The sequence below is a fragment of the Acomys russatus genome, chromosome X (genome assembly GCF_903995435.1).
Source record: "Acomys russatus chromosome X, mAcoRus1.1, whole genome shotgun sequence".
NCBI lineage: Eukaryota > Metazoa > Chordata > Mammalia > Rodentia > Muridae > Acomys > Acomys russatus.
The window spans coordinates 102,917,394-102,989,482 of NC_067169.1; the positions used below are offsets into that span (position 1 = coordinate 102,917,394).

The window sequence follows — 72,089 nt, forward strand, 5'->3', positions numbered from 1 at the left end:
CCAAACAAAAAAAAAACCCTTAAATTTAATTAGTTGCAATGATTGCTTATACAAAATATACTGCTTTATCAAAGTCTTCTTGGCCATCAGGCTTCAGCACGCCCCTTACTCAATGTCTCATGCATTTTCATTATTTTCTTCTCCAGACAGCAAACACATTAAAGTGTGTAGAACACAATTTAGTGTTTAGGGGGACCTCGATACTCACGCACCTTTCAGCTTCTGGAGGCCCATTACCATCTCTCTCTCTCTCTCTCTCTCTCTCTCTTTTTTTTTTTTTTTTTGTATTTTCTAGACAGGGTTTGTCTGTGTAGCCTTGGCTGTCCTGGACTCACTTTGTAGACCAGGCTGGCCTCGAACTCACAGCGATCCACCTGCCTCTGCCTCCCGAGTGCTGGGATTAAAGGTGTGTGCCACCACACCTGGCCCATTACCATCTCTTGATTGTACCCTTCTTATCCTGTTCTTCCACCTTGCCTTCGTATGTTCTTGTCTGTATCATATGTCCTTATTTTTTGGTTTATTGTTATTTTGAGACAGGGTCTTACTACGCAGCCCTGGCTGGCCTGGAACTGGCTTTAGGCTGGTGGTCTTTGCCAGGCTTTACTTTGAAAAGTTAAGTTATAATTTGGGGAGGGGGGCTTTTTTTAATCACCCACTCTAGCTCCTAAATAACGAAACAGAGGCCTATTGGCTTTATTCATCAAGCTTTAAGGCTTGGATCTGGACAACTATTCATCTAGCCTAATCTTCCATGCTGGTTTGTTTCCTTCTTAGTCACATGCCCCAAATTACCTGGGTCCTGCTTCTGCTCCATCAAGATGGTTTTCATGGCCATGACTTTGCTCTCTCTACCTCGGCTGTCCTGCCACTTTCTCTGTAGATCAGACTGGCCTTGAAATCACAGAGCTCCACCTGCCTCTTCCTCCCTAGTGCTGGGGGGGTACAGCTGGGATTAAAGGCTTACACCACCACTGTCCAGGCCCAGGCCTTACTTTTAATGAATGAAATTTAATTTTTATCTGTTGGTATAGCACAAGATGAAACATGTGTTCCAGAACAGGATGTTTATTAGTAGTAAGAATTTCATTTGACTTGAATTTTTATGTATAAATAATGTTACATTAATAAAATGTATTTCATTCCAATATAACAAATATAGGCAAAAAATTTCTCAAATCAAATGCTACATTCTTCATGTAAGTTACTGATTTTCTAGGTCAGAACATAGGCAGTTTTTTCAAGGTGTGTGTGTGTGTGTGTGTGTGTGTGTGTGTGTGTGTGTTTGAAACAAAGTTTCTCTATGCACCCTTGGCTGTCCTGGAACTGGGCTATATAGACCAGGCTGGCCTCAAACTCAGAGATCTGCCTGATTCTGTCTCCTGAGTTCTGTTTTTCCAAGTAGTTTAAGAAATAGTATGTTTCCTGATATTCTGACCCATCATATGTAGGCAACTATTGAAAATATTAGTAAGACTAAATGGCACAAATCAGTAAAAATTTAGGTTGATCTTTGTTTTTGTTTTTTTCGAGACAGGGTTTCTCTGTGTAGCCATGGCTGTCCTGGACTCACTTTCTAGACCAGGCTGGCCTTGAACTCATCAATCCTCCTGCCTCTGCCTCCCAAGTGCTGGGATTAAAGGCGTGTGCCACCATGCCCAATTTAGGTTGATCTCTAAATATAACCTGTTAGATTGTCCTGTATTCAGATTACTAGGATCTAAAATGAGACAAATTCTTTTTCCTACAGGAGTGATGTCGTTAAAGTAACTTTTACATATTTGACTAATATGTTTTCATTTTTAAAATATTTGTTTCATTTATGTGTTGTTTTCAAATCTTTAAAAATCCACAATGTTAAGAGTGTCCCTCAGTAGAAGAGTGGATAAAGAAACTGTGGTACATATACACTATGGAATACTACTCAGCTATTAAAAACAAGGAATTCCCGAAATTTGTGGATAAATGGATTGAGCTAGAAATGATCATAATGAGTGAGTTAACCCAGAAGCAGAAAGAAATCAAATGGTATATACTCACTTATATCTGCATACTTAGCCCAAGGGGCATGGTCCCACGACAAGCCCTTCACTTACCCGGAAACTGGGACAGAGAGGAAGGCTCCTATTGGGACTCGAATTGAGAACGCATAGGGAGAATAGCAAAATAAAAGGATACAGAGGGTCGTAGAAACCTACAAGTAGAACAATATGATAGGCAGATTGGGCCAGGGAGTCCCGCTCAAACTAAGGGCCACCACGCCAAGGACAATACAGGAGGTAACTTTAAACCCCTTCCCCAGATCTAGCCAATGGTCAGATATTCCTCCACAGTTGAGTGGAGAGTGTGATATGAATTTCTCACGTCCTCTGGTGCCTCACATTTTGACCACGTGTCCCCTGGAGGGGAGACCTGGTGGCACTCAGAGGAAGGGACAGCAGGTTACCAAGGAAGAGGACTTGATACCCTATTGAGCATATACAGGGGGAGGTAATCCCCCTCATGGAACAGTCATAGGTGGAGGGGAATAATGGGAAAATGGGGGGGGGGGGGGAGGGAATGTCATGGGGGAGGATACAAGGGATGGCATAAACATTGAGATGTAACAAGAATAAATTAAAAAAAAAGAAAGAAAGAAAAAAAAAAGAAATAGTTCAAAAGACTAATGGAAAAACCACAAGACAGCTTTAAAGTGTTAAGCAAAAATCTCTGAAAGTTGGGGCTAGGGAGTCAGCTCATCATTACGGTACACAAGTATGAGTACCTGAGTTCACATGCGCCATACTCATATAAAAGCTGGGTAGTTTTGTACCTATAAACCTGTCTCGAAAAACAAAACAAAAGAAATCCTCCCAAGCCAGGTACGGTGGCGCCTGTAACTTGGGGAGGCAGAGGCAGACGGATCTCTGTAAGTTCGAGACCAGCCTTGTTTACAAAGTGCGCTCCAGGACAGCCATGGCTGAAAAACCTTGTCTCGACCCCCCCACCAAAAAAAAACAAAGCAAGAAAAAAATTCCTCCCACGTTTATCTTTGCCCCACCCCACCCCTCCACGTGATGACACTCCCACGGTCTCGCATTTTTAAGGCTAAGCAGAGCATCTGCTCTCTTTGGTAAGCTCCAGGTGGGTGGGTGACAAGGCGCCGCCTCTGCCCTATCTCCGTGAGCACCTTAGCAGCAGAAGCTGCCACATTCTCATGCCTTAGCTTCCTCTCCGGAAGCCTCCTGCAAGGCAAGTGGGTGGCTCCCGACCTTTTGCACAGCCTTCTGGACTCTGGCATTTTGAACCTAATAGTTCCTGTCCATTCGCGCCTTCCTTTTCAGGCAAGGAGGGGGCGGAGTTAGGATGGCTGCGCCACTGTTGCCGAGGCGACATCTTGGTTACTTCCGTTGGTTTCAATGCTTCCGGGTTGGCGCTGCGGTGGCGTTTCCTACAGTGGGAGCCTTCGCTTCCCAGTCGTCTGATGGGCTTGAGCAGGTGAGGGGGAGCTCCTGGACTTCCAGGTTGGGGAGTGGGGCTGGGCCGGGCCAGGCCGCGCGGGGCCGGGCTGGCTTGGTTCCCAGCCTGGGAGGGGCTTAACGGTCCTTTGATCTCTCTCTCCCCTCAGCTGAGTCCCTTCCCTGTCTTTCACTGTTCTGGCACCGGTGGCTTTACTTCTTCGATTGAGCCCTGCTTCCTCGACCCCCTCGGGAGGCCGCCTCCTTCAGGCGCCTCCCTTCTCTCTACGAACTCGCTCTGACAGCTGAGGAACTGGCAAGATCCTGCTACCCAGAGGGTGAATGGGTATCTTTCCCGGAATAATCCTAATTTTTCTAAGGGTGAAGTTTGCAACGGCGGCAGTGATTGTAAGCGGAGTAAGCAAACACCTCCATTGTATCAGTGTGAGGGATGCTGTTGAAAGATTCTCCCCATCACTTTCTGTCGCCCCTGTCACTCTTGAGGTTGAGGCATTGGAGGCATCTATTAAAATGCAGTTCAGTTACTTGATTGGGATCATAGCTATTCTCAACATAAATTTTGTTTCTCAGACAAGGTAGTAGCTGAGACGTTTATAATTTCCTACCAGTGTTAACTTGCCCAAACCCTAGAGATGCTTAGAGTAGACTTGAACTCTTTCCTCCTTTTCATTTGTATCATAAAGTATGTTTTGTCTCCATTTCAGCGGTTTAACCTCATAGCTAGTGAGCGGCCTTTTCTGCCTATTTCACATGCTCCTGAGCTGTTCCCTACCTCTTCTGTTTGCAATCCACGGTAGCTAATTAAAATAAGCTATTACCTTACTTCACTTGCCTATTCATAGAACTAGTCCTCCACCAAGACCTTGTTTTCAAGCCTCTCAGTAGAATCTACTCCTTTGATTTGTTTCGGCCAACAAGTGTATTGTGTGTTCTGTTGGGGCCCTTCGTTTCTGTCTCCGTACAAACCATATCGATGCCTACTTCCACATGATTGTGTTTGCTCATTTGCCTTTATGTGTCCTGTTCACCACTCCCTGACGCCTTACTTATCTGCTTCTATCCAGTCTGCTCTGTCAAAACCCAATTCAAGTTCTCTCACTTCCAACAGCTTTTGCAAATTGTTCACACACATACCGATTGGTTTCTTTTTTTTTTTGTGCTCATCTTACTCTTATAGATTACTATTTAGTTTAATACTTTAAGTTTTCTCGAACAAACTATTTAATTTCTCCTACCAGATGATTGTCCAGGAAAGACAGGTGGAATGGCAAATTCTGTCTATGTTAGAATATATTGCTGTGAATTGATTTTTGGGATTTTTGTTTTGTTTTCCAAGACAGGGTTTCTCTGTGTAGCCTTGGCTGTCCCGGACTTGCTTTGTAGACCAGGCTGGCCTCAAACTCACAGTGATCCCCCTGCCTCTGCCTCCCGAGTGCTTTATTTTTGGTTTTTGAGACAGGGTCTCACCATATAGATTGGCTGGCCTCAGACTCACAGATCCACCTGCTTCTGCCTCTCAGGTGCTGGATTCAAAGGCATATACCAGCACACCCAGCTGTGAGTTTAAAACCATGGCCAATTATATACAGAGCACATTGCAGGTTTGAGTATTTAGTGTGCCTTCAACACATAGTTTTAGGCTCCCTATTGCTATTTTCTGAACACAAGAATCTCTAATACCTACTCTTTCTTAAAGGAGAAACCAAGAAGGTCACCCAGAATTTCCTGACCAGACTTTGAAGTAAGTGTAGGGACTATATAACATGGATTCTAGGATATTTTATTATTACTTGTTAGGCTGTCAAGAGTAACATCATCAGATCTTATTAATGGATGTGTAAATTCTGAAGACAGATTTCATATATTAAAAATATTTAGGGTGCTATATTTATATTGTTAAATAAATATGTCTTTTGTCCTTTCACCCAAAACTGAGGTTAGCCTCCACGAGTCAAAATAACGTTATGAGAACTTCGTATACTTAACAAAGCAATTCTCTGCAACAAAAAATGAGGCAAGGGTTTGTTCGTAGGGGATCTGGAAATCAGGAGAGTGTTGTATAGGGTGTGTAGCATTGTCCAGATACAGCAGATGACTTGTGGCTTCCTCTGTAATTGCTTATATACAGGCCGCATAGATAAGACAGTCAACTCTTTGATATGTTTGTAATCATTCTATATTAGCTGCTATGAGGTTTATAAAAAGTCTTGTGGAATATTGTACCTTTTAGGGACTCTTACCTATTTAAGAGAGGAAGAGACAGGACAACTGGAGAATAAACCTCACCCTAGTCATTATTTTATGCCTAAATTTAAGATGTTGAAGAAAGATTTCTTAAAAAAAAAATGCATGGTTGTGGAGTAGCTGGGGCATAACTTACATGCATGGATACAGCATTATATAAAAGACTGGTTTTTGCTGGAATTTTAATATTTCAGTTGTGTAATATGCCTCCTCTCAAGAGAAACAGAAGTTTTCAGCTATAGTAAGTGAATTAAAACATATAGAATAGGGGCTGGAGAGATGGCTCAGAGGTAAAGAGTGCTGGCTCCTCTTCCAAAGGTCCTGAGTTCAATTCCCAGCAACCACATGGTGGCTCACAACCATCTATAATGAGATCTGGTGTCCTCTTCTGGCCTGCAAGCACCCATGAAGGCAGAATACTGTATAATTAATAAATAACTAAATAAATAAGTATTTATAACATATAGGATGAAGAAAATGATTGGGACTATTTAGCCTGAGAACGAGAAAGCGTAGGAACACAAAACTGACTCTAAATATTTGAAGGGCTCCTTTTGGGGGAAATACATTTATTCAGTCGGCCTCCAAGTTGTTCTAGTGTGAGGAAGGGCAGTATAAAGTCTAATCAAAGATGATAGAGAATTTCTCTCGTGACTTTCATTTCTAATATTAGAGTGAAAGATTTGACTATCCAGTGTGACTGAGAAGCTAGTATAAGAGACAGTGTTAATCTTGGTCAACCATCTACAGGCTTGTATAATCTTATGGGCTAACGTACCTTAAATGAAAGTATGGTGAAAGGGATATAAATAAAGATCCATATTCTTCCTTTACCAAATAAAGACACTAAATATTTTCAACTACCCACTACCGTTATCATTTTATATAAGAAAGGCGATTTGTTAGTGCTCCAGGGATAATGATTTAATAGCCATTTAAATGACACTAAATGTACATTTACTGAACACTTCATGGGGGCACCCCTGGGCTACCTGACCTAAGAGCCAGTGGATGATCTCTCTGCTTCCTAGTCTGACTCTGTCCCCAACTTTCAGTGACGGATTATTATTATTATTATTATTTTTGAGACAGGGTTTCTCTGTGTAGCCTTGTCTGTCCTGGAGTTCACTCTGTAGACAAAGCTGGCCTAGAACTCACAGCGATCCGTCTGCCTCTGCCTCCTGAGTGCTGGCATTAAAGGCATGTGCCACCACTCTGGCCAGTGATTCATTATTGCTCCTGTACCCTAAGCACATTTTCCTTATTCCAGGATTCAGTAGGGGACCGGAGAGATGGCTCAACTGCTAAGAGTATTAGCTGTAGCCAGGCATGGTGGCGCACGCCTTTAATCCCACAACTCAGGAGGCAGATGCAGGCAGATCACTGTGAGTTCTAGGGCAGCCTGGTCTATAAAGCGAGTCTAGGACAGCCAGGGCTACACAGAGAAACCCTGCCTCAAAAAATCAAAGGGGAGCAGGAAAGAATATTTGCTGTTCTTAGAAAGGATCCAGGGTCAAGTCCCAGCACCCACATGGCTGCTCACAACCATCTCTAACCAGTTCCAAGGGATCAAGCACCTTCTTCTGGCCTCTGTGGCCAGCAGGCATACAGAAAAGAGTGGTACAATGCTAAATAGGTTTAAAACATTAAGTAGTAGGAACTAAAGTTGTGGTAGAGTCCCCCACCCCCTGCCCCTCGTACTGAAAAAGGCCACATAAAGTTGTAAAGGGGAATTTTGGGGCAGAAGCATAGCAGACATCTGAAATATCAAAGGCTATTTAGGAGAATCTCTTACTTTGACATCAGGGAGACAGGATCTTATGTAACCCAGGCTGGTCTCAAACTCCCTGTGTAGCAAAGGATGACTTTGAACTATTGATCCTCCTCACTCTGCTTCCCAAGTGCTGGCATTACAGGCATGTGCCACTGTGGCTGGTTTGTGTTGTCAACTCAGGAGGTATGCCATCAGTCCTGTGTCTCCTGTCAGATCCTACTTTGTTCTTCTAGTGTTTTAATGAGCTGCCCTCTGATAGGGGCATCTCTCACCCATGAAATAGGTATTGTTTGAAAGGAAGTGTCCACATTTATTTTTGTACTATGTAACTAAGACATTTATCTGCGTGCTTGCTAGCTTCTCTAGAAAATTGCTCTTTGCTTTCTTACAGACAATTACTTTTGTATAATAAATAAATGTCCTGTTCCCTCTAAGCGCAGACGTGGCTCTAAGGTGCTAATGCAAACTGGCAATGGGAACACGGTCAACAGGTGCTATTACGATGTACATTCAACCATGTAGTAGTGATAATTAACTAACTCATTGAGCAAAGTTTCACAGCTTTTTCTAGGTGTTAGATATGCTATTTATTTATATACAACAACCCTATTACATACATTTTTTATTGTTGTTTTCAGAAAATGGAGGCAGAGAAAGATTGAATAACTTTCCCAGAGCTACAACTAATAAGTAATAGTCAGGATCTGAATCTGGAGCCACGGTTTGACTTTAGATGATCCGATTTCAGAGTGTTCCTTTTTGACTGTAAATCCTTTGGAAATCGGGAAGTATGCATACTTTTCAGTTCTGAAAAAGAAAGAATTCAAGAAAATCTGAAATGCTGTTAAGAAAAAGTAGTATTTCCAAGTGGACCAAGATGTAGCAGATTATGCCTACAATAATAGTTTTGAAAGGAGGAAGCATCGGTATTTGAGAACTTGCAGATTCACAGGGCAAGACTTAAACTACCTATCAGAAACTCTCAGGGCAAGGCTCAGCAGTCCACGTTTTAATACATCTTTTAGGTATATTAGATGATTCTGGTACATGTTAGTTTGACAGGTATTTGCCTAGATGCTAGAGCTGTGGGAAAAAAAAATCCAAAAGTGAAGGAGATGAGAGTGGCAGAAAAAGAATAACACTTTAGTTCTATGCCGCCCCCCAACCTCCCACCTCCCAAAACAGGCTTTCTATAGACCAGGCTGACCTCAGACTAGGAGATTCCCTCCTGATTGCTGGGATTAAAGGTAGGCGCTACCACCGCCTGGCCAAACTGAGGATTCTGAAGATAACAGGTCTAAGACAGAGTTGATGGGGGAAGGAGCAAAAAAGGGGTGGTAACAGAAATACATAATTAAAGAATTAGAACATAAAAAGAAGACTAGTACTTGGATGTGTTTTTAAAGTCCAGGGGGAGAGCCGAGGAGATCACTGGGTGGATGGTGCTCAATGTCAGAAGTGTGATCTATCCACCTTGTTGTCATTTCTCCAGGAGCCAGAAAGCAAGGCAAATTGCTGCTTAGCTCAGCCTGGGTCTCACTGAGTAGCTGGTTTGGGGTATACCCAGCTCAGTTCCTGGAACTGAGATGCAAAATTTCAGTGGCGAGCTGAGAGGGCTGAGAAGATTGGGGTAGTGGTGGGATCATGTACTTAGTGCCTGAATCAAGCTAACTGAATGCCATGAACTGCTTTTATAAGATGCCTCAGCCTATGTAACTTGAGTTCCAGTTTCCCTGACTCATGATTGTCCAGTTGAATGTCAGAAATGGGTGTGCTGGATGGACTGGAGCTTCTTCGGGTGGGCAAGAGTGTAAAATTAGAGGGAATGAAGGGCACATGTTGGTGGTTTAAGTGATTGTACACCTACCCTACAGAATGACATTAAAGAATGAATTCTGGATCATCCAGCACAAAAAAACAAGACTCCATTTTGTCTCATCCCACATGGTGTTTTTTTTCCCTCTACATTTGTTTGATTTGCCAGTTTTGTTGATTTAAATCATATAATCAAGTGTTAACAAATGCTCTCTTCACTCTTGTGCCCTATTCTGATTCATATTTATTTTTAGCATCAGAAAAGTTCCACTTTAAGCCATGAGATGTCTGGTCTGAACTGGAAACCTTTTGTGTATGGCGGCCTTGCCTCTATTGTTGCCGAGTTCGGTAAGAATCTGAAAAAAAAAAAAAAAAAAAAAAAGCCAACCCACAAATCTGAGTTTTGTTCCACAGATGGTTATGTATGGTACCAGTTATTTTTGGAGAAAACTAGAGGTGGGGAAAGTATTGTTATCTTTAAAAAAATTATTGTTGCAGCCAGGCGTGGTGGCATATGCCTGTGATCCCAGTACTCAGGGAGTCAGAGGCAGATGAATAATCTTTGTGAGTTCAAGACCAGCTTGGTCTACAAAGTGAGTCTAGGACAGCTAAGGCTACACAGAGAAACCCTGTCTTGAAAAAAAGCCCCCAAACCAACCAATCAAACAACAACTCACCAACCAAACAACCCAACCCAAACCAAACCAAATAAATAAAAACAAAACCCAAAAATTATTGTTGCATAGCTATCAAGTAATATTTCTGAGAGGGTATTAGTAATGATATGAAGAATGAGGTTAATAAGTCAAATTTTAAACTTTTTTGATAGTTTAGTGACTTTTTTCCAAGACAGAGTTTCTCTGTGTAGCCTTGGCTGTCTGGCCTCACTTTGTAGACCAGGCTGGCCTCGAACACACAGCAATCCGCTTGCCTCTACCTCCTGCGTGCTGGGATTAAAGATGTGCGCCACCATGTCCAGCTGTGATTTGTTAATTTTTAAATCCAAACATGCATTATCATAAAGGACTGTATATGATAGTGGTTTCTGTGTATTCCTGTACTAATGATCTTTCGTTAATGCTAAGGTTATAATTTTCTTCTTATCCAGGCTTCTTTTTTTTATTTTTGCAAACATCTCTTCCATTTTAGAAGCAAACAAGATCAAACAAGAGTCATCTCTGTTTAATTTTGAAATATTTTTAGATTGTGACTTTTCACTTTTCAGAGTCTTCTTTTTCCTAAATGATTCCTCAGTGCTTAGAATCCAGCAGTGTTTGTTGACTTTCTCGTTAAATGCTCTGGTCTTATACTATGCAGGTCACAAAAGTCCAGAACTACACACGTAAAAGAGTTTATTAGTTTTAGATCTTTACATCTCTCTTAAACCCCATTTAGTTCATACCATAACCACTTTTATGTGCTGACATAAGAAAAGGGAGTTTTAGTGAAGAATCCTGCTAGGGGCAACAAGATGGCTCAACAGGTAAATATTCATGCTACCAAGCTTGATAGCTCTGAGTTTGATGCATGGGACTCATGTGGTTGAAGGACCAAACTGATTCCTGGAGGTGTCCACTGACCTCCACACATGAACTGTGGCAAATGTACACAAACACACACACACACACACACACATGCACACAAATAAATAAAGCACAGCTTAAAAAATGAATGTCCCAGCCGGGCGTGGTGGTGTAGGCCTTTAATCCCAGCACTCGGGAGGCAGAGGCAGGCGGATTGCTGTGAGTTCGAGGCCAGCCTGGTCTACAAAGCAAGTCTAGGACCGCCAAGGCTACACAGAGAAACCTTGTCTCGAAAAACCAAAAAAAAAAAAAAAAAAAAAAAAAAAAAAAAAAATGGCCTGAGTACTCTGCTGGTATTAGTCCTGAACCATCCAAGGCACCATGGTGAGTAGAACCAAGTGAGACTTTGTCATTTTCCTCTCATAATATTAGGAAGTTGTAAACACACACACACACACACACACACACACACACACACACACACACACACACACAATTGTAATGGCATATGAGAACATCTGAAGCAGCAATCCCATGCTTTCCTATGCTTGTGAAAACATGGGGAGATTTTATGAGGGAGAGTTAGGGAGACTTGAGTTAGGAGAGGATGGGAGGAAAAGAGCATATTATTGTCTATCCTCAAGCATTTTCTATGTCACAGTGTCAGGTATACTGTGTGGCAAGTTGTGCTTCCTAGAAAGGCTAGTGCATTTCACTTCACTTACAGCCTTTGTCCTCTAGCGGTGATTGTGCAGTAGACACCCAATGTATTATGAAAATGACTCTGTCTTATATTTCCAATATTGTCATTAGCTTGTATTTAGCAAAAACGTAACTGGGTTCATTGTAAACACTTAGGAGTGTGTTCTTCCATAGGCACTTTCCCTGTGGATCTTACTAAAACACGGCTGCAAGTCCAAGGCCAGAGCATTGATGTTCGTTTCAAAGAAATAAAATATAGAGGGATGTTTCATGCCTTGTTCCGGATCTATAAAGAAGAAGGGATCTTGGCGTTGTATTCAGGGTAAGACTGGCTTCCTTCTCTATACTATGAGCAGGAGTTTTTAAAAAGAGAGCACAGGTTCCATCTGCAGAATGGTTAACACCCTTCACGCTCACCATTTCAGCCTGCAGTTCTGTATTGATGGGCTTTTGTGTATTTCATCTGCTTGTAAGTTTTGAGCTTTTGTTTTTGCATTCATCTAGCTATCCATAATAAATGCAAAGGTGGATACTACCGTTGTTGTAGCATAAGCTTTATTTCTTGGCTTCCTGGGACTCATCGATGGATATTGCAAAGCAGCACCAGTTAGCTGGATACATTCTTGTGACAATTTTCTTGATTTGACAAACACTAGTTTCCTTTAAAATTTCCTTTGTGAAGAAAAACCATTATTCTGGCATCTTTTTTCTTTCTTTCTTTCTTTGGTTTTTCAAGACAGGGTATCTATTCTGGCATTGTAAATAGTAATGAAGAATAAGAGAAAGAGAATCACCTGGTGTTTTTTGTTTGTTTGTTTTTTCTTTTTTTCTTTCTTTTTTTAGACAGGGTTTCTCTGTGTAGTGTTGGCTGTCCTGGACTCGCTTTGTAGACCAGGCTGGCGTTGAACTCATAGAGATCTGTCTGCCTCTGTCTCCTGAGTGCTGGGATTATAGGCATGTGCCACCGTGCCCAGCTAAGAATCATCTTTTTTCACCACCTTTTAATTACTCATCAGTTTACAATTTATTGTTCAGTTTGTGGCTCACCTGCTGTTGATTCCCTAGCCATCCTAAGTCTAGGCTACCAGGATTGCTGAGAGGATGAAAATCAATTTTGCCAGTCTTCTGTGTTGGGCTTACGTAAAGTGTAGTTTTCTTGGAGAAAACAACAACCACCACAACAAAAACAGATCTTCATGCAGAAGTGAGTCATTCATGGATCGTCTCTTTCACCTTTTTCTCTCATTAGCATAGATAATCTCAAGATTTGCTTTTCCTGTTACAAGTACTAGAGTCAGAAGTGTACATATTTAGCCATTCAGTTTTTTCCCCCTTCTTCAATCCTAACCATTTGAGCTGTTGCTTTACTTCTATTTATATCTCCTAAAGTATAGTTCTGTAATTTGGAGGAATCTCAAAGGAGGCATGAGTGAGAACATCTTCAGTTTAAGCAGAATTTAAGTAGGTCGAGATCTTGGTGCTATCGCCTACTTTTTGATCGGGTTAAAGATGTATCTGCAATTGTTAGGAAATAAAGGTTGATTTAAAAAAAATCTATGAGGTGTGGGTAATATTATCTAACTTTTACTATTGCTATATTCAATTTGTTCATCTTTTCTAAAGGATTTTGCATCTAAATTCATGAGTGATACAGGTCTGTGATTTTTAAATGTTCCTTTAAAAAATTACATTTTTTAATATAAAAATTATGTTTTTTAATATATGAGTACTTTGTCCCACATGCATACATGCAGGCCAGAAGAGGGCACCAGATCTCATTATAGATGGTTGTGAGCCACCATGTGGTTGATGGGAATTGAATGCAGGACTTCTGGAAGAGCAGCCAGTGCTCTTAACCTCTGAGCATCTCTCCAGCCTTGGGTCTGTGGTTTTTATTTGCCTATCTTTGTTGGGTTTTTTCTATCAAGGTAATGTTAGCTAAAATGATTTGGGAAACATTCTGTCTTCTATCTTCTGGAGAGATTGTGTAAGAGTAATGTTAGTTCTTCAATGTTTGTGGCACTCTTCAGTGCATTTTTCTGGGCTTGGAATGACTACTTTTTGAACTTTACTAGAATGATGAATTCCATGGGGCTGGAGACATGGGTCAGTAGGGCAGAGCACTGGCTGCTTTTCACATGGTGACTAACAGCTGCCTCTATCTCCAGTTCCAGAAGATCTTGAGCTCTCCTCTGGCCTCCTTGGGCACTGCATGCCCCTAGTATACAGACAGACTAGTAGGCAAAACACCCATCCATATAGGTGAAAGAAAAGTAAATAATGTCTGAAAAAAAAAGAAAACTATGAATTCGATTTTAATTTGTAAAATGTTAGTACTGTTAGTTTGGGTCACTGTAACCAAGTACCATATACTTGGTGGTTTATAAATAGCAGGAATTGGGCTGGAGAGATGGCTCAGCTGTTAAAGGCTAGGCTCACAACCAAAAAATATGAATAGCAAGAATTAATTCTTCACAGAGCTAGAGGTTGGCCTCTGGGGAGTTTACTCTTTTAGTGTAAGCATTTGACTGTAAATTATTCTCAGCTATGCTTCTGCTACATATTCTTTCCTTCTTCCCCCACTTCCCCTCTATTGTTTCCTAATATTGGTGATTGAGCCCAGAGCCTAACACATGGTATGTAAGTGAGCTCCCTACTCTTCTCTTTTTACTTCTTATATTAGGAGAGGGTCACATTAAGCTGCTCAGGCTTGCCTTTTCCTCACCCTAGTTTAAACAGGTCCTGGAACTCCTCCTCCTCCTACCTTAGCCAGCAAGTAGCTGCTGGGATTGCAGAACTGTACTGCGAAGCCTGGCTGTATCTCAAATATTTTTTAATATTTAAAAATTATCATATAATTATATAATTTCCTTCTTCCCTTTCTCCATCAACCCATACCCATGTATCTGTTTGTTCTTGGTCGCATTCATGGCGTCTTTTTCTTTAATTGTTATTATCCCATGTATTTTATAGGATGTATTTGAAATTTCACTCAGGACTATACATTACATTTTTTTTGCAGCTTTCTCTAAGCCATCTGTTGTTTAGATGTGCATTGTTTGATTTCTAAGCGTTTGAACATCCTCCTTTTAGCTTCTAGTTTTCTTCCACTATGGTCAGAGAATACATCCTGTATAGTTTCACTTGTAACTGTGTTGACATTTGTTTTATGACCTGGGATGTGAACTGTCTTTGTCAGTTTTTCATGGGTGATAAAATGGGAGGGAAGGAGGAATGGGAGGATACAAGGGATGGGATAACAATTGAGATGTAATATGAATAAATTAATAAACTATATTAAAAAGAAAAATGCTTATTATCGCTTGGAAAGATATAGATAATAGATAAAAGAATTGTGAGCTCTACAAATGTGTGTTAAATAAAATTAACTTTTCTTTATTTTTCTCTCTCTTTTTTTGGGGGGGGGCAGAATTGCCCCTGCTTTACTAAGACAGGCATCATATGGCACCATCAAAATTGGTATTTATCAAAGCTTGAAGCGATTATTTGTAGAACGTTTGGAAGGTCAGTATGCTCAGCTCTCTTTTGAGGTTCTCCTCAAAGGAATTGTTGAAACCGTGCTTAGTGTGAAATGCTTATCTAATGATGCCAGGGAATGAAAGACAGTGAGTGCAGGCATAAAACTAAGCTTGTATTGACTTGGGCTAACTCCCTTCTAGGGTGGCTAGATGGCTGGTGGGTAAGTTCCATGCAGATGTGACTGCCTGAGTTTGATGTCTAGAACCTATGCAAAGATGGAAGGGAGTGAATGCATTCCACAAAGTTGAACTCTGACCTCCATACATGTGCCATGATATATAGTCTTCCTGAAAAAAATAATTCTTTTTTTTGTTTTTGTTTTTGTTTTTCAAGAAGGGTTTCTCTGTGTAGCCCCTGGATGTCCTCAAACTCTCTCTGTAGACCAGGCTGCCCTCAAATTCAGATATCCACCTGCCCCTGCCTCCCCAGTGCTGGGATTAAAGGTGTATGCCACCACACCTGGATTAAAAATAATAATCGTAGCTGGGCATAGTGGCACATGCCTTTAATCCCAGACCTCAGGAGGCAGAGGCAGGTGGATTGCTCTGAGTTTGAGGCCATCCTGGTCTACAAAGCAAGTCCAGGACAGCCAAGGCTACACAGAGAAACCCTTTCTCAAAAACAACAAAACCAAAAAAGTTAAAAAAAACAAAAAACCAAAAGTATTGTCATCCTTGAAGCCTAGAACAGCCATGTTCTGAAAGTGAATGCTCTCTCCATCAGCTAGAGAACTTGAAGGCATTTTCTCAATGCTAATTTTGATAAGCTTTTGGTAGGTAGATATATTTTAGTTGGTTACAGTCTGGGTTCTGATGTACCTCTGGCCACCTTACCCACATGCAGAGTTGCTGTATGTTTCTCCATTTCAGGCTGACATTTGCATGATGGGTGTTTCATTGTAGGCCTGGTGTTGCCAGATGGTTGGGAAAGCAGGAGAGACTTCGTGTCAGCAGTATTTCTTGAAGCATTTTATCATTCTAAATCAGCATTTTCTAGAGCCTCTTTGGGCATCCTCAAGGATTCCCTTTCATCTCTCCTGAAAATGTTTTCTTTTCATAGATTACTCCCGTTGATTTACTAATTTTCTATTTATAGGCTTTACATGAGGAGAAGATTAGGTTTTCCCTGTAGAGCAGTATGTTCTGTTGTATCTCTCTCTCCTTGTTTCTAGTTGAGAGGATTTAGTTCTAAATAATTTCTTTTGGACCCCTGGGGTTATGACTCAGTAGCAGAATGCTGGCGTAGCATGTGTAAGTCTCTCTGTTCATAACCCAACACCAGGGATTATACTACTTTTTCATATTTGACACCAGAAGCCTTCCATACATAAATGGAGGCTGAGAGACCTATAAAGCAATTCAAAGTTAATATTTAGATAAATTTATTATCCATAAGATCATGTTTTTAAACATCCGGTTATTAAGTCTTTAAAGTTGATTATCTATAAAAAAGACTTAACCATTGAGCAAGAATGTCATCAACTGATATGCCGGACTGGACATGGAAAAGCCCATAAGGCTTCTACCCGACACAAAGAACTATGGGCAAGGTGGGAGCAGGTGAGGTGGTCCTCCCCAGGGAAGAGCATACCAACTGGTTGTCCTATGCCAAATGGTCAGCCCTGAAAACATACATACAAGTACCATTATATGGGCCAAACAGGTTATATTTAGGGATATATATATATATATATGCATGCAATAAAAATTAGTGAAAAAAGAGGCCATGAATTTGAAGGAAAGTGGGGAAGGATATATGGGAGAGCTTAGGGGGAAGACAGGGAAGGGAGAAATGTTGCAGTTATAATCTCAATTTTTTTAAAAAAAAGATCCATTATATGTTTGAAGTGGTTGAAAAGGAAATACTACATTCTAATATATGTAGTATACTGACAATTATGTAGAAGAATATGATGTATTTTACCACCTTAAAAATAATATTTTTAAGGAGATAGTGGTCTATAGTTTATAATTTGTATATACTTTGTACTGATTTGGGATGGTCTACAAATATTTGAGAGTCTTTACTTTGATAAACCTTGAAGTTCGTTTTTAAGTTAGCTCTCCGGAAAGGATTTCCTTTATAGCTCAGCTACACTCAGCACAGCACCCAGTACTTAATACAATGAACCTTTATTTATTTATTTACTTACTTACTTACTTACTTACTTATTTATTTATTTATTTTGCATTTTCACAGATGAAACTCTCCTAATTAATATGATCTGTGGGGTAGTCTCAGGAGTGATTTCCTCTACTATAGCCAATCCCACTGATGTTCTAAAGGTAAGAGACGTCTGTTATGTAAGGGGAAAGACTGCAAACTTTAATTCAGATGCTGGTTCAGATTCCTCTTCTCCCACAGACAAGGTTCCTTTGTATAGTCTTCGCTGTCCTGGAACTAGCTCTGGAGACCAGGCTGGCCTCGAACTCAGAGATCTGTCTTCAACTGTCTCCCAAGTGCTGGGATTAAGGGTGTGTACCGCCACCTCCTGGCTGAGTTCAGATTCTTAATCTCTGAACTATGTGACCTCTCATTTGTTCCTTGTTTTGAGATGAAGATAATGCAGTGCTTATAGCATAAAGTTGTTAAGAATGAGAGACAATATATGTAAATTTGTTTAACATCATGCTTCATAGTAGATGTTCAAAAATAGGTTAATGTGATATGCATTAATTCATTGGGTTTTTAGCCTAGGATTTACGGTGTTCTCTAGGATATTTTCAGGGCTGTCTAGGGTTTCCATTGCTGTGAAGAGGCACCATGACTCAGGCAACTCTTATAAAGGAAAACATTTAATTTGTGGCTGCCTTACGGTTTCAGGGGTTCAGTTCATTATTGTTATGGTGGGAAGCATGACAATTCCGGCAGGTGCTGGAGAAGGAGCTGAGAGTTCTACATCTTGATCCGCAGGCAGCAGCAGGAGACAGTGTATCCCACTGGCGTAGCTTGAGCATATGATCCGCAGGCAGCAGCAGGAGACAGTGTATCCCACTGGCGTAGCTTGAGCATATGATCCGCAGGCAGCAGCAGGAGACAGTGTATCCCACTGGCGTAGCTTGAGCATATGATCCGCAGGCAGCAGCAGGAGACAGTGTATCCCACTGGCGTAGCTTGAGCATATGATCCGCAGGCAGCAGCAGGAGACAGTGTATCCCACTGGCGTAGCTTGAGCATATGAGATCTCAAAGCCTGTCTCCACAGAGACACACTTCCTCCAACAAGGCCACACCTCCTAATAGTGCCACTCCCTATGGCCATGAATTCAAACACATGTGTCTATGGGGAGTCATTCCTATTCAAGCCACCACAAAGCCTGTGCAGTTTTAGGGAATCAACTTCAAGATTTCTTGCTTTGTATTCTTCCCTTCAAGTGGCGTCAGAATGAATTTGTGTTTCTTTCTTTTTTTCTGACACAGGGTTTCTCTGTGTAACAGTCCTGGCTGTCCTGGACTCGCTTTGTAGACCAGGCTGTCCTTGAACTCACAGTGATCCACCTGCCTCTGCCTCCCGAGTGCTGGGATTAAAGGCGTGGGCCACTACACCTGGCTAGCAATCAATTTTTAACACCTTCTAAAGCCTACAAGTATTTTAGGGGAAATGTTATGGCTCCATTGTATTCTATTAAGTGAATCTGTCATCATTTATGTAACCAATATGCTGTTGCTATTGTTTTTTAGCATTTGAGTCATACCTAAATTTTTACTAGACTAATTACATATTTTTCTGGGTTTTTTTTTTTTTTGTTGTTGTTGTTGTTGTTTTGAGACAGGGTTTCTCTGTGTAGTCCCTGGCTGGCCTTAAACTCAGAGATCCACCTGTCTCTGCCTCCTGAGTGCTAGGATTAAAGGTCTGCACCACCATCTGGCTAGTACATATTTTCCCCCAAACAAGGTCTTTTTTTAAAATTTAAAAAATTTTAATGCATAATCATTGCTTTATATGCATGTATACCTGCATGCTAGAAGAGGGCATCAGATCATGTTATAGATGGTTGTGAGCCACCATGTGGTTGATGGGAATTGAACTCAGGACCTCTGGAAGAGCAGGTGGTGCTCTTAACCCGCTCAGCCATCTCTCCAGCCCCAAATAAGGTTTTACTATGTAGCCTTGACTGTCCTGGAACTTGCTCTGTAGACCAGGCTGGCCTCAAATTCACAGAGATCCGCCTGTCCTGAGTGCTGGGATTAAAGGCTTGTGCAACTACGCCTGGCTCAAACTAGTTAGATTTAACTGAATACTTGTTATTGTCCAACTCCAGAGATGATAGATTTAGTATGGGGAATATGAGGTCTAATGAAAATCTTTATAGAATATACTTTGCTATATTCTATATGTCAAATATATTCTATTATGTTATATTTGTGTACAGTTAATTAATTTCATCATTATAGCAGATTTTTAAAAATAATTCCAAAAAATATTTTCCTTAGTTTTTTAAAGATTTATTTATTTATTATGTATACAGTGCTCTGTCTGCATGAACATCTGCCCACCAGAAGAGGGCATCAGATTGCATTATAAATGGTTGTGAACCACCATGTAGTTTCTGAGAATTGAACTCAGGACCTCTAGAAGAGCAGCCAGTGCTCTTAACCACTGAGCCATCTCTCCAGCCCTACATTTTCCTTAATTTTAAAGGAGTGAACTATCTCATTTGGGTTTTGTCTGTCAAAATAAGATAATCACTTCTTTCTGTTTAGATTCGAATGCAGGCTCAAGGAAGTTTGTTCCAAGGGAGCATGATTGGCAGCTTCATTGATATATACCAGCAAGAAGGGACCAGGGGACTATGGAGAGTGAGTACTTGGTTACTGGTGTTTTATTATAGTCTTTACTTGAAATTTCATATTAAGTCATGAGATTGTGACTTATAACTCCAAATAAGGTAAGAAGCTCCTTGCCACTCATGAAAGGACCAAAAACTTACCACTAGTTCTGATTTCTATACATATTGGCTTGGGTTGTATGTGTGAGAAAAATGTATTGAGAGAGCCATTTTGTTTTCCTAAACGTCCCAGTGAGTTAATTATTTCAATATAGTTTTTGTCAGTTTTAAATTAAACATAGTTATGTTTGTCTATGATGGTCTCTGTAGTGCTTATGCTCAAAGAATATAACTTTTTTTTAACCTTACAAAGTGAGATGTACAATAAAATATTGATAAAACTTAAAAAAAATATGAGGAAAAATTCCTCTACTCCACAACTTAGAAATAATCAGTTTGAACATTTTGTCATTATCTTCTTTCTAGTCTTTATATTTTGCCTTTTGCTTTATTATTATAATATTTGTTTTTATTTTTGTTTTGTTTTGAGACAAGGTTTAGTAAGTAGTCCAGGATGGTCTTGAACTTGTGATCCTCCTGCTTCTGTCTCTTGAGTGCTGAGAAGTGAAGTCTGTTCCACTGTACCTGACTTATTCTGCAGTAACTTTTCTTTTTGAGACTGGATCTTACTATGTAGTCCTGGCTGGCTTTGACCTCAAACTCACTGAGCTCCCACTGCCTCTGTCTTCTGAGAGCTAGGATTAGAGGCATATGCCACCACAATAGGTTATTGGATAACTTTTTAATCTGTTGTGACCACTGAATTATTCTAACAGCAAGTAAGACTATTAGACTATTCAGGGGGGCGGGAGGGAGAGAACGAGCATAGAATAGGATAAAAAACTTTGTCATTTTCTGTCTTTATAATTTTTTTTTACAGCGAATACTTATTTTAAAACCTCAAGCAAAATAGAGCTGAAAGAATTGAATTATGAGCACACATGATCTGGATTAGACTACTGATAATTTTGCCATAGTTACTTGATCTGTCTCCGAGTACATAAACACACACATTACTTTGCTAAGCAAAATACTAGTATGTTGTAGGCGTTATGAAAGTTCCTAAACATTTCACCATGTGTCTCATGAGAAGAAGATAGAGAGAAGGCTGGAGACACTGTCAAGAGAACAAAGCGACAGCCTACAGACTGGGAAAAGATCTTCACCAACCCTACATCTGACAAAGGTCTAATATCCAAAATATATAAAGAACTCAAGAAATTAAACACCACCAAACCAAACCGAATAACCCAATTGAGAAATGGAACTTGGAACTAAACAGAGAATTCTCAACAGAGGAATATCAAATGGCTGAGAAACCCTTAAAGAAATGCTCAACCTCCTTAGTCATCAGGGAAATGCAAATCAAAACAACTCTGAGATTCCATCTTACACTCATCAGAATGGCTAATATCAAAAACTCAAGTGACACCACATGCTGGCAAGGATGTGGAGAAAGGAGAACACTCCTTCATTGCTTGTGGGAATGCAAACTAGTACAGCCACTTTGGAAATCTATCTGGTGCTATCTCAGAAAAATGGGAATAGGGCTTCCTCAAGACCCAGCTATTCCACTCCTTGGAATATGCCGAGAAGATGCTCCAGCACACAACAAGAAACTTTGCTCAACCATGTTCATAGCAGCCTTATTCATAATAGCCAGAACATGGAAACAGCCTAAGTGTCCCTCAGTAGAAGAATGGATAAAGAAACTGTGGTACATTTACACTATGGAATACAGATCAGCTATTAAAAACAAGGAATTCCTGAAATTTGTGGACAAATGGATTGAACTAGAAATGATCATAATGAGTGAGCTAACCCAGAAACAGAGAGACTCAAATGGTATATACTCACTTATAACTGGACACTAGCCCAAGGGGCATGTCCCACGAAAGTCTTCACTTACCAGGAAAGTGGGATAGAGGTAAGAACATCCTGTTGGGACTCTAGGTGAGAGAAATATAGGAGATGGGTAAATAGAAGGATCCAGAGGGTCCTAGAAACCTACAAGAAGAACACTATGATAGGTGAATCTGGGCCCAGGGGTTCTGCTCAATCTATGGCACCAACCAAGGCAATACATGCAGTCAGCATCAAACCCCTACTCAGATCTAGCCAATGGACAGGACATTCTCCACAGTTAAATGGAGAGTGGGGACTGACTTTCACACGAACTCTGCTGTCCCATATTTGGCCATGTGCCCTTGATGGGGAGGCCTGATGGCACTCAGAGGAAGGATAGCAGACTACCAAGAAGAGACTTGATACCCTAGCATCATATTCAGGGGGAGGAGGTCCCCCTCAGTTACCGTCATAGGGAAGGGGAATGGGGTGAAAGCGGGAGGGAGAGAGGAATGGGAGGATGCATGGGATGGAATAGCAATTGAAATGTAATATGAATGATTTTCTTTTTCTTTTTTTTCCATTTTATTTTTTTATTATTAATTTATTCATATTACATCTCAGTTGTTATCCCATCCCTTGTATCCTCCCATTCCTCCCTCCCTCCCGCTTCCCCCGCATTCCCCTCCCCTATGTCTGTGACTGAGGGGGACATTCTCCCCCTGTATATGCTCATAGGGTATGGAGTCTCTTCTTGGTGACCTATTATCCTTCCTCTGAGTGCCACCAGGTGTCCCCATCCAAGGGACATGGTCAAATATGGGGCACCAGAGTTTGTGTGAAAGTCAGATCTCCTTCTCCACTTAACGGTGGAGAATGTCCTGTCCATCGGCTAGTCTGGGTAGGGGTTCGAAGTTTACTGCCTATATTTTCCTTGGCTGGTGCCATAGTTTGAGGAGGACCCCAGGGCCCAGACCTGCCTGTAGTTTTCCAGGACCCTCTGGATCCTTCTATTTCCTCATTCTCCCAGGCTTCTCACACCTAAAGTCTCAATAGGATGTCCTCCCCTCTGACCCACTTTCCTGGTAGGTAAAGTTTTTCATGGGGACATACCTCTTGGACTAGTGTCTCGATATAAGTGAGTATATACCATTTAACTCTTTTTGCTTCTGGGTGAACTCACTCATTATGATCATTTCTAGTTCAATCCATTTGTCCACAAATTTCAGGAATTCCTTGTTTTGAATAGATGAGTAGTATTCCATAGTGTAAATGTACCACAGTTTTTTTATCCATTCTTCTACTGAGGGACACGTAGGCTGTTTCCATGTTCTGGCTATTATGAATAAGGCAGCTATGAACATGGTTGAGAATATGTCTCTGTTGTGTGGTAGTGCATCTTCTGGGTATATTCCAAGGAGTGGAATAGCTGGGTCTTGAGGAAGCCTTATTCCCAGTTTTCTGAGAAAGTGCCAGATAGATTTCCAAAGTGGTTGTACTAGTTTGCATTCCCACCAGCAATGAAGGAGTGTTCCTCTTTCTCCACATCCTGGCCAGCATGTGGTGTCAGTTGAGTTATTGATCTTAGCCATTCTGATGGGTGTAAGATGGAATCTCAGTGTCGTTTTGATTTGCATTTCTCTGATGGCTAAGGATGTCAAGCATTTCTTTAAGTGTTTCTCGGCCATTTGATATTCCTCTGTTGAGAATTCTCTGTTTAGTTCTGAGCCCCATTTCTCAATTGGGTTATTTGGTTTGGTGGTGTTTAATTTCTTGAGTTCTTTATATATTTTGGATATTAGACCTTTGTCAGATGAAGGGTTGGTGAAGATCTTTTCCCAGTCTGTATGCTGTCGCTTTTTTCTCTTGACAGTGTCACCTGCCTTACAGAAGCTTCTCAGCCTCATGAGTTCCCATTTATTAATTGTTGACGTTAAGGCCTGGGCTGTTGGTGTTCTGTTCAGGAAGTTGTCTCCTGTGCCTATGTGTTTGGGGACCAGACAAGGCTGCCCACTTTCCCCATATCTCTTCAATATAGTTCTTGAAGTTCTAGCCAGAGCAATAAGACATCAAAAGGAGATCAAGAGGATCCAAATGGGAAAGGAAGAAGTCAAATTATCCCTATTTGCAGATGATATGATAGTGTACATAAGTGACCCTCAAAATTCCACCAGAGAACTCCTACAGCTGATAAACACCTTCAGCAAATTGGCAGGATACAAAATAAACTCAAAAAAGTCAGTAGCTTTCCTATATACAAATGACAAACAGGCAGAGGAAGAAATTAGGAAAATTACTCCCTTCACGTTAGACACAAGCAATATAAATTATCTAGGAATAATCCTTACCAAGCAAATGAAGGACCTATTTGAAAAAAACTTTAAATCTCTGAAGAAAGAGATTGAAAATGACATCAGAAGATGGTGGGATCTACCTTGTTCGTGGATCGGGAGAATTAACATAGTAAAAATGGCCATCTTACCAAAAGCAATTTACAGATTCAATGCAATCCCTCTCAGAATACCTACAAAATATTTTGAAGATATTGAAAGAACAATTCTCAACTTCATATGGAGAAACAAAAAGCCCAGAATAGCAAAAACAATCCTATACAATAAAAGATCCTCTGGAGGAATCTCCATACCTGAACTCAAGCTGTACTATAGAGCAACAGTAATTAAAACAGCATAGTACTGGCACAGCAATAGGCTAGTGGATCAATGGAATCTAACTGAAGACCAAGATATGAATCCACACACATTTGGTCACTTGATTTTTTGACAAAGAAACCAAATCCATTCAATGGAAAAACGACAGCATCTTCAACAAATGGTGCTGGTCTAACTGGATGTCTACATGTAGAGAAATGCAATTAGACCCCTATTTGTCACCATACACAAAACTCAAGTCCAAGTGGATTTTATTTAAAAAAAAAAAAAAAAAAAAAAAAAAGACGATGGAGAGGTGGCTCAGCACTTAAGAGCAAAGATAGCTTTTGCAGAGGACCCAAGTTTGGGCTGCATATAACACAGGTAGCTACACTCATGTGCACATACTCTCTCATACACATACATATAAGTAAGAAAAATAATAAAATAAAATTTAGAAAAAGAACAAGATTCTTTGTGATAATACTACTGTCAAATGTAAGAAAACTGACAATGCTTAATGGGCGGGAGAGGTGGCTCAGTGGTTAAGAACACTTGCTATGCACACTTTTAATTTCAGCACTCAGGAGGATCTCTGTGAATTCAAGACCAGCCTGATCTACACACACACACATACACACACACATACACACACACACACACACACAGAGAGAGAGAGAGAGAGAGAGAGAGAGAGAGAGAGAGAGAGAGAGAGAGAGAGAGAGAGAGAGAGAGAGAGTGTGTGTGTGTGTGTGTTAGTTCCAGAACAGCCAGGGCTACACAGAGAACCCTATTCTCAAAAAACAAAAACAAAACAAAACAAAAAAAGGACACAGTTGGGTTGCTAGCTCTCATATGACAGCTTACAACTGTCCATAGCTCCAGTTCCATGGGAATCAATGTCCTCTTTTGACTTTTGCAGGTACCAAGCACACATGTGATGTATAGACATACATGTAGGCAAAACTTGCATATATATAATAATTAACTCTGAAAAAAATGAACCTAATACTTAAGACCTAGACTATATTAAGAATGCACCTATTTATGAGATGAGGATAGTTTTCGTGTGGTCTTTGGCTTGCTCCTCTCTCGCCTGAAATTTGAGACCATTGGCTTTATTATATTTATTCTAACCCTTTTGTATCAAGGCAAGAGGTACATGTTTGGTTCCAGCACATTAAGCAGTGTAGAGATTGCCGACTTAGTCATATCTCGCTGTTGTAAAAGGTAAACTTTTTTTTCCTTTTGCAATTAGCAAGTAATTCATGGGGTGAAATTCTGATAACATACATATATCTCAATACCTAATAATTGAACGTAACTACTTTTATGGCCATGCTACTTGTATGATCCTAGCACATAATGTACAGAAGCAAAGTACATTGTGTTATATATTCTCTTGATATAGATATAACTTTTTACTTAATGATCACAGTACCCATTAATGATCCTGGAGGTTTGCTCTTTGATAACGGTAGGCTATACTTTCTTGATGAGTCCAGTTGAAAACCAGAATAGAACTAACTAGAGCATTTTCATGAATTGATGCCAAGACAAAGACCAAACAGGGAGATTATGAATTAGGTTAGGGGAACCCAGACATTTTTATTCTTATTTTTGTTTGTGGTGATTGTTATAAAGTACACATAAAATTTCAGGGTATTGGATCTATTCACATAGTTTTCAACCAGCATCCAGAACTTTAAACATGATTGATTAGCATATTGATTATACCCAGTGAGTGTCATTATATTTTATATACATGTATCTGATACATTCTTATCATAGTCACCCCTTATGACCTTATCTTGTTCCCCTTCCACTCCTACTGAACCCCTTCCTCTTTCCAGTTTATCTCTCTTTCCTTTCATGTTCTTACTTTTATTTGTGAACTGATGTGTTTAGTTTTACTTATGGGAGCATGGACACCTTGCCTCTGCCTTCCTGAGTGCTGGGAGTATAGGCATGTGCCACAATGCCTGGCTGTTTGAAACCTTTTTTTTTAAAATCTATTTTTGTTTCAATTTTTTTTTAAAATTCAACAAAGAAATGCACTTATTTTACCCCTGCAAATATATGACCCTTTTATTCTGTTTAATATTCCTGCTTTGCAGAGGCAGGTGGATCTCTGTGAGTTTGAGGCCATCCTGGTCTACAATGAGAGTCCAGGGCAGCCAAGGCTACAGAGAGACACCTTGACTCGAAAAACCAAAAACAACAGCAGCAGCAGCAGCAGCAACAACAGCAACAACAACAACAACAACAACAACAAAACAAAACAAAAAACCCAACAAAACCCTCAAAATAAACAAACAAACAACAACAAAATTCCTACTTTTGCTATAACAGTGTGTACTGGAAAAATTTCATGCTGTTCCTAACTCCACTGTACAGAGAAATGACAACAAAATGGAATTTATGTAAGAGTAGGAGAGACATTTGTGTGGTGAGGCTTGTCCAGTGAGCTGGAGCACACCTTCCCTGTTCAGGAGGATACCCGCTGCTTAGGTGTGGCCTGTTGCTCTCACAAATTAATGGGAAGCTGCGTGGAGTTAAATTTTGACTTCTCTTTACATTTTTATTTTATGTGTATGAATGGTTTGCCTGAATGTTATGTAAGAGCACTACATTGCATGCAGTTCCAGTGGAGGCCAGAAGAGGGCATTGAATACCTTGGAACCAGAGTTAAAGTTGCAAGCCACTATGTATGTGCGTGGGTGGGGAGCAAATTTGGGTCCTCTGCAAAAGCAACAAGGACTCTAAGCTGTCATTCTGGTCCCTAAAGTTTGACTTCTCAAGAGAAGCCAGAAACTTGCATTTTTAACGGGGAAACTCCTTAATTGACAATTAACTGAATCTTTTAAGAATATTGTATACATAAATGTATCTGTGGACTTAAATCAGTTAGTAGTCCCTAAATTAGAGCATCATTGTTCATCAGCGTGGTCTTATGGGAAGGTCATTCTGTTTAGCAGAGTGAAGCAGGTGGGAGAGTCATAAAGGGAAAGTCAGCAGGGTCAACTTTGGCACAGTCACATCACCTGTAAGAGAGTTTGGGAATTCAGAGACAGCAAATTACTTCAATATAAAAGTTGCCTCAGAAAGTGATTAGGTACATGATATGTTATCTTCAGTTCTTAATTTATTGGCATTGATTATCTTCATTCAAGTGTGCTTGACAAAGCCTTTGTACATAATTAAGTAGTAATGTGGTTGTGGGGCCATGTCTGTTGGTTAAATGTTTGATGTACAAATGTGAGGACCTGAGTTTGAGTCCCATAACCCCCCCCCATAATAATATCAAAAGCCTGGCAAGGCATGGTGGTGTGCACTTCAATCCCAGCACTGGAGAAGCAGAGACCGGTGAGTCTCTGAGCCCCTTTGGCCAGCCAGCATAGCCTAATGTGGGAGGTCCAGGTCTCAGTGAAAGACCCAGTCTCAAAAAATAAGGGGGATAGCCCCTGAGGATAGTTCACATGCACCTGCCCTCACACAAAAGGATTAATGTTCAATTAAACTTATGAAGGTAAAACATCCATTGTAAAAATGCACAAAGTGGTCGGCATATAAATGAGAGGCTAGTGAGACAGGTCATTGGGTAATGACACCTGTCTGCAAGCCTGTCAGCTTGAGTTCAGTCTCTGAGACCCACATGGTAAGGAGGGAACTGACTCCTTCAAGCTGTCCTCTCACATTCACATGTGTGCTGTGCATGTGTGTACCCACACATATAACACAAACTCACATGCACACACAAAATAAAAAATATAAAAATTGGAAAAAGGAAGGTATAAAAATGAAATCACCTTATCTCTAATATTACAAACAGATAAACTATTTTAATATATTTCCTTCTAATCCTTTGTGTAGAGCATATATTTCTCTCTCCCTAAACTTAGTGTAGCAGTGCTGGATATAATTTCACATCATGCATTTTTAAAAGCAGTTGCATCAGGATGATTTCCTTGTATCATTAATATTCTTCAAAGATTGTCTGTCTGTGTGTGTGTGCCCACGTTGTGTACAGCTACCCTTGTGTGGAGGCCCTTTTTGGGTGTGACAGGATTTCTCAGTGAGCTGGAAGTCCCTAAGGAGGCTAGTGTGGGTGTCCAGAAAGCTCCAGGGATCTGTGCTGTGTGTCTTTGCTTCTCTCAGTGGGATCCCGAGGTAAGGTTGGTTTGCTATGCACTGCCGGACCTCTGCTCTGAGTTGTGATGGACTATTCTGTTAGTTCACTGCTGTCTCACCGCAGGGGGCCTAGAAGGAAAGTGCTGTGTTCTTTTTGCCCTGTCCCTAGCTTTTCATACTTCTGCTTTCACCTACTGTCACCCTTTCCTCTTGCCCTCAAACCTGTGAGTCAAACCAGGAAATTACTCTCTCTCCACTGACTGTTTTTTTTGTTTTGTTTTGTTTTGTTTTATTTGGTCGTTTTTGGTCTAATGTTTATTTTAGAAACAAACTCTCACCTTGTAGCTCGGAGTGGCCAGCAACTTGCTGTGTAGACTTAAAGCTCACAGAGATCTTAGCTGCTTCTGCCTCCCAAGTGCTGGGGTTAAAGGTGTGTGCCATCACGTCCTGCTGCCAGTGGTTTTATTCTTCTGTCGCTATGATGAGTGTGTACGCACATCTAGACTTGTTCAAAGAACTTCTTCCCCTAGTACTGCAGATTGAACTTAGGGCTTCATCTGTCCCGTGCAAGCGCTCTGCCACTGAACAGTATCCACAGGCCTCTTTCTAGTCTATATTGTGAGAGATAGCATCTCACTCAATAGGGCTAGCCATGAACTCATTCTGTAGTCAGCACTGGCCTTGAGTTTAGGAGTCTCCTGCCTTAGTGTCATGTGTAGCTGGGATTAATTGCAAGACTATATAGACCTTATTTTTTGTTGTTTGTTTTTGTTTTTTTTTGAGACAGGGTTTCTCTGTGTAGCCTTGGCTGTCCTGGAACTCACTTTGTAGACCAAGCTGGTCTTGAACTGCCTGCCTCTGCCTCCTAAGTGCTCTATCATTTTTTAAAAACTCTTTTTTGTTTTGTTTTGTTTTTCTTTTCAAGACAGGGTTTCTCTGTGTAGCCCTTGCTGTCCTGGATTTGCTTTGTAGACCAGGCTGGCCTCAAACTCAGCGATCCACCTGCCTCTGCCTCTTGAGTGCTGGGATTACAGGTGTACGCCCCGACTGCCTGGCTTTTTAAAACTTTTAATCAGTGTATATTGTAGAAAATGTGTTTCCTGCTGATACTTTGACTGTAATCACCCCTATTGCGTGCACTTGCCCTCTCACTCCCTTCATCTTCACAGACATGTTGGTCGTGTGTGTGTGTGTGTGTGTAAAAATTTGTATAGGTGTCAGAGAATAACCTCGGGTGTCACTCGTCAGGAGCTGTGTACCTCGTTATTTTGAAATAAGGTCTCTCATGGAGGGGGTCCTTTCTGCTTCCTCATACTGAGGTTGCAAGTATGCATCACCACACTCCACTTTTTATTATGTGGGTTCAGAGTTGAATTCAAGTCCTCATACTTGCATAGTTAGTTTAGCACTTTACCGATTAAGGTATTTCTCTAGTCCTTTAAGACTTTTTTGTTTGTTTGTTTGTTTTTGGGTTTTTTGAGACAGAGTTTCTCTGTGTAGCCTTGGCTGTCCTGGACTCACTCTGTAGACCAGGCTGGCCTCGAACTCACAACGATCTGTCTGCCTCTGCCTCCCGAGTGTTAAGACTGTTGAAAAATAGATTTCTTTTTCTTCTCTTCCTCCTCCTCCTCTTCTTAATCTTCTTCCTTCATCTTCTTTTGAGACAGAGATTCTCTGGGTAGTCCTGGCTGTCCTGAAACTAGCTCTGTTGAGCCATTTCTCCAGACCCTTAAGAGTTTTTTTTTTTAAAGATTTATTCATTTTTGTATATACAGAGTTCTGCCTGCATGTATGCCTGCACACCAGAAGAGGGCACCAGACCTCATTATAGATGGTTGTGAGCCACCATGTGGTTGCTGGGAATTGAACTCAGGACCTTTGGAAGAGCAGATAGTGCTCTTAACCTCTGAGCCATCTCTCCAGCCCACACCTCCCTGGCCCCCCTGCTTAAGACATTTTAAGAATAGATCTTCTTCTCCTCCTCCTCCTCCTCCTCCTCCTTCTTTTGAGACAGGGTGTCTCTGCGTAGTCTTTTCTGTCCTGGACTAGTTCCATAGACAAGGCTGTCCTTGAACTCACAGAGATCCATCTTTCTCTGTCTCCTGAGTGCTGGGATTTAGGGCCTGTGTGACCACAGCCTGGCTAGTCTTTATTTTAATTAGATATATCTGTCTGTGTTTGCAGGTGCTCTTGGAAGCCAGTGGCATTGGATGACATGGAGCTAGAGTTACAGGCAGGTGTGACCCTGACATGGGTTCTCAGAATCGACCTTAGGTCCTCTGCAAGAGCAGTGCATGCTCTTAGCCACTGAGCTATCTCTCTAACTCCTCTAATTTTTAAAAAATTCTATATTTGTGAATATGGATGTTTACTTGCATTTATGACTATACCACATGAGTGCCTGGTACCTGCAGAGGCCAGACAAGGCTGTTGGATCCCTTAGAACTAAAGTTACAGATACTTGTGAATTGCCACATAGGTGATGGGAACTGAACCTGGGTCCTAAGAAAGTCAGTACTTTCATAACTGCTGAGCCTTTTCTTCAGCCCCATAGGCTGTTTTATTTTGTTTTTAAATTGAGACATAGTCTAACTATATAGCCCTGGTTTGTGTGTCACTTGCTATGTAGACCAAGTTGGTCTTGAACTGAGAGCTCTGCCAACCACTGCCTCCCAAGTTCTGTGATTTAAAAGTGGTGTCACCGTGCATGCCCCCCTTAAAACTGTTTTTTTTTTTTTTTGAGACAGGGTTTCTCTGTGTAGCCTTGGCTATGCTGGACTCCCTTTGTAGACCAGGCTGGCATTGAACTCATAGAGATCCACCTGCCTCTGCTTCCCTGAGTGCTGGGATTACAGGCGTGCGTCACCATGCCCAGCTCCCCTTAAAACTTTTTTTATGGCCTAAAACATGACCTATTTTGTAGAAAGTTCCGTGGACTACTGAGAAGAATTTGTCTTATACAGTTATTGGGTAGAATATTCTGTAGATTCTGTTTTGTCCATTTTGCCTGTATTGTGGTTTAGCTGACATTTCTGAACTGTTTTGGCCTAGATGAGATTTGGTGGTGTCAATGAGTTAATGACATCTCTCACTGTGATTGCATCTGTATTTACTTGTCACTGTTGGTTGTGTTGGTGCATGTAAATCTACAGCTGTTATATTTTCTTGCTATTAATACATTTATTAATGCGTGGTGACCATCTGTATTTTCTTTGCTATGCTGGAGATTGACCTCTGGGCTTTGTGTGTGCCAGACACGTAGTGTACTACTGAGCTATAGCCCTGCCTAGGGACCTTCTTTAGCTTGTCTTAATTTTGTTTTGAAGTCAGCTTTGTCACCTGTGGGTGTAGCAAATTCGCTTTGCTTTCAAGTTCTCTTTGCTTTGAATATAATTTTTTGTTATTTTCTGTTTACTCTCAGTATGTCTTTGCTAGTGAGACAAGTCATTAACAGATAACAAACACTTAGATCTTGAGTGTTGTTCTACTTTGAATTCTATATGGCCAGTTTGTGGCTTTTTATTTGAGACATAATACCATTTACACTTAGGGTTATTATTGAAAACGTATGTACTCTTCTGTTGCTCATATTAGTAATTAGCTCATTTAAAGAGGTAATAATGGGGGCTGGGGAGATTGCTCAATGGTCAGGAGCATTAGCTGCTATTACAGAGGACCTGGGTTCAATTCCCAGCATCACTGCCTATAACCCCAGCTCCAGAGTATCTGATACCTTCACATAGACATGCATAATGGCAAAATACCTATGCACAAAAATACAAATAAATAAATCATTAATAAATGAATTCCTCAAAAAAAAAAAAAAAGAGTTGATCATGATTGATTCTCCCTTCCTAATTCTTTTGTTTGTTTGGGTTTTTAAATATTCTGTAGGCAGGTCCTACTATGGTCTAAATCAGAGGAATCCATGTTTTAGTTTTAGTATCAGGTCATATGGAAGTAAAAGCATAAAAGAAAACTGCTTGAACTACAAATGACGAAGCCTACAGAAGACTTATGATTGGTATATAAATTGTTTGGTTTTTTGAGATAGGGTTTCTCTGTGTAGCCTTGGCTGTCATGGAGTTGCTTTGTAGCCCAGGCTGGCCTCGAACTCACAGAGATCCCCCTGCTTCTGCTTCCCTGAGTGCTGGGATTAAAGGCATGTGCCATCACACCTGACTTACCTTTTATATTCACCAACAGCTGGAAAGGGTTCCGATTTCCCCACATCTTTACTAATACTTTTTTTAACCACTGTCCAGCTCCCTCCTAATTCTTATTTACCTGCTCTATCAAGATTTATTCTTTCTTAAGATCTCATGATTATATATTTAAAAATATATTCAATTATATATATTTGTATGGGTTTATGAATGGGTATGTGTCCGTGAGTGCAAGTGCCTTTGGAGGTTAGAGTAGAGGCATAGGATCCTGACCCTCTGGAGTTGGAGTCATAGGCAGTTGGGATCTATGCGATGTGGGTGCTGGGAGGGGAAGTTGCAAGAGCTTAGAGTTCTCAGCTTCCAATGTAATCCACAGGTGACAGGACTCACCGTTCACTCTGGAGCGCACTCTACCTCATCCTCCATGCCTCAAACTTCATTCTATTCCCAATTCATTAGGCAAGGCACTACCTTGCCTTCTCTATGTGCCTTTTTCTGATGGCCACCTCCCATCTAGACACTGTGACGGGGTATCCCTAGGTATCCTAGGCATCCCTGTTGCTGACTTGGTGATTTCCCCCCTTGTTTTCAGTTCTGAAGGTTAGCTCAGTCAAGCAGTGGGCCCCCGCCTGAAGATGGTACCTGATTACACCCCAGCATTTGGAGAGTGATACAGTGGACTGCTTCTCCAATGTTAGCCTGCCATATAGGAACACTCAATGTGACGCCCAATCTCCATCTTGGATTTAAGGCTTGCTGGAGTGCCACTTCGTTGCTACTTGGGCTGCCTGGACTCTTCTGCTTTTGTGTGATTACCACTTCCCACCTTCTTAATGGGGCTGGAGCTGTGAACTGGTCCTTAGATTTCTTTGTCTCACCTTTCTGTAGCCGTATTTTTGAGCTGTCGCTTCTCTTTCTTGATTCCTTATTCTTTTTCGTCCCTTTAATAGAGACTCCTTGACTTCGTGTTTAGGGAATCATATAAAAGGAAACTTCTAACCTGCCACCTTGCCGCCAAACTCTGCCCTCTTCAGTGCCTTTTGCTTTATTATTTTTTCCTAGCAGCTTTATTGGGAAGATTCACATGCTGTAAAAAAAAAAAAATTCATCTTTAAAATACACAGTGGTATTGGGTGGTGCCATAGATGTATGTCACCATCACTATTGTCTAAGTTGAGAACATTTTCATTACCAAAAAGAGACTCCCTACTGTTTAATAGTCATTCTCATCATTGTCAACCCTTAGTGTTACTCTTGGTTTTGTCCCTACAGATTTGCCTACTTTACATATGTCCTCCAAGTAGAATTGTATTAGGCCAGTCTTTAGGATATAGGTATGCACACGCTCCCACTCTCTCCCTACTCCCCTTCCTCTTTCTGTGCAAATACTCTTTCACTGAGCTAAAACCCAAGTCCCAGTATATCATTTCTTTATATGGCCAGATAGCAATTGCATCTGGGAATATGCTGTATTTTTCATTTATATATTCATTCATTAATGGGCATTTGGATTATATGTGCTTTTCAATAATATGCTGGCTGTCACTATGAACATTGCTGTGTACATTTTTGCATGAAAATGTGCTTCAGGGGGCTGAAGAGATGGCTCAGAGGTTAAGAGCACTGACTGCTCTTCCAGAGGTCCTGAGTTCAATTCCCAGCAACCACATGGTGGCTCACAACCATGTATAATGAGATCTAGTGCCCTCTTCTGCTGTGCAGATGTATATGTGGGCAGAGCAATATGTACATAATAGTAAATAAAATTAAAAAAAAGAAACTGTGCTTCAGTTCTCCTGGGTATATACCTATGAATGGAATTGCTAGTCATATGCCCATTTTATGTTTAATATTTTGAGATGCCAAATTGTTTATTAGTTTGGTGCTCTTTTTGGTTTTCGAGACAGGGTTTCTCTGTGTAGCCTTGGCTGTCCTGGACTCGCTTTGTATATCAGGCTGGCCTCGAACTCACAGTGATCCATCTGCTTTTGCCTCCCAAATGCTAGGATTAAAGGTGTGCACCACCATGCCTGGCTAAATTATTTATTTATTTATTTATTTATTTATTTATTTATTTATTTATTTGTCGAGACAGGGTTTCTCTGTGTTAGCCTTGGCTGTCCTAGAGTCACTTTTGTAGACCAGGCTGGACTCAAACTCACAGCAGTCTGACTGCCTCTGCCTCCTGAGTGCTGGGGATTAAAGGCGTGCACCACCACACCCAGCCTATTTTTTATATTTATCAACAGCTGGAAAGGGTTCCGATTTCCCTACAGCTTTACTAACACTTTTTTGTTTTAAGAAAATGACTACAGTCATACTCAGAGGTGTGAAAATGGTATTTCATTATGGTTTTTGTTTGTTTTCTTGATTTTTCGAGACTGGGTTTCTTTATACAGCCCTGGCTGTTCTGGAACTCAACTCTGTAGACCAGTCTGGTCTCAGACTGAGAGATCACTTGCTTCTGCCTCTTTAGTGCTGGGAATAAACACATATACTGCCACTACCTGGCTATCATTGTGGTTTTGATGTACATTTTTTGGTTTTTCGAGACAGGGCTTCTCTGAGTAGCAGCCTTGGCTGTCCTGGACTCACTTTGTAGACCAGGCTGGTCTCAAACTCACAGAGATCTGCCTCCCGAGTGCGCCATCATGCCCAGCTTTGATGTATATTTTTCTAATGATTCAATTTTTTAAAGATTTTCAATTATTTCTCCATTGTGTGGGTTATCTTCTCACTCACTTAATGCTATCTTTAAATTGCAAGTTTTTAATTATGGTGAAGTCCAACTTATATATTTGATCTATTTTTTGTCTCTTGTTCCTTAGATGCTATAAATGGTTTTATTTGTACTATAGCATTTGTAGATTGGGAATTATCAGCATCCCAGTGTTAGCCATGGATTTGAACAAATGAACTATACATTTCAGAGTTTTTTTTCTGGCAATTTCCACCATTGACTGATTTTTCTTCACTTTAAGACATGTCACTCTCAGTATTTCTCAGGTGTCGGCTATCACTTTGGTTTTGTAGGGTGTGGTCCCGACTGCTCAGCGTGCTGCCATCGTGGTGGGAGTAGAGTTGCCAGTTTATGATATCACCAAGAAGCACCTGATACTTTCAGGAATGCTGGGAGACACAATTTTAACACACTTTGTGTAAGTGAGTTATGTTTGATTTATTCTCTGTTTAGCAGTTTGAACATAAAAAGCCTCTTATGAATACACGTGGCCTTAATACTTGTCTCCTATGGCCAATACTTAAAGCCTTCTGAATATTTTGTACTTTTGAACTAATTGCTATATATTAATTATATAAAATAGTCGGTTTTACTATGGCATGTCCTATTTACTTTTCTCATTATTAGTTCATTATTCATTATAGAAGATTGTGTTTGAGTGTGACATTTTCTTCATGTGTATCATGTATTCTCATATTCATAACATGCATGTAAAGCACTCTGATTATATTTTCCCCACCCATTACCCACACCCTCAGATGCTGTGGACACCTGGCCGCTTGGCAGCTGTGTGTAGTCTAGAAACATACTAGGTGTTTTTAGATATTCTTTCACAGCTTGTACTTTGTTTACCTACTGGCATTAGAAGAAAAGTCTCATAGATCTCAGGCTGGCCTCAGATTTACACTGTGTGTGTGTGTGTGTGTGTGTGTGTGTGTGTGTGTGTGTGTGTGTGTTGCTGGGCATGAAAGCCAGGGCTTCATGCCTACTAGTCAAACATTGTGAACTGAGAACCATGGCCTCTGCCCTATCAACCTGTACTTTTTTCTTTATCAGAAGGCAAATTTCCTTTCAGTAGGACCAAGAAAAAATAAAAAGGGCAAATTTTTGTTGACTTTCTGAAGCTCAACAGTTTTTGGCTGAAGACTATTTCTGCTGTCATCATGCATTTTCTTTGTCATATAACTTCTGATATTTCACTACGTAAATGCATTTGACATATAATCCCATTGTCTGAAATTTTTATGTAATTGGTCAACGGTACAGGACATGTCTTGCTTAGGGATGTTGTTTGGTCTATGGACTATCTCCTTTAAAAAAGAGGCTGAGTTCCAGAATGAAAATAGAAGGGACAATCTTTGAATGATGTTTTATTACAAAATATTTTCTTTCTCTTTAGACTATAAAGAAGGGATGTCCAATTTTATCTGATGGATCCAAATAATTATACCTTTTGTGTTTGGCAAAATTCTGTTTAAGTGGGCAGGTGGTGGAAGTAAGGTCACCTATCTTCGTAAATTTGTTCTCACCTTTAGGTCCAGCTTCACCTGTGGTTTGGCTGGGGCTCTGGCATCTAACCCAGTTGATGTGGTGAGAACTCGGATGATGAATCAGAGGGCAATAGTGGGACATGTGGACCTCTACAAGGGGACTTTGGATGGTATTTTAAAGGTATGTATGCTGTGGGTTTGGGTTACAGTTTCTCCTAGGAAATTTGCTAATGCATAGTGCTTCTTAATATTATTCCAATTTGAGTGCTTAAAATATATCATACATATCTAGAACTGTAGAATTACAGATATCAAGATTAAAATATCCCAGGACACGGATAGGGAAGTTGGAAGGGGAACATGAGGGAAGAAAATAACATAAAGGAATACTTATGTTTGAAATGCTAATTTTTTTAAATTAAGAGACTGGAGAGACAGCTCAACAGTTAAGTTCCATAGGCTTTGTGTTCTATTCCCAGCATTCAAATGGTTCCTATAACTTTAGGAATCCAAGGTGCTCTTCTGGCCTTCTAGACACTGCATGTACATGGTGTATGATACACATGCAGACAAAATATGTAAATAAATACATGTAAAATAAAAAATTAATAAGATTTGTCAACCTCAAATAAGAGAGAGACTCTGTAGCCAGGCATACTGGTGCACACCTTTAATCCCAGCAGAGGCAGGTAGATTGCTGTGAGTTCGAGGCTAGCCTGGTCTACAAAGAGAGTTCGAGAACAGCCAGGGCTGTTACACAGAGAAACCCTGTCTCGATCCCCCCTTCAAAAAATAAAATAAAAAGAGAGAGAGTCTGTGTAGTTGAAAGCTTGGTACTTAAGAAACCTTAACACCCAGTGCTTTATATGAGTGCCAGGTTGTTCTGTTGATCACACTTTAAAAATGTATTTATTTTTGCCAGGCGTGGTAGCGCACCCCTTTAATCCCAGCACTCGGGAGGCAGAGGCAGGTGGATTGCTGTAAGTTTGAGGCCAGCCTGGTCTACAAAGGGTGTCTAGGACAGCCAAGGCTACACAGAGAGACCCTGTCTTGAAAAACCAAAAAAATATTTTTAATTTGTTCACTTTACATCCTGATTGTAGCTCGCTCCATTGTCTCCTCCTGGGCCCACCCTCCCTCTCTCATCCCCCTTTCCTAGTCCTCAGAAAGCAGGAGCCCTACTCCAGTATTGTCTGACCTCAGCCTAATCAAGTCCTATCTGGGTGGCCCACATTCTCTTCCTCTTTGGCCTGGCAAGGCTGCCCCACCAGGGGGAAGTGTGTTGATCACATTTTTGCTGTAAATATTTCTGTTGGGATAGAATATCAGAAATGTATACAGAAGTATTGGTTATATTACTACTATAAAAACAAATTTAAGGGTAAAATGGGAAGGGGCCATATGGTTTTTCTGCTGTTATCAGTTTCATTGAACAGCAATGTATTATTTAAGGGGCACTATTTTAATAGGTACAGGGAAATTATTGCTGTTACTAAAGCACTGGCAGTTACAAACAGATAATCAATACAGCCTCATAAGTGATAAACTCAGAAATCTATGGTAGGAAATTATAGCCCACTCTTGGAGAAGTTTGAAATAAGCTCTCTGGAGATGTTAGTAAATTGAATAATAATAACTCATGTCTATTGGATGCTTTAGTGTATGACAAGAGCTGTTCCGATGAGACTTACATGTATTCAGTCATTTAATTCTCCCCGTTATCTCATGAGGTAGACATTGAAGCCGTGAAGGATTACATTCCTGAGAGTTTCATAGTTAGCAAGAACTAGTGCTGCAATAAGCGCAGACCTTTGGCTTAAGGAAACAATTTTCTTCTTTTTAAAAATCTGTGACATAAATTGTTTTTATTAATTAATTTATTTAATTTACATCCTGGTTGTAGCCCCCTCCCTCCTCTCCTCCAAGTCCCACCCTCTCTCCCTCCCTTTTCCCTCCCTCTCTTCTCCCCCCTCCCCTATTCCTCAGAAAAGGAGAGCCTCCCTTCCCATCTACCCCAGCTCATCAAGTCATATCAGGACTGAGCTCATCCTCTTTCCCTGTGGCCTGGCAAGGCAGTCCCACAAGGGGGAAGTGATCAAAAAGCAGGTAACAGAGTCCATGTCAGAGACAGCCCCTGCTCCCCTTACTAGAGCACCCACATGAGGTCTGAGCTGCCTATCGGCTACATCTGTGTAGAGGACCTAGGTCTAGTCCATGCATGGTCTTTTGTTGCTGCTTCAGACTCCACGGGCTCCTCTGAGCCCTGGTTAGTTGGCTCTGTTGGTCTTTTTGTGAAGCTCCTATCACCTCTAGGTCCTTTTATCCCTCCCACCACTTTCCCACTAGGCTCCCTGTGCCCTGCCCAATTTTTTTAAAAAATTTAAAATTTTTTATTCACTTTACACCCCAATTGTAGCCCCCTCCCTCATCTCCTTGTCCCACCCTCCCTCTTCCACTCCATGCCCCCCTAGTCCTCAAAAAGGGGAGTCCTCCTTTCTTACCATCTTACCCCAGCCTATCAAGTCTCATCAGAACTGCCTTCATCCTCTCTGTGGCCTGATCAATGAGCTCTGCCCAATGTCTGGCTGTGAATCTCAGCATCTGTTTTGAAGTGCTGCTGGGTGGAGCCTCTCAGAGGACCATTTTGCTTCTGTCTGCAAGCATAGCAGAGTGTCCTTAATAGTGTCAGGGGTTGGCTCTCTCCTATGGTGTGGGTCTTGGGTTGGGCCAGGCATTGGTTGGACATCTCCTCAATCTCTGCTCTATCTGCTCTATCTTTATCCCTGCACATCTTATAGGCAGGCTAAGCTTTGGATCAAAGGTTTTGTGGGTGGGTTGGTGTTCCCCTCCCTCTGCTAGGAGACTTGGTCTAGTTAGAGGGTGTCCTCTTCAGTCTCTATGGCCTCAGCTACTAGGAGTCTCTGCTAGAGTCCCCTTCATATTCCCCCAGGAGCCTGCCCTGACTTAGGTTTCCAGCTTGTCACAGAGGTCGCCTCCACCCCTAGTTTCTCTTTTCTCTGCATGCCTTTTGTCCTCCTGCCCTCCCTCCAGGTTTGATTTCCACCCTTACTTCTCTCTGTGCTCCCTCTACTACCTTTTCCCCTCTGTTCAACCACTACCTCTGTCTATTCTATTTCCTCCTCTGAGTGAGATTTAAGCATCCTCCCTTGGATCCTCCTCGTGACTTATCTTCTTTGAATCTGTGTATTGTAGTGAGGTTATTCCTGTAGTATATGGCTAAAATCTGCTTATAAGTGAGTACATACCATGTGTATCTTTCTGGATCTGTGTTACCTCACCAGGATGATCTTTTGTAGTCCCATCCATTTGCCTGGGAATTTCATGATTTCCTTTTTTTTTTTTTTTTTTAATATTAAGGAAACATTCGCTTCCTTCCTTCCTTCCTTCCTTCCTTCCTTCCTTCCTTCCTTCCTTCCTTTCTCTCTACATAGAGGGTTTCTCTGTGTAGCCTTGGCTGTCCTACACTCGCTTTGTAGAGCAGGCTGGCCTCGAACTCACAGAGGTCCACCTGCCTCTGCCTCCTAAGTGCTGGAATTAAAGGCGTGCTCCACCATGCCTGGCTATGATTTATAATTCTTAAAGTTTGATTTGAGTTTGTAGGTGAAGATTTTAGGCCAATTAGGGATTTATTGTGGCAATTGAGGTAATGATAGGACTGGATTGTGCCTTAGGGAAATTCTGTATTTTTAGGTTATCATCATCTCAGCTTTATTTTGAGTAACTTTCAAAATTAAAACATGAATTTTGGCTTGAGTCCTTCAGAATTTGCTGGAGGTCCATTGGTAGAAGCATATTATCAATGTCTGTCCATCAGTAGTAACATTACTATGTTATTTTTCTGTCCTCCCCTAACCAGGTGGTTTATAATGACACTTATTTCTAGGATCTTAAATTGTGGGATGGCAGAAAAGATATTTGTAAATCTGCCTCCTCATATCATTATCGTATTAAAATGTATCCATTTCTTTAAACAGTGGTAAAATTTATTTCACCAATGAAAAGGCAGAACAACATTTTTTAGTATCTGACAAAACACCCAACATATTGCTATTACTTAATAGGTCTATGTCTATTATATAAACATATATATATACACATATATGTGTGTATATATATATAGATGTAGAATTCAGCATATGACATCAGCTTTTGACCTTTACTATGTCATCTTGTTCTTGAAACCATTTGGTGCATATAGAGACCCCTACTGTATAAATCAGGGCACCAGAGTGCAAAGTAGTTCATGTTCCTCATACATAGTCCTTAGAGCATTCATAAAATATACTATGGAGTCGCACTTATTTTGAAAGTAGAAAACAAGAGTCAGAGAAGGAAAGTGACTTTCTCAAGTCCCAATTCACCTCCTTGGTTTTCTTCATCCCCTTGATCATTTCTGGATACAATATGTATCAACATATTAGTATCTACCAATATCTGTCTATCTATAACAATACATGTATTTGCTTGTCAACTTCACAGAGTATACGTTCCATAGGGGCATGGACTGTATACATTATATATTGCTGTGTAACAAATACCTCTAAAACTCAGGGCGGTTGTAAAAGAACAGTTCTTCTTTTGCAGCTTTTGTGGATCAGGAATTGAGAAACAGCTTCCTTGAGTGATTCTACATTAAGACCTCTTAAGAGGTTGTAGTCTATGTCGTCATCAAGGCTTGACTGGAGCTGGCATATCTGCTGCAAAGATGACTCATAGGGGTATTAGTTAAATGTCTCAGCTCCCTAATGATGTAGGCCTCTAGTCATGGTGTGACAGCTGGTTTCCTTCAGAATGAATAATTCAATAAAGAAGTAGATAGGTACATTATTGTACATCAAATGCCTTTTATAATCTAGTAGTGTTGATTTCAGCTATGTTCCGATCTGCTATAGTGTGAGGACTACGCAAGGACATGAATGATTGGGGATAGGGTCCCTTAGGTGTGCCATCACTTTATGTAGCTATTTCTATTATTGCAGACATTCTCCCTTTGATTTATATATATCCACAATTCAGATAGTCACAGTTTCATTACACACACGCATATAAATGTACTTGGGTCAGTTATCCTGCGTTATCTTTTTTAAAGGCATTATTTTTTCTTGTTCCTGTTCTTCTCCCCTAAAACTGCCTTTCACTACCCAACACCTCCTGTTTCTTGTCTTTTTGTTTGTTTGTGGCACACGACAATTAACTAGGATTTTTTTGAGACAGGGTATCATGTAGCCTACGCTCTTCTCAAATTTACTGTATATCTAAGGATAGCCTTGAACTCCTGATTTTACTTCCTCTGCTTCCAGAGTGCTAAGATTGTAGGCATGTGCTGCTGTGCCCATCTCTTATTTACATTCATTATAAGTTATATCTCAATTATATTCCCAGTATTAAGGAGTATATGTTGTATATGGTGAGTATTCAATAAATAATTATCGATCAGTGGTTTGATGGATTTAGACTATAAATTATTTAGACTACAAAGTATATCTTCAGAAAAGAAATTGTTCATAATAGCTATAGTTGCTGGGGTAGGCATGGAGAATGGTTGTCAAATGTAAAAAAGAAAGCGAAACTCACTATTTTTGGTTATGTCTTTACCTCAGATGTGGAAACATGAGGGCTTTTTTGCACTCTATAAAGGATTTTGGCCAAACTGGCTTCGACTTGGACCCTGGAACATCATTGTATCCTTTTAGAAATCAAGAATGGAAGCCAGTGCTTCAAAGTCTCAGGTAATTCTAGGTTTTAGGAAGATAAATTTGATGATTAAATCCTGTATAGTCAAGTAAGAAACTCAAGCATCCCATTGGAGACCACTGTGAATGGAACCAAGTAGAGAAACAACTTCCTTTGGAGGCAAATACACATTTAAAGGGACAGAAAAGATGTGCCAAATGTTCTATTTAAATCAAAATGTCTGATGGGATGGTTCAGTGGATAGATGTCCTAGCCTCGGTACCTGATGACCTGAGCTTCATCCCTGGGACTTGTGGAAGGATAAAAGAATTGGCTCCTATAAGTTGTCCTCTGACTTTCATGCACATGCTCCGGCAGGTTCATGTCCTCCCTAGCAAACAAAAAGATAAGCAAGCAAGCAAATAAATGTAGTAAAATAAACCATTAAGGACAGCCAATCTTAAAAGGGCTATGACATTTTTAGCAGTGCCAATGGAAGATGCTCACAGGAAGTCCATGCTATTGTGGTCTAGATTTTGTAACCTAGAATTATGAGACCCAGATAGCTTGAAAATAACAAGAGGATACAATGTATTCATAGAGTGACAGGATCCACAGCCAAATAGGAATCTTTTGTCATGGGTGCATCTCTGTCCTTCAGCTGTGCTTGGGTGCCTCCTATGAACAGAACCATGTGCTCAATCCTGTGTGTGGTGCTATGTGTGTGCTTGGGAGCTTAGCAGGGCTGAAAATTAATTCCTTGCCCTTCTGGAACCTGTAGGCTGAACAGAGACAATATCACTTTCTCTGTTTGGAATTGTATATAAGAGCTTCTCTGGGTACATAGTAGACACTCAGCATATTTTATCTCAAGAAAAGTCTCTTAAGCCAATTTCCTTTAGACTAAGTAAATTAATGTAAGAGAGTGAAATGCATAATTTTCAAGATGGGTTTAGCTTTCAATACCACCCTGGAGATCTTCCATGACTCATTCTTCAGTTTTTTATTACATATGAGCAGCTCAAGAGGCTTCAAATCTAAGAACTGAAAATCTATCAGCCCAGCCCTGCCACCCTTTCTACTGTTCTCCTTTGTGTTCCTAATGTATTTTGACAAAGATGTATGTGTTTACAGAGCCAGCGGTCTCCCAAGGGCCCCCTGATGGAAGAGTAGTAGGATGGCTTAAAGTCATTTATGCATTTGTGTCACCTCTTCCCTGAGAGGAAGTGTCAACATTGAGAGTGTGACCCCAGATTGGTGTCTTCTGTGAAGATGGATACTGATGGGTGACATTCAAAAGGGCCTTTTTTTCCAAATGTGGGTTAAATGTAGTTGGTTATCCCCAGACACAGTAGAAGGCTACCAGCATAGTTAACGCTATGGATATTATCGACCTTGGTTCTCATTAAAGTATTTATTGGCTGAATTTTTTTGACTTTGTCTTCACTTACTCTCTTCTTTTCTAACTCTAAGTTGCATTCTCTAGAAAGTGATAAAGAGAAAGTGACTATGAAATGGAGACTGGACTCTTAAAGAACATTTATGAGAGTAGAATAAGTGCATTGTGTTTTGGCAAGGCCATTTGTCAGCATAATGCCACTCACTTCTAAACACCAGGCCAATGGTTCATTCCAGATTATGAAGCAAATAAGCAAGTGGATCATTTGGAAGGTTCTACAGAAACAATGCAAACCAAGGTTTACAACTGAAGCCTTGTCCATTATCTGTTCATACATTTGTTCAGATGTTTATTGTGTGCCTTTTATTTCCTGGAGGCTGGGGATAGGATGACTGAGTCCGTCTCTGTCTCTGTCTCTTTTTTTTTCTTTCTTCTTTTCTTTTTTTTTTCCCCGAGACAAGGTCTCTCTGTGTTAGCCTTGGCTATCCTGGAGTCACTTTGTAGACCAGGCTGGCCTCGAACTCACAGGGATCCGCCTGCCTCTGTTTTTTAAGCTCATGCTATAGTAGAAACTGGTTTGAAAGTAAGTCATGCCGGGCGTGGTGGCGCACGCCTTTAATCCCAGCACTCGGGAGGCAGAGGCAGGTAGATCGCTGTGAGTTCAAGGCCAGCCTAGTCTACGAAGTGAGTCCAGGACAGCCAAGGCTACACAGGGAAACACTATCTCAAAAAACTAAAAAAAAAGAAAGAAAGAAAGTACGTAATAATAGTAGGTTCTAAGTACTGTGGGAGGGATGATCAGAGAGCTGCAGGAGGATGGAGGAGAAAGAGCTTTACTTAGAGGATTTGCCAAAGCTTCTCAGTAGTGTTGACATTTAAGTGGAGTGAAAAGAAGAGTGGATGTTACCATGTGGAAAAGAAAAGGCTGTATACGTCTTGACAAGTGTTTAACAACACATATGTGCCATTAGAGAATCATAAAGAAAGGTTTTATTGCCCTAAAAATCCTCCTAGCTCTTGGCAACCATGAAGACTTTTCCTGTCTCCATAGTAATGCCTTTTCCAGTGTATCATGTAATTGGAATCATATAGTAGCCTTTTCCCATGAGCTTTTTTCACTTAGTGATGGTCATTTAAGTGTCCTCTGTGTCTTTTCAAGATTTCTTTCTCTTTATTTTGTGTGCATGGGTGTTTTGCCTACACTGTATGTCTGTGTGCCACCTGTGTGCCTCATGCTCCTGGAAGCCAAGAAAGGGTGTTGGGTGCTCTGGAGCTGGAGTTACAGATGATTGGGAACTGCCAGGAACTGCCATGTGGGTGCTGGGAACTGAACTTACATCCTCTGCAAGATCAACAAGGATGCTGGTGGTGGTGCCACACGCCTTTAATCCTAACACTTGTGAGGCAGAGGCAGGTGAATTTTTGTGAGTTTGAGGCCAGCCTGGTCTACAGAGTGAGTTCTAGGATAGCCAAGGCTACACTGAGAAACCCTGTCTTGACAAATGAAAAAAAAAGTAACAAGTGCTCTTAATCACTGAGTCATCACTTTGTTCCTGTTCTATGTCTTAATGTCTGTATATCTCATTTTGGTTTAGTGCTATATGAGAGAACATTTTGCCAGTGTGATAGAATACCTAAAGGAGGAGAGGTTTATTTCGGCTTATGGTTTGAGAAGTTTCAGTTCAATTAGGTGAAGTGACCATGCCTTGGGAGCTTTGATGGGGCCCATCATGGCAGAAAACCATGGAATAAGAAAATTATCTACTTTGTAGTAGCCAGAAAACAAGGGAGAAAAAAGATGAAGGGACCTCTGTGCTAATATCAGTGACCTATTTCCAGCAACTAGGCCCTACCTTATTTTCTGCTACATCCTGTAGTACCATCTGCCATCAGCCAAGAACCAGTTCCTTCCTCAGCACAGGATTCTTAAGGGGGCAGCCCTTAAGATCCAAACCTTAACAGTGTTGAGTAACACTCCATGTCCTCTGTGCATGGCAGTTTACCATTTGCCTACTAAAGGACATTTGGTTGCTTTCAAGTCTGGGCAGTAATAAAGGAGTGGTAAACATTTGTGTGGAGGAGTTTGTATAGGTATTACTTTTCAGTTTGCTTCTGTAAATATCAAGGAGTAGGACTGCAGAATGGTGTGATAGGAATTTGTAGCCTGGCATGGTGGCTCATACCTTTAATCCTAGCACTAGGGAGACAGAAGCAGGCAGATCTCTGTGAGGCTGTCACACAGAGAAACCCTGTCTCAAAAAAAAAAAAAAAAAAACCCAACAACAACAAACAACAGGAAGTTGCCAAACGGTCTTCTATGGTGGCTGTACAATTTTGCATTTCCAGTAGCAAAGAATAGGAGTTACTTGCTCTGCGTCCTTCCTGGATTTGTTTGTGTCGTTGTTTTGACACCTTCTAATAGGTGTGTAATAGTTTCTCCTTGTTTGTGTTTATTATTTTAAGAATTTGCTCTTGGTAATTTCTTTTTCTTTTTTCTTTTTTTTTTTTCCGAGGCAGAGTTTCTCTGTGCAGCTCTGGCTGGCTGTCCTGGACTTATTTTGTAGACCAGACTGGCCTCGAACTCACAGAGATCTGCCTGCCTCTGTCTTCCTGAGTGCTGGGATTACAGACCAGCACCACCACGCCTGGCACAGTTGGTATTTTTTAAGCTTGCATTTGAAAACTTGGTACACAAGCACTGTCTATGACTCCTACTCCTCCTTCCCTCCACTCTGGCTCCTCCTGTGCCCCCATTTATGGTCTCTTCCTTAATTATTACTTTAAATTTTTAATATAAATCTTTAAGTAATGTCCCCTCTCACTAATGCCGTTAGTGTTCTTTGTTATAATTTCTTACATTGTATCACAGTTTATAATTTCATGTTGTATTTGTGTGACCATGCGACTAATATCCACATTTCTGTTCAGGCTGTAATCTTTGTAAAGAAAGGAATTATGTTGACTTTGTTCACTATTGGATTCTTTAAGCCTAGCAGAGTTACACACGGAAAGTATTTGCTAAACGATTATGTGAATTTAATCTGTAGCCAAAGGATCAGATAAAACACCTAAAAATATAGTAAAGGTTCAGAAGTTACTGTATCTTAATTTAAATTTTGACTTACCAGATAGATGGATTATGATAAGATTTACTTCAAATTTGAGCCAATGGGAGGGACAGTACTGTCATGATTTTCAGTGCTGTCTGTATACTGATGCCTTTCAGATATACATCTGTAGCTAGTGCTTTTGCCCTGACTTGAGTACTTGTGTGTGTGCCATTGCCTATTCCAGATCTCTGGTAAAGTCTGGTAGGTACTTCAGATAAGAGAGAGAGAGAGAGAGAGAGAGAGAGAGAGAGAGAGAGAGAGAGAGAGAGAGAGACAGAGAGAGAGACAGACAGAGAGACAGAGAGAGACTGACTGATACTTCAATGATTTATTGTGTGCCAGATACTGTTGTTAAGTATACTGTATTTATAAACCTAAGTCCTCAAAACCACTCTGCAAGGCAGCTACTAGTCTCATTTTTCAGATTAGAAATTGACATATAGATACTTTGCCCATCCAAAGTAGCAGTGCCAGAATGCTAAGCAAGGTCTGGCTCGTGGGCCCATGCTTACTACCACTAGGTCTTGGTTTATAGCAGGTGAACACTGAAAATACTGACTCCATTAATCCCCTGATCTTTGCAGCACCCTGAGGAAGGAGGTCAGGAGTGTTTTGTGGTTGGTTACTTGTTGACACTTTAATGTGATTTTTGATTGTTTTCTTGGAGACTTCGACTGTGTCTCTGTCATTTTCCCATTATGTTCCACTTTCTACTACTTCCCTTTGCTGCTCTCTGTTTTTCCATTACCTTCACTGTTACCCTGTCTTTTTGTACCTCCAGTCTAAGGCAGCACAGTTCACAGCAGGTACATTGTGGGGTTCAGAAAGATGTTTGGAACTTAGAGTTATTAGTAAAGATGAACATTTGAAAATTTAAATCTGGACACGGGGCTAGACTTCTAGCCCTCTCTGCCAATGTGAAGTTATATTTTGTCATAAACAAATTTATAGGTCAAATGACTAAGCTATTAACTACATGTTTATCAATAATTCTCAGTTCACTAAGATTTTATTCCCTTCAGACTCCTCCAGTAGTGTATCACATGTAAGCTAGAGTTAAAAAGTTGCCTTCCTGAGGCCAGGTGTGGTGGTGCACATCTTCAATTCCAGGGGCCAGAGGCAGGCCAGCTTCATCTACATAGTGACTTCCAGGACAGCCAGGTCTATACAGTAAGACCCTTTCACAGATGAAAAGTTACTTCCTCGGGGGCTCAGAATGTAAGAACACTTGCTGCACTTGGAGAGGATCCAGATTCAGTTCCCAGCACCTTCCTGACCGCTCACAATCCTGTAACTCCAGTTCCGAGCACTCCAGCTCCCTCTTCTGGCCTTTGCAGGTACGAGGCCTGTATACATTGCATACACATACACGCAGGAAAATAGTCATACATGTAAAATAAAAATGAATCTTTAAAAAGTTCGCTTTTCTTTTTTTTTTAAAAAGGACACATCTTCTCAGAATATCAAATCTCTTCTTGGTAACTAGCTATCCTTCCTCTGAGTGCCACCAGTTCTCCCCATCCGGGAGACATGGTCAGAAAAGGGGCACCAGAGTTCGTGTGAGAGTCAGATCTCACTCTCCACTCAACGGTGGAGAATATCATGTTCGTCGGCTAGGTCCTGGTAGGGGTTCGAAGCTTACTGCCTATATTCTCCTTGGCTGGTGCCATAGTTTGAGGAGGACCCCAGGATCCAGATCTGCCTGTCATAAAGTTCTTCTTGTAGGTTTCCAGGACCCTGTGGGTACTACTATTTCCTCTTTCTTCCATGCTACTCTTGCCTAAAGTCTCAATCGGATATCCTCTCCTCTGACCCACTTTCTTGGTAAGTAAAGATTTTCATGGTACGTATCCCTTGGACTAGTGTCTGAGAGCATATATAGGGGGAGGAGGTCTTCCTCAGTCACAGACATAGGGGAGGGGAGAAGGGGAGAAATGGGAGGGAGGGAAGAATGGGAGGAAACAGGGGAAGGGCTAACAGTCGAGATGTAATATGAATAAATTAATAAAAAAACATTAAATTTCACACCATTATTTGTACAAGAAACACAAGATAAAAGTGTTAATGTCTAGCTCAAGACTTCTTAGTGTGTTCTCCTGTATGGAGAAGACAGAAAGGCAAATGACAGTAAAATAAAATCTTTGGATCACTCTTTTGTAAAAAAAAAAAAAAAGGACACATCTTTTACATCTTCCCCATCAGAAGGGCCACTCTGCAATAATCATAATTTCTAAAGTTTTAGTCTAAAAGATGCTTCTTTAGTCACTGTCTCAGCATCAGACTGCAGTTGTTTGAGTTGTGCCTTACTCATTCTAAACACCTTTAAATATATCTATGTCCCCATAACTTATTCAGGAAAAAAGAAGATATCACTTTAGTGTCACTGTATATAGGATTATGAGAGGACCTGGTGCTAGAAGCTTTGAGATGTAAAGGTCTAAGAGCCACTTACTCTCTAAACATACTGGTTTTTCCATCTTGCTCTTTTCCAAATTAGTCCTGAGCTGATAGGCCACTCAGTCGCTTTTCTGAGTGAAGTGTTTTCACATCTGTTTACCGTCTCAATGAACAAATTTGTAAAAATGCATTTAACAGTTTTGTGAGGCAGCACAGCCTTTTACAGGACCCGAGCCAGCGCTGTCTCAGTATATTTGTCAGCTGTGGAGTGCCTTAATGTCAACACAATTGAGACAGAGCTGGGACTGATGCACATTTATTATGGGAAATGGAATTAAATCATAGGATTGCCAGGCAGCATATATCAAAAAAGAGCAAATACATGTGGAGCCTTCCTCAGGCTTTCTGCCCACTTGTGATCTTACTTCCTCTGGCGCTCAGGAGCAAAATACATCCTGCCTGCATCATTGTAAAGGAGCAGAGTTTAAAGAAATGAGGGTGCTTTGTGAAAACAGACCCTAGACCCTTAGCACGGCATTGGCCGTTTCTAGGCTTCCTCATGAGAGGGCTGCTTGGACCCAGCGATGGATTGTGATCCTAACAGCTTGTAAACCCAGAGGACATATGGCTAGGGTGCACGTTAAGCTCCCATGCACTTGATCTTGCCATGCCTGACCCACCACCGGTCAGAGCGCATCTTTCCCTTTTAGTAAGTCTTTGAGAGGGCTACAGTTTCTCATCTTCGACTGCATCAAGAATTGCCTCCTATCTCTGTGTGTAACTGTTTGGTTCTCATGCTTGCTTAGCAGTTTGTGATACTGTGCAAAGAGTGCCTCAGAAAAGTTTGAGTGACAACAGTGAAATTGATGTCTGGCTGTCGCACTGGGCTGCATTGATGGAGTTACACTGTGCAGGGCTTTCTTCATTTAACCGACTATGTCCAGCCTTCTGAGTTTCAGGAGAAGGGTTAAGCATCTTGAAAGCAGGACTTATCAAAAGATTTCCTTTTGTTAAGCCAAACCAGACCCAGTGTAAACCAATTTTCTTGGAATGTCTTATGCTTTCAGTAATTTGTGCGTGTATTTCCTTGAGATAGTCATGTCAGTGTGTCTGTTCATTTGTGGTTCATTTATGATGTCCCTTAGTAGCTATCCCAGGGAAACATAACACTCCAAGGAATGCCAGCAAAACCTAGATCTATATATACTCTCCATATTCTCCTAGCTGTCCTGGAACTCACCATGTAGACTAGTTTGGCCTCGAACGCACAGAGATCTGTCTGCCTCTGCCTTCCTAGTGCTGGAATTAAAGGAGTATGCCACTACATATGGCCTAAATAAAACTTTTTATCAAGACTTAATACTTCTTGATTTAATAATACTACTTTGAAGACTGCATCCTTTTTTCCCCCAAGACAGGGTTTCTCTGTGTAGCCTTGGCTGTACTGGACTGGCGTTGTAGACCGGGCTGGCCTCACACTCATAGAAATCCACCTGCCTCTGCCTCCCAAGTGTTGGGATTAAAGGTGTGCACCACCACTCCCCGCCTGAAGACTGTATTCTTAAGTAATTGAACAGAGGCACATCGGATTTATGCACAGCTTATTTATACTGATATGACAGTGACAAACTAAATACTACATTTGAACACAACTATAGGAAGTGATTAAAATACTACCTATTTGTTGAAAATACATACACACACAACCATTATGTTATGCTTTTGAAGAAGACACAGTGATACAGGGAAATACACACAATATGATATAAAGTGGAAAACAAGATGGAGAATGAAAGTGGTTATCTTGGAAGGGTGTAATTATAAGCACCTGAATTATTTTCAAGATTTTCTACAATGAGTAAAAGTAGTTTTAATAAGAGGAGAGGGTTAATAAATATCTTTCATACATCAGTGTGCACCTATTAAAGAAATCCCAGCAAAGATGCAGTTTATAGCACCTCTTAAATGTTTGTGGGTATACAAGTGGACAGATACGCAGTCAGTGAGTGACAGTTAACATTTGTAAGTACGTCCATCGAGTTGGCAATATTGAAGCAAGAGCAAATGAGAATTTATAGAAAATGAGGTGACTCCAGACTGTTCAGCAGCCTTTGAAGGACGGCAGGGAAGGCACCGAAGTTATCACTCAGTTTTGAGTAGCAGGTGATAGTCAAGGAGTTGTGGTCCGTCCTGGAGTACATTGCTGTTCTTACCGCCCAGCTGTTGACATCTCATTTCCTCTTCCTCCGTGCATGTCCTCGGAGGATCTCTCATGTTTGCTCATTTCAGCGATCTGTGTTTAGTTTAACCGGTGACCAAACTTGCTGAGAATGAAATCAAGCTTGTGACTTTAATTCTCCTTTGAGTCAGTTAACACTTCATCTAGGGAGAAGATATCCCAAGGGTGGTTCTGGCTGGCTGACTCCTAGAGATGAACAGAACGGTCATGCAAGAGTATTGGCAGGTCAGGCAACCTGCCTTTGCCAGTTGTAAAATACCCAAAACACATTGGGTGTGTGATTTCATGTTCTTGAGAGAAGTCCTGAAGCTGAAACAGAAATGGGATAGGCATAAGTTTACTTCCCAAAGGATTTAATATGAAACTTGATTGTGGCACAATTTTTTACAACAAACTTACAATAAGCTGCTCCTGGAAACTATTAATATAACTGATAGCTCTAAATTGATTGTGTCTGTGTCTTACTATCTTTTGGATATTTTAATCAATTGCTGAATACAATCTGGCTTCCTTGTAAGTCTGTGGGATAACACTGGAAGTGTAGATAAAGTCTAGCTATTTCCTGTTATCTGTGAATGTGGCTTCCTCAAAGAAAGCCATTAAACTTTTGCATAGCATTCTGGAGTTCTGGTCTTGGAAGCATATTTCACATAATGTTCTTAGTTGCATATACTCTTAAACCCAAGCGTGTAATGCTGGTGTGTCTTGCTTTTTCTTGATGCTGCTAAGGTATTTACCGCTTGGTTTTCTGTTTTTGTTTGTTTGTTTTTTTTAACCTTGAATCATTTTTTGAGATTTAATTTTTATTTCATTTTATTTGTATGTTTGCCAGAATAGATACCTGTGCACCACACATGTGCAGTGTCTGCTGAAGCCAGAAGAGGGTGTCAGGTCAAAGAGAATATCAGAAACAAGACTAGGTCCTGTGCAAGAACAGCAAGTGATCTTAATCACTGAGCCATCTCTCTGGGTCCTGAACCCTGAAATATTATCCCCATTATTTAAAAAAAGCATATTTATCAGGTGAAGATTTCACAGTTCTGAGCCAATTTGCCTTTGCCTTGCCTAGCTGGATATTATAGACTCCCTTAAACGTTTCACTTACATGTTTATTCTTTAAGATTTTTCTTTGATGAAGAAGAAAACTAGTCATGTCTAATAGTTTACTAGGCATCTTCGCACACATTATCTGAGTTGATCCTCACTATAGCTTCATCGGATTGATCTGATAACCCCAGTTTAAGAGGAGTTTTCTTTTGAGAGTTGTAACCAGTGGGGCTGGAGAGTTGGCTCGGTGGTTAAGAGCACTTATTCTTGCTAAAGGACCCAGGTTCGATTTCTTGCACTCGTATGGAGGCTCACCACTTCCTTGGGCACCAGACATGTATATGGTGAACAGACATACAAACAGGCAAAACACTCATATACACAAGTCATAAAAATAAACCTAAAACAATTTTGAAAGGTGAATAATTAAAAAAAAAGAATTGTAACAAGTGAGTCACATTTTGAACACTTGTCTGTTGGACTCCAAAGCCTGTAATTTCTCAGCTTGCTCATATTGACTTGCAGAGATAGCAGGGTTTCTTACACTGAAGCTAATAACTCACCTGTTACCTAGCTTCCCCGTAAATCCTGCTCTTCTCTTACAGCTTTTAAAACACCTTTAAATTTTAAAATTTCTGGTTGAAAAATAATGTGTGTATATTTAGGGAGTACAATGTAATGCTTTGATAGGTTTGTAATATGGGATGACTAAACCCGGCTAATTAAATAATTCTGTTCCATTTCAACTATATTGTCTTAGCAAGATCTGTCCTTTGCAGCAAGGCCAGGAATTAAGCTGTGAACAGCAACAGAGAGGGAATTGCTTTGAGTCTGTTTTCAACTTTATCTGAAATCCACTTTTTATTTTTATTCTAGCTCGTTCATAGACACGCAGACAAACCATTACTTGATGGTTGCTTTGTACTTTGAGGCTTATTGGGTTCTGTATGCATTCAAGAAGCAAAAACTTCCCTGCGTGCTGGAAGATAAAATATGCTGTGGGGGAAAGCAAGCCTGTTCCTCCTCTTCTTGAGGCAGTGCAGCCACAGAGCAGCTTACCAAAGCAGGGTTGCTTTGGGGTGGTACAGATAAGCAGAATTCAGGCTCCTCGATGGAGGATGAAGATAGAAGAGAATCTTAAAGGGTGTGGACTGTAAAGGAGTGATCATAATCCTCTGCGTGGCTGATGCAGGAAAGCTGAGAGTTAACAAGACAACAGGAACATTAAGAAAATCCAATTGAAAAACATCATGCTGTGGTGACAGTGTGCGGAGAGCAGGATGGCCTCTGAATAGTATTTCAGATTCAAACAAAGAATTCCAATGGTGTCTTGGAGTGAGCCTTTGCATATTGGACACATCAAGCCATCCTTTTTAAGAAAGCAAGGGCATAATGTTTCAGGGCGTTTAAGGTCCAAATTGAAGAAAAATTAATCCACACTCTTTTGCTTCCTTCTGGCCACTTTTTGTTATCAACCAAGTATCTTTCTGGGAGGTTATTAAGCTCAGAGTTCTGAGACTCATAATCCATGGTGGAGATGACACAAGAGAGGAAGGGACCGGAAGACAAAGCATGGTTCCTGAGTTCCTGGACACCCACTCTGCTTCAACTCTGCCCTTGACTTTTCACTGCCAGGGCTGTCCCGAGGGAGCTCTAGCTAGCATTGTTTCCAGCTGGAAACATGGGCATTTGCTGGGGGTGGGGGCACTGAGGATGGGACCCAGGACCTGGTATGTGCCAGGCAAGTGTTCTATCATGCATCCTCAGCCTTCAACACTGTCATTTTGAATACTATGCAGAAAAAGGATGAGCCGGCTTCCCTGTGCAATTTTGGTGGCATCTTGCATGAGTGGGTTTCTTAGGAAAATTCACATTTTAGAATGGATTCAAGCAAGAACATGTATCTCTGAGGAGCAAGGTGGGTTCACTCTTGAGAGCTTGGCAGTGCCTATCTCAGTACCTACCTCTTTCATCCCTTACAGTGTCTCAATTTGGGGTTCTGCACAGTCACCAGCAAGTAGCTATAAGTGACATAAGTGGCAACAGAGAGGAAGGGACACCTGAGAGTTAAAAAGCTGGTGGACTGGGGGTGGTAATAACAGAAATAATCACTAGAGAGGGAATTTACTATAGAAATACTGTTTTGAGCCCTGTGAGGAAAATCAGACATTGGCTTCTATAATCCAATGTGAACTTGCCATGTATAACCTGTGGTATACATTAGGAAAGGCAGAGACTCTGTTGAGAGTGATTGATGCAGTAACCAAAGAGTTAAAAAAGAAAAAACCTGAGCCCCCTAGTGCCCTGCTGCCACTAGCTGCTGCTGGCTCCAGAACATATATATATATATATATAATCTCCTAGCTGGGATCCAGAGTGGGAACGGGAAAGGCACTTTGAAACGTTCCTTCCTTACCATCTCAGCCATCGAGCTCCGGGTGGCTGATAGTGACGATGTGATAGGAGCTTTCTCTGGGCCCCTCGTGACCACCATTCCTGGCTGAGAGAAGGAGGAAGATTGAAGTGAAGACCTTCTTGACTCTCAGGGCCATGTGGTAGAGCTGCTGCCGAACCTCCCTCTGCCAATAGGCATAGATGAGTGGGTTGAGCAGGGAGTTGCCAACGCCGAGGAGCCACAGGTACTTTTCCAGCACTTGGTAGAGGCAGCACTTGTGGCAGGCCACCTGCACAATGCTAGTGATGAGAAAGGGGGACCAGGAAAGAGTGAAGCTCCCAATGAGAACAGACACGGTACGGATAGCCTTGAAGTCGTTGATAGGCCGTGGGGGCCGATAAGCTCCTGCCATGGCTCCTGCGTGTTCCATCTTTCGGATCTGCTGGCTGTGCACAGAGGCAATCTTGAGCATGTCACAGTAGAAGAAGACAAAGAGGAGCACAGCTGGGAAGAAGCCAGCACAGGAGAGGGTCAGCACAAACCTTGGGTGAAACACCGCAAAGAAACTGCAGGGCCCATGGTAGGTGGTCTGCTGGAATATGGAGACTCCGAGTGGGAGGAAGCCGATAAGGTAAGATACCAACCACAGTCCTGCAATGCACGCCCCAGCCACAAGCCCGTTCATGATCTGGAAGTATCGGAGGGGCTGCTTAATGGCAAGGTATCTGTCAAAGGCGATCAGCATGACCGTGAGGACAGAGGCAGCTGCAGAAGAAGTGACAAATGCCATCCGAAGGCTACACAGGGTCTTCTGTGTGTGCTGAGCAGTGCTGGAGAGCTGGTCTGTTACTAGACCGGAGATAGCCACACCGATCAAGGTATCAGCCACGGCCAGATTCAAGGTGAAGCAAAGACCAACACCATCATTTTTGTAGATTGATAGCAGCATAGCCACAACCACCAGTGTATTAATAGCAATGATGAGGACGGTTAGGACAGCAAGGATCACTCCAAATGAGAAAGATGCCTCCATGGCTCGAGGTAGCAGGACTTCCACTTACAAGGGCATGCTGGATCTGGAGCTCAGCTTGTCATGGGACAGCATTAGATGTGCTATAGGTTCAGAGCCACAGCGCAGTGCTGGCCATTACTGGCAGGCCAGCCTGGCAGCCTGCCATCGTTGGGTTCCTGGTGTCATTGAGGGTTACTCATCCTCTCCTTTTCAGTCCTCAGCCTCCTGCTTTTCTAGTTTTCCGAAGGCAGCAATCTCAGACCAAATATGTCCCTGGGCCCTGAGCTAGTCCCTCCCCTCTACCATCCAAGTTACTAGACAACTCCCAAGTACCTGGTACACACTGTCCGTTGGGGCCCCCTCCCTTTATTGATGCTTCCTGTCTGACAGAAGAGCTAATTGACTGTAATCATACATTTCTCCCTCCATAGCTTCATATTAACCCTCCATTTCTTCCTAAGCTCCGGTGCTAGATTAGTAACTAATCTCAGCTTAATTAAACATTTGCTTAATAAATCACTCTCAGTTACTATTATGATTGCTTTTAATCAAGCGAAGTGATCATAATCAGTTGAAGTGAGAAGTGAGGCAGATAAGCTATTTGAGGGGCTCAGCATCCTTTCAGGGGTGTTACCACACATTTAAGCTATTTTTTTCATTCCCAGCACGTCAAAGACCAATTCTCTCATATAAGATGTGTACCCTCCCTATTTCTTTTCCTTTGGATGACAATTCATTGGTTCAAAGGGGCAGACAGTAAAGAATTCATAATAGCCACCATTTGGTTTAGAAGGGAGCCAATTTCCTATCTCTAACTGTTGTTTCATGGGTACAGTGGTTGGTAACTGTTTCCATCCTGGTGGGCTATGTCTCTGGTCAGTAAGCAATGGCTGGCCGACATGTTGCTTTCATCCTGTACCCACAAGATTGTCTCTGAGGAGAAGAGGTGAGCTCAGCATTTGGCAGTGGAATTTTCCAGGGATAGATAGAGCTGATGGGAGTTAGGTCAAAGGGTGAGAGAGTTGCCAGAGCAGATGAGATGCATACAGAGAGGCCAGCTGTGGAAGTCACTCCACTTCAGGTTGTATATCCATTTACTCGGGTGCATTATAACTAACCTTTTGCCTCCCTCCTGTTCTCATCTTGGATACCAAGAAGAGAGGGGTGGGAAGAAGAGTGCTTAGACGCTGTTTACTCAATCCAGGTGAAAGCACAAATGGGAAAGGTTAGTGTTTTAAGTGACAGGGTACAGAGCAAGGTGCAGAGTGGGAGCAAATATCAGGATGTTTTGACAGTTGGAGAGGGCTTTAGGCAGATGTCTCTTCAACCAAGGCTCAGAAAAAAATCTGAGTCATGGGGGCTTGATAGTTTAACCTTTGTTGTCTTCATTTAGGAGGCTGATTTCAATCTGGCCTCATCCTATACCTGGAGTTAATTTGTGTTTTTTGCATCCACAGCTTTTGATTTCATATGTAAAGTTAACTTGGACTTTTGCAAGCGCATGTTCAAACTTCTGAGGACATCAGAATGACCTGGAAAGCTGGTTACAACTGAGATTCTTGATTCAGTAGGTCTGGATGGGCCTTCATGTGTGTGTGTGTGTGTGTGTGTGTGTGTGTGTGTGTGTGTGTGTGTGTGTGTGTATTTTTTAGACAGGATTTCATTTTTCCTAGGTTGGTCTTCAAACTCACTATGTAGCTGTGGATGACCTTGAACTTTTAATTCTCCTGCCTCCACCTCAGTAATATTAGGATTTTAAGTATGTGCCACCAAATTCAATCTGTGTGGTGCTGAGGACCGATCATAGGCACCGTACATGCATTCCAGGCAAGCTGTCTACCAGTAGCTATACCCCCAGCGCCTAAATATGCATTTGTGAGTTTACAGTCATTACTGTTGCTGGCTAAAGAGCTACTACTAGAAAAAATGATATTTTTTTCCTAAGACGGCTCTATAGGCTAGGCTGGTGTGGAGCTTGGGGCAAACCTCCTGTCTCAGTCTTTCAAGTGCTGGGACGATAGGCATGGGCCACAATACCTGGCATTAGAGTAGTGATTCTTTTTTTTTTTTTTTTTTTTTTTTTTTTTTTTTTAGGGTCTCACATGTAGCCCTGGCTGGCCTTAACTCATTATACAGGCCAAACTGGCCTTTTACTCACAGAGATCCATTTGATTCTTTCTCCCAAGTGCTGGCAATAAAGGCAAACCCTACCACGCCCAGCAGAAAAAGATGATTTTTTTTTTTTTTTTTACCTTAGCTGAACTTTGGAAGTACCTACCTATTCCAAAAACATACTGTTGTTTAGGTACCACACAAAAGGTAGTCTGAGAAAACACCTGAGTCATGGGGACTTGATAGTTTAACCTTTGTTTATCTTTGTTTAGGAGGCTGATTTGAATCTGGCCTCATCCTATACCTGGAGTTAATTTGTGTGTGTGTGTGTTTTTTTTTTTTTTTTTTTTTTTGCATCCACAGCTTTTGATTTCATATGTAAAGTGCATCTGGAGCCTTAAAAGGCAATTTGGGTACCTAGTTAAGATTGAGAAGCACTGTTTAATAGCAAAAACACATGCTCGAGGGTTAGAACACTGTGAATCCATGTTCCCGATTTTGGTTGGACAGATGGCTTAATCTTTCTTATTTAGCTTTGGTTATTTTCCCCCTGCTTATTCCTGGGAAGATACTCCCTATATCACAGGGTTGTGAGAATGGCAAAATGAAGAGCACACAAACTGTAAAACGTTGCATGGGTCTTATTGTCCTTTCGTCTCTGTTAGTCATATTAAGACAAAATGTATATCTGAGTAACCAAAATGTTAGTAATTAGGGTGAGAAAGACAAATATCACATGTTTTCTTTTATGTACAATTTATCTTTAACATGTGTGTGTAAGAGAGAGAGAGACCGGGTGTGGTGGCGCATGCCTTTAATCCCAGCACTCGGGAGGCAGAGGCAGGCAGATCGCTGTGAGTTCAAAGCCAGCCTAGTCTACAAAGCAAGTCCACGACAGCCAGGGCTACACAGAGAAACCCTGACTCAAAAAAAAAAAAAAAAAACAGAGGGGGAGGCAGAGACAGAGACAGAGACATGAGAGCTTGCAATAAGAAAGCAGACTATTTGGGAGAAGGAAGGTGACCAAGAGGGAGAGTGTAGGTAAGGGAGGGCATGATGCTGCACATGAGCAAAGTGCAATGATAAACATTTCTGAAAATGTTAAATGCAACCCATTTATTTTGTATTCCCAAAATGATTGATAGAAAAAAAAATCAGTGAAAAATACTAGTGCACATCAGTGGTTGCAACACTTTCAATTCAGGTGTGTATCAAGTGTACATGACTTGAGATTGGTAGAAATGTGCACTCTCAGGCCTGGCCCGGGATCTGAAGCTGAGTCTGCATTTTAACAGGATTGTCAGGTGGTCCATATGCACACTAAACTGTTTCTTGTTTTCCTTTAGTCTCAGGTAAATGGTCACATTACCACATACTTAATAAGTTGTTATAAAACAAAATTGGGGCTGGAAAGAGATAGCTCTCCATTTTGAGGGTGGTTGCTGCTTTTCTAGAGGACTGGAGTTAGGGTCCTAGCACCAGTGTGGGGAAATTCACAACCATCTGTCACTCCAGCTCCAGGAGTGTCACCTGGCCACCTTAAGACACCTACACACACACACACACACACACACACACACACACACACACATTCATACACATAAAGGAAAATAAAATTAATATTTAATAAAACAAATCCAATTGATTATCTTTTTATGGGCTGGAGATGTAGCCCAGTTGGTAAAGTGCTAGCCTAGTATGTATTAAGTCCTGGGTTAGACCCCCAGTACTGCAGAAAACTGGGTGTGGTGGTACATGCCTCTAAGCCTACCACTTGGTGGCGATAGGAGGCCCAGAAATTCAAGGTCATCCTTGGTTACGTGGTGATTTCAGGCAAGCCTAGGCTACTTGAGATCCTGTCTCCAGTAACAGTAGCAATGCAACTCACAAATTTATTATTTTCTCAAGGCCAGGAGTCTGGGTTGGGTCTTACGGGAGCACCATCAAGATGTGCTCCCTCAATAGGTATTAAGTGCTCCAGTTGGCTGTGTGAACCTGGAAGAATGGGGCCTAAACATGACCGGAACGAAAGTCTCATGCAATAGCTAACGTTATTCAGAGCATCAGACAGTTTATACTCTCACAGTTAGGAAGAATCACATGAGCCGGGCATGGTGGCACACGCCTTTAATCCCAGCACCTGGGAGGCAGAGGCAGGTAGATCTCTGTGAGTTCAAGGCCAGCCTGGTCTACAGAGTGAGTCCAGGACAGCCAAGGCTACACAGAGAAACCCTGTCTTGAAAAAAAAAAAAAAAAAGAAGAATCATATGAGTAAAGTGTAAAATAACAAGCAACGTGTGGCAAAACATTTTTCCATAGAAGCATAGGAATAACAACACCTGAAGTAAAACCACTCCTATCTGATACACCTAAGAGAAGCTCAAAAACACATTCCAAGAACAAGTTTGTGTTTTGAAGACTCATTTTCTCGGAGTATTCTCACAAGCACTCAGAATTCTCACATGACTCCATTCTTGGACTATGTTCTGACAAGTAGGGTCTAGGGAGGATCTGTTTTCTTGTCTGTTAAGTTTGTAGAAGCTCTCCTTTTTTTTTCGAGACAGGGTTTCTCTGTGTAGCCTTGACTGTCCTGGACTTGCTTTGTAGACCAGGCTGGCCTCGAACTCACAAAGATCTGCCTGCCTCTGCCTCCCAAGTGCTGGGATTAAAGGCCTGCGCCACCACAGCCCGGCTAGAAGCTCTCCTTTTTCCTTTGCTGTAGGACACACCAGTCAGACTTCTGTTTCCATAGTTATATCTTCTCTGACTTTGACCTATATCTCCCTTAGAAGGACCAGATCTACAGTGGTTCTCAACCTGGGTGGGGGCGGTCAAATGACCCTTTCACAGTGGTCCTATATCAGATATCTCACATATCAGATGTTTACATTATAATTCATAACAGTAGCAAAACAGCAATTATGAAGTAGCAATAAAAGTAACTTTAAAGAAGATTTATTTATTATGTATACAGTGATCTGCCTGCACGCCAGAAGAGGGCACCAGATCTCAATATAGATTGCTATGAGCCATCCATGTGGTTGTTGGGAATTGAACTCAGGACCTTTGGAAGAGCAGCCAGTGCTCTTAACGGTTGAAGGTCACCACAACATGAGGAACTGTATTAAAGGGTTGAAGCACTAGGAAGGTTGAGACCCACTGCTCTAGACAAACCAAGATAATCTCCCATGTCATGATATTCAACTTGGTATGCAGGAGACATGTTGTGGGGCAGCAGCTGCAGTTAGACTCCAAGCTGGGCTATTCCCACTTATCCATGCTGTGAAGGCACTTCATTCCTGAGAGGGCAGTGGCTAGTCATTAACAATTTAGCCACTCTGGAGTAGGCTGAGGGCTCTTGGGGGTTAGTGGAGCGTCTATAAAGCAAACATATTGTGCTTGAGTAAGAGGGATTATTTCTTGGTCAAGCTATCTCACAACCAGGATATCAAATGCTGGTGATTGTGGGCTGGCACCAAGGATGTGATATAGCAGTTTGTCTGGTCTGAGGGCATGGCACCCAAGAGCACAGGGTTTTTAAAAAATTGTTGTTGTTGTGGATATTTTAAACAGGAATGATAATGGAGGATAAGGCAGGTTTCAGTAGAGCCCGCTGTCATACCTAGGCCTCTTAAAAAAAAAAAAAAAAAGAAGAGTTCTGGGATAATAGCCAGAATGAGCTACACCTAGCTTCCTATGATGCCTAAACCAGCCATCTGCTTTCCATGACTTAGCTATATCTTGTTCCAGTATAAAGATAGCAGTGACATTTAGTGACATCTCTCTCCCGAATGACTACACTGGTGTGTATGTTAATATGAAATGTTATCCAGTAATGTGAAAAGAACTGGATGGGCTTCTATGTACTGATGTAGGTATCCAAGACATAGTATTGGTCACATCAATATGTAAAGCCTGGGTCTATTTATGAAAAAAAAATCCCTCCAAAATACCAAGTATAGATGCACATGCATGCACAAAATGCAAGGAAAGGAGACTCAACAGTGAATAATAACCTTGAGGAGGAGGCAAATAGGCTTGGTGCGAAGTGAAAAAATTATGATTTAAAATCTTTATTACACTTATTTTATTTTCTTGTGTGTGTGGAATGGCGTATGGAGGTTAACAGACAACTTGTAGGAGTCAGCTTTTATTATACCAGGTATGTTTTTGGGATTAAACATTTGTTGTCAGGCTTGGTGACAAGTACCTTTATCTGTGAGCCATCTTGCCAGTCACACCCCCAAGCTCTTTACAATTATGATTATTATTTGACTATGTGTGAGTGCACGCACAGGCTTACATATGTGGACATGTATATAAAGGTCAGAGGACAATTTTGAAGGAGTCCCTTCTCTCTTCCTACCATGTTGGCTCTGGCGATCGAACTTAGGTCACCAGGCTTTGGCAGCAAGCTCGTTTATCCAGAGTCATCATGATTTATTTGTCTGCTTCTAACTTTATATATTTTTACAGTGAGGTTGTTTGTGCAATTTCAAAAGGAACTCCTCCTTCAAACTTCTCTAAGCGTCAATTTATAGACAGTATATAAAACATACACAGTACACACACACACACGCACACACGCACACGCACACACACACACTGTGTGGTACAGGCACAAACACAAAGAATTTATTTGTCTCTGTTGTTTTTAGTCTGTGCTATAGTTGTAGAGAGAATAAATATTTGAGCATTGAGGGCAATGGTATGGCAAGACAGGGTTAAGAGAGTCAGTGTTTCAAGCTTTATTCCATTCTTGGAGTAGGAGGAACTTTGAAGAAACATCCCTAGGTTCCTGGGGTATTTAAGATGGCTTGTAATGCCGGGCATGGTGGCACACGCCTTTAATCCCAGCACTTGGGAGGCAGAGGCAGGGAGATCTCTGTAGGTGAGTTCAAGGCCAGCTTGGTCTACAAAGAGAGTCCAAAACAGCCAAGGCTACACAGAGAGACCCTGCCTCAAAAAACAAACAAACAAACAAAAAAAAGAAGTTTCTCTTTACCCTTAAAACATGTTTGTAAGGTAGGTACCAGCACTGTATAAGTTACTTTCCTCATCACTGTGACCAAATACTTGACAAGAAGCAACATGAGGGAAGAAGGATTTACTCTGGCTCACAATTTGATGGTATACAGCCCATGATGATGTTCAGCATCTCTATGTTGGCAGGAGCAAGAAGTGCCTTGCTTCCATCTTGGTGGGCCAGAAAATTGGCAGGCTTGGCCTGGAAATGAGACTGAGCTATAACGCAAGGTCTGTTCTCCAGTGATCCACTTCCTTTACCGAGAACCACTTCCTAAAGATGTCACAACTTCCCAAAATAGCACCGTAAGCTGAGGACTAAGTTTTCAAACAGATAAAGCTTGTGGGGAACGTGTTCTATCCAAACCGCAAGAAACACTGGTATTACCTTTTCTCTTTACTATTGTAGCTTTCTCATCCTGTTTCCCTATGCCAACATCCACCATACCTGCTAAATGAATGAGTGCATCATCTGCACTATTTTGCTATGTAAGAGTTTTCATCCATTCAGTCAGAACATGTGAACAAAAAGCTATGAGCGTCCCTGCTAATGCATGAAGGAGGTGATGCTTGGAAGTGCAGGGTCCTACCTAAGATCACTCAGTTAGGGAAGAAATGGTAGATTTGGAACTAGAATGCAGTCTTCTTTGCTCCTGGTTAAGTGATCCTGTTGCTTTGTTTTTATTTTTATTTATAATAGATATAAACTTTTGCTTTGATTCCAAGTATGGGATGTGAAACAGACTTGTAAGAGAAAATGTGATGTTTGTCCACTTGAAGAGGAGCTGCCTCTTGTGGGGTCATGGTCTTTGCCACTCATAAATATCCTAGTATGGATTCTGAGAGTGTGTGTATAGACACACACACACACACACACACACACACACACACACACACACACACACTCAGGCCAAAACAATATTAATTAAAAATTTCTTTTATGTGTATGGATGTTTTGCCTGTATGTTTGTCTGTGTACTACTTTATGCCTGGTGCCCATGGAGGTTAGAAGATGACATCATATTCCCCAGAACTGGAGTTACATATGGGTGTGAGCTGCCTTGTGAGTAGTAGGGACCAAACCTGTGACCTTTGGAAGAGAAGCCGGTGTTCTTAACTGCTGGCCTTCTCTTTTGCCCCTCTTGTTGCTACTTCTTGATGCAGAGCCCTCCATGTGGTAGGCTGAATAAAGCTTCATCACACTGATGCCTACAGTCTTTATTTGTGTAGTGCTAGGCTTTGAACCTAGAACCTAGAATAAGCCAGGCAAATGGATGACTGCAAGAGCACATCACTATCTGTTTGTGTGTGTTTGTTGTTGTTGTTGTTTTGAGACAAGCCCAGGTTTGCCTCAAACTCATGATCTCCTGAATGCTTGGATTAGAGGTGCATGTCACCATATCTGGCTGATGTCCATGTTGTAAACCCCGGAATCTATAACCATGCTACTTTATATGGAAATAGCTACTTTGTAGATATGAATAAGCTAAGGATCTTGAGATTTAGCTATCATTCTAGATTTTCCAGGTACACCCACAAATATTATTGCAAGTGTCTTTATAAGAGGGAGTCAGGTGATCACAGTGAACAATATTGGCAGTGTGACTAGAGAGTCAGAAGTTGCAGTGATGTGAGGAAGGGATCATCAACTGAGATAAGGTAAACTCCTTCAGAGCTCCCAGAAAGAATCGGGCCTGCCAACACTCTGACAGATGTTAGCTCAGTGAAGTTCACTTTGGAATTCTGGCCTCAAGAACAGAAAGAAATGGTTTTAAAGAAGTACATGCAGAGGGTAATAGAATACATGAACCATGAAAGTGGAAAGAGGACTACTGAGTGTAGAAGGGGACAAGAGAGGGAGTATCAGCCAAAATAAAGTTTATATGAGAATGCCACAGTTAGTCTTGCTACTTTGCATGCTAATTAAAAATAAAAAGAGGCCAGGGAGATGGCTCAGTCAATGAAGGGCTTGCTCGACAAACATTAGAACCCAAGTTTGGATTTCTAGTACCTGTGAATAAAAAAATTGGCAGGGCAGTTCGTGCTTGTAATCCTAGCATTGAGGAGGCAGAGGTAGGAGAATCCCAAGAGTTTGCTGGTCAGTTATCTAGCCAAATGGGAAAGCTCTGGGTTCAATGAGAGGCCTTGTTTGAAAAACAGTTGCTAGAGATACCCCTTATCGCCTTCTGATCTCCACAACACGTGTGTGGGCACACACACACACACACACACACACACACACACACACTCACACACACACACAGAGGCATACACAGGTAAGCATATATACACTAATATCATGATACATATACAAAGTAAATAGACACCGACTAATAGACCAAAACAAAAAACAAAAAGAACAACAATAACAAAAGAAAACAACCAAAAGGAAGCGAGTCTGTCATTTTAAGCCACCAAGTTTGCAGTAAGTTCTGATAGCAATAAAAGGAAACCAAGGCATGAGGTTAAAGGATTAGCATGAGGAGATAATGTAAAGCCTGGGCCCTGTTTATATTGCTTCTTGGTAGCGGCAATTGCCCTTGAAGCATTTGGCTGCCCAAGTACAAAGATGTCCTCAGAAGCACTTCTGGCCGGAGGCGCCAAGGTGCCAGAATGTCCAGCAGAGGGCACTATGCATGGATAAAGCAAGGTAGGAAAGGTGTCTAAAGGAAACCAATGCAGTTCACCAATTCTGGGTTGCTCCAACTGTGCTGCACCTTAGCTGTTGCTCTCACGCAGGCCAGAGGAGCTCTAGTTTGGTGAGTATCTGTAATTTTTGTCTTGGTCCTTAGAACTTACTACCTGTGTTTTGTGTGCTTTCATATCTCTATGTCTTTTTGCCTCACTGTCTTTCTGTGTCTTTCTCCCTCCCTCACTGTGTGTGTGTGTGTGTGTGTGTGTGTGTGTGTGTATGCGTGCGTGTGTGCATATACATGTACGTGTGCACATGTGCACTCATGCAAACGTCTGAAGACAACCTTGGTGTCATTCTCAGGAGCATCCTCCACCTCCTTTGAGACAAGGTTTCTCATTGGATTGAAGTTCACCAATTATGTCAGACTGGCTAGCCAGTGAGCCCCAGAGATCCAATGCCATCTTCTAGCTTCCATGGGTATTAGGAACATACATGGTGCACATCCATCCATCCACATAAAAAATAGATTAAAAACCCATTTACCTTATGTATATCACTTGGACAAGTAAGTTGGACTCCTCTACTCCCTTCCTGAGTATAGCTGGGCACTAAGGCACACACAGTTTTAGTCAATGATTTTGGAATGAGGTCTAGTCATGCAAGAGAGTATATATTTAGCTCATCTTTTTTTCCTATTGAAGGAGTGTCTTTATGGAAGACTTTACTAAAGAGGGCATTCTAGCCTGGAGTTTGTATAACAGCTCTCCTACTTCAAGGCAGCTAGCCACTGCCAAACTTTATACAAAGGAATAATATTTGTGGGCTGGCAGGAGATTGTCAAGTTTAAGACCAGCCTGTGCTACATAGTTCTAGGCTAGTGTAGGTAAGCAAATAAGTATACACACACACACACACACACACACACACACACAGAGAGAGAGAGAGAGAGAGAGAGAGAGAGACAGAGACAGAGACAGAGAGACAGAGAGACAGAGACAGAGACAGAGAGATTGATAGTCACTATTTAGTAATTTTGGCATTCTAACACACACAAAAAGAATTGGAGCTAAATTGTCCAAAGTCTCATGGCTAGCAAATAGTGGGTCTGAGACTTATTGCAGGTCTGCCAAACCTCAGATTCTATGTTTTAAGTACACTTCTTGGTCTTTCTGGAATGTAAGATGCTGACCAGACAGAGAATGAAAACTGTGTGACATTGTTCTATGGCTTCAACAACCTGGGCTCAACTTCCCGAAGGATTCCAGTGTAAAACCAAAAGGCTCTCAGCTTTCCTGAATAATCATTGCAATTTGAGCCACAAGAGGCTGCATTAATTGCCTTTCTCTTGTCTGTGATAAAATGTTAACACAAAAAAGCAACTAAAGCTGGGCAGTGATGGTGCACGCCTTTAATCCCAGCACTCTGTGAGGCAGAGGTAGATGGACCTCTGTGAGTTCGAGGCCAGCCTGGTCTACAGTGTGAGTCCAGGACAGCCAAGGCTACACAGAGAAACCCTGTCTCAAAACCCCACCAAACAAACAAAAGAAAAGCAACAACCAAAAGAGCAATTTAACAACGGCTGTGTTTTTTTGTGACTCATGGTTCTGGGGTACAGTCCACCATGATGGGAAAGTCATGAATCATGGCAGGAGCACAAGGCATCTGGTCACATGAAGCACAAGGTGATGAGTGCTCCTCAGGTCCAGCTTTCTTTCTTTTGTCTCTTTAGGCCAGAACTCCAGCCCATGGAATGGTGCCACCCACGGGTAAGGTGGTTCTTATCACTTCAGCCACCCTCATCTAGGTAATCCCTCCCAGGCATACCCAAAAGCTAAATACTCCTTTACGGGCATGCCTGAAGGCTTGCCTCCTAGATGATCCTAAAGCATTGCTTTGGTTCTCAACCCATGGGTTGGAACCCCCTTTTTGGAGCCACATATCAGATCTCCTGCATGTAAGATATTTACATTATGATTCAGACCAGTAGCAAAATCACAGTTATGAAGTAGCAATGTTATGATTGGGGGTGGGGTCACCACAACATGAAGAACTGCATTAAAGGGTCACAGCCCTAGGGAGGCTGAGAACCCCTGCCCTAGAGCACAACACGTTGTCAATATTAACCATCACATGGGACCATACCATGCTTAAGTTTGGAGGTTTTGGTAGTGCCCTATGGCTTTTCTTTGGTCACCTATGTGTTCCCAGTGCCATGTCTTATTTGGCTTTTTTTGCTCCTTGGCCCACCCTCTCCCTCCACTAGTCCCCAGAGGGTCTCTCGCTGGAGCAGAGTTTCACCTGGTATGCTGCTGAGTGGCTTCACTTTGGGCATGATGTGTCATCACGTGATCCATCTCAACAATAGAACACTCCTGGGAAAATGGGGGTTGAGAACTGTGAAAGTGACTGAGAAAAGGGTAAAACCTGCCCTTGTGAACAATCTTTTGGAGAACAGAAGGCGGCCATTAGTCAGTGGCTTGAAACTTAGTAGCCTGTTTCAGTGCAATTGTGACAGCCATTTGAGAATGGCTCTTGCTTTAGGCAGGCTCCTGCTGTCCCTTAAAACTCCTTTCCCCTGAGCTCTCGTTTAGGCTGACCCAATAACATATTTTATCATACCTGGTTTGGGTATCCATATTTATTTAATCTGGTCTTCACACCTTTTAGGCTTGATGCTAATGAGGACCTCACATTCTGAATGTGGAATAAATGTGACTGGTGACCAATGGTGCCTTCTTCTTAGCCACAGCTATATGTTTCATAAGCCTTTTTTTTTCTCCCTTCCTTCCCAGAACTGAATTCTGTTTTTAAGTCAATTTTAGCTGCCTCAGCTTTGAAATCTGTGCTGACTGAGGTATGGAAAATTACTGCTTTGACCTGGGCAGTGGAAGAAAAGTAAATGTAAACAGGGCTAGCCAGGTGGAAACGAAGCCAAACGCATACCACTTGTATATTCAGCCCTGGAAGTACCTTAGCCTCTTCTTAAGAAATTCGGCTTCTCTGTTCACCCTCTCCTGGTTCTTCTTAAGCATCCTCTTGCTAATTCTCACAACTCATGCTGATTCTCTTAGCCTGACAGTATTCCCAGGTAATCCTTAATCCTCAAAAGTGGTGGGCATTAGCTGTCTCAGAAATAAGTGGTGTTCCTTGCTAAGGCCATTTCTACCTATGCCTTTGAAGCTTTCTCCATCCAACTTTGCAAGACTTGCCCACCATCAACCATGACACTTCTGTTAGGATTCTGTTTCAGTCTGCCTACCCGTGATATTATCACTTACCTGCCACTGAGGCGTAACCCTGCCCAGGGCCATATAAAAGGACAAACCTCCATGTGGCTCTCTCTCTCTCTCTCTCTCTCTAGCTGTGGTTTTCTATGATGGTCTCTGTTACGGCTATACTTAGTAGGCAAAGATGGCTCTCAAAAAAAATCCAGCTCTGGGGCTAGGTCTATGGTATGGATATGGCTGCAGGGACAGACCAGAAAGCTCAAGTTGCTTTCTGATACAACCCAGGACAAGGACAAGATGCCCAAAGATGGCTCCACCCATGGTGGGCTGGGCCCTCCCATATTCATCATTATTCAAGAAAATGTCCTATGGGACAACCTGATGGAGTCAGTTCTTCAGTTGAGATTCCATCTTCTGAGTCTAGATTTGTGTCAAGTTGACAAAAAGGTTTCCAGAACATCTCAGAAGAGGGTATGGAAAGGACCAGAGGACCAGCAAGATTGCTACAAAGTAGTATCTTCTCAACTTGACAGGGATGTTTCTCAATAGCTATGGTTGCCCTTCCTAAGACCCATACAATACACACCAGTCAAGGTTCCAGTATAAAAGAGTGGAAGGCTCATAAGTCTCCTCAAATAGGGGTGAGATGTTCCCTAAGCCTTGGGTGTAGGGGGTGTGTTTGAGAGTGGGCAATTGGCAGTCTCTTATCCCCTGCACTTTGACCATTTATGGATCTCTGCAGTAACCTCCATTGTCTGCCAAAAGAGGCTTCTTTGATGAGGGGTGAGAGCTGCACTAATCTTTGGGTAGGAGGATACACATTTAGAAGGCAATTATTAATTTAGAAAAATGGGGGAGTAGATTCTCCTCTACAATCTATGACCTCAAGCCACGGGTTCTTGGCTAGGTTTTCAGTGCCAAGCATGCGTTCCTTCCTACTGAGCAGGCCATAAGTCCAATCAGAGAGCTGTTTAGTGCCACTACTGTCCCATTGGGCATATGTTGCTGAGCCAGTCATTGTAGGTTATAGGATTTATATCTGGGTAGAACTGTTGATAACTATTTTGCCATGGGAGCTTGCACAGCACCTTCTGACACTATGAGAACTAGCCACCAGGAAGAGTCTTCCAGGTCAGTCTTTTCTGGTCTGTTCTATGACCAGAAAAGAATCTTTATTATTTAAAAACAGTTATAGGTTGAATACACATAATACAAAGCATTTAATGAAGGTGTGCGTGACTGGCATCAGGTCAGATGAGGAAGAAATAAGCCTGATTGCTGTAAGATCTGGGGGTAGAAAACAGCTTGTTGGAGGAAGAACATACAAATAAGTGGCTGGCAGTTGAGCTAGGCCTTGAAGACAGTCACGAGAGTAGATGGATGCTATGCAGAGAGCATTTCTAACAGATGCACAACCAGAGGCAAAAGTGTGTGTGTGTGTGTGTGTATGTTATAAGTGTGTAATAGAAGACAGGTATTTGACAGGAGGATGTTCAGGGGAGGTGGGAGGAATTGAAGGGAGGAGGGAAAATTAGATATGATTAAAATGCCATTTTACGTGTATGCAAAATTCTCAAAAAATTTTAAAAAGTGAAGCAGAGGGAGAGACTGCAAAGAAAACAAAGAGCAAGCCATGCCTCCATGGCTCTGGATTGGGATCAGAGCATCCGAGGGATCGGGACCATTAAGAATTAGATGTCCCAAGTTGGATCTCTGTTTAAGAAACAGGAAGAAGTGGCTGAGAAGATGGCTCAGTGGGTAAAGCACTTGCAATGCAGGCAAGTGTGAGGACCTAAGTCTGGAACTCCAGCACCCACATAAATACAGACCAGCCTGTTCATAATGTCAGTCCTCAGGAGGCAGAGGCAGGGAATCTCTGGGGCAAGCTGCCTGGCTAGATTAGTTGAATCGGTGAGCTCTGGGCTTGAGAAGACCCTAGCTTAACCTACAACATGCAGAAGGATCAAAAAAGATGCCTGATGTCAAACTCTGATTTCCACACACATTACACCATGTACACATGTGACTGAGCTTACACAGGCATGTGCACCACACACACACACACACACACACACACACACACATGCTCATGCATGTGTGTTCATGCTCTTGGCTGCCTGCCAGAATTTGAGGGTAAGATACTATTGCTGAAGACATCATAGTGTTTTTTCAGTTTAATCAGCCACTTTTCTTTTTATAAACTAGCGAAACCGCATCACACTTTGTCCCCTTAGGATGCTTCACTCTTCAATTATAGCGTTTATCAACGCTGGATGTATATTTACACATTACTTTTCCATCTTCTCCAATAAGAATACAAGCTCCACGGAGACAGGAACTTTGCTTGATTTGCTCATTGTTATATCTCCAGCATCTAGGACACCATTTGACATTTAATAGATGCTTGTTAAATATTTGCTGAGTGAGTGAATAAATGGCAAAAGAAAAGAAATGCCAGGAATGCGCCTCCAAGATAACAGCAGTCAAAGCAGAAATAGTCTCTGGATAAAGATGTGACTGTTATAATTGTATAGATAGGGACCAAGGGGAAACAAAGTCATCTTTTACCTTCTACACCTTGGGCGTGTGCAAGGGCGGAGCCTTACCTCTCAGGATCTCACAGTCTTTCTTGGGGAGAATGTAAAGGATTTCTGAGGTGCTACAGAATTCAGAAGTAAAAGCCATCACAGGGAACTGGCAGGATGGAGATGTTTGTGGTAGGAGAAAGGACTGAATGGGGCTTTGGAGTTTGAACAAGATTCAATCAGAGCGGTCTCTGGCTCTTCTGGGGCAATACAATCTCCACATTTATGTCGAGCTTTCCATTTATAGCAGTGGAACTGAAGGTCTCAGAAAGTCCTTGGTGCTTGCACATTTGGATGGCTTTTATCTC

General features: G+C 41.5%; 2 protein-coding genes across 5 annotated transcripts; one reads left to right on the forward strand and one right to left on the reverse strand.

Annotated features, from left to right (window-relative positions):
- Nucleotides 1-3,338: 3,338 nt before the first annotated feature.
- Nucleotides 3,339-43,950, forward strand: Slc25a14 (solute carrier family 25 member 14). Of its 4 annotated transcripts, none has more exons than XM_051141431.1 (11): nt 3,339-3,477; nt 3,608-3,854; nt 9,546-9,639; nt 11,691-11,838; nt 14,947-15,041; nt 17,256-17,341; nt 19,760-19,855; nt 35,708-35,832; nt 36,950-37,085; nt 42,526-42,606; nt 43,598-43,950. In XM_051141431.1, the coding sequence occupies exons 2-11, from the start codon at nt 3,780-3,782 to the stop codon at nt 43,637-43,639; spliced, it is 978 nt and encodes a 325-aa protein (XP_050997388.1). In that variant the 5' UTR covers nt 3,339-3,477; nt 3,608-3,779; the 3' UTR covers nt 43,640-43,950. The 4 variants fall into 4 exon arrangements, with proteins under 4 accessions (XP_050997388.1, XP_050997389.1, XP_050997387.1 ...); XM_051141432.1 differs by having other exon boundaries at nt 3,608-3,845; XM_051141430.1 differs by lacking the exon at nt 3,608-3,854 and having other exon boundaries at nt 3,346-3,477.
- Nucleotides 43,951-55,210: 11,260 nt separating this feature from the next.
- Nucleotides 55,211-56,218, reverse strand: Gpr119 (G protein-coupled receptor 119). Its single transcript, XM_051142208.1, has one exon. The coding sequence runs from the start codon at nt 56,216-56,218 to the stop codon at nt 55,211-55,213; it is 1,008 nt and encodes a 335-aa protein (XP_050998165.1).
- Nucleotides 56,219-72,089: the final 15,871 nt, after the last annotated feature.

Bases quoted from the DNA above. Each gene is read 5' to 3' on its own strand.
- Slc25a14 (XM_051141430.1), top strand. From the start codon at position 3,346: ATGGCTGCGCCACTGTTGCCGAGGCGACATCTTGGTTACTTCCGTTGG. The intron at 3,478-9,545 runs GTGAGGGGGAGC...ATTTATTTTTAG, and splicing joins CGTCTGATGGGCTTGAGCAG to CATCAGAAAAGTTCCACTTT. The intron at 35,833-36,949 runs GTAAGTGAGTTA...TCTCACCTTTAG, and splicing joins ACAATTTTAACACACTTTGT to GTCCAGCTTCACCTGTGGTT.
- Gpr119 (XM_051142208.1), bottom strand. From the start codon at position 56,218: ATGGAGGCATCTTTCTCATTTGGAGTGATCCTTGCTGTCCTAACCGTC.